This window comes from Sus scrofa, chromosome X (genome assembly GCF_054392235.1).
Source record: "Sus scrofa isolate SSC_HxYL_T2T_F1_AM1 chromosome X, Sscrofa_HxYL_maternal_Yorkshire_Landrace_v2.0, whole genome shotgun sequence".
Lineage (NCBI taxonomy): Eukaryota > Metazoa > Chordata > Mammalia > Artiodactyla > Suidae > Sus > Sus scrofa.
This window is the reverse complement of record NC_139401.1, coordinates 72,269,043-72,341,131: the sequence shown is the minus strand read 5'-3', so window position 1 is coordinate 72,341,131 and position 72,089 is coordinate 72,269,043. Positions and strand designations below refer to the sequence as shown.

The window sequence follows — 72,089 nt, the reverse complement described above, 5'->3', positions numbered from 1 at the left end:
TCTCTAATAATTAGTGCTGTTGAACATTGTTTCATATGCCTACTGGTCATCTGTATGTCTTCTTTGGAGAAATGTCTATTTAGGTCTTCTGTCCATTTTTTGATTGGGTTGTTTGGGTTTTTTGTTGTTGTTGTTGTTGAGTTATATGAGCTGTTTGTATATTTTGGAGATTAGGCCCTTGTCAGTTGCATCATTTACAAAGATTTTCTCCTACTCTGTGGTTTGTCTTTTCACTTTTTAATGGTTTTATTTGCTGTGAAAAAGCTTATGAGTTTAATTAGGTCCCACTGGTTTATTTTTTTTTTCATAATTATTCTAGGCGGTGGCTCGTACTAAGTGAAGTAAGTCAGAAACAGAAAGAAAATGCAATATCATATGATATTACTTATATATGGAATCTAAAATGTAGCCCAAATAAACCTATCTACAAAACAGAAACAGACTCAAAGACATAGAGAACATACTTGTGGTTGCCAAGGGGAAGGGGGAGGAAGTGGGATGGACAGAGAATTTGGGGTTGGCAGATGCTATTACATTTAGAATGGATAAGCAATGGTCCTACTGTACCATACAGGGAATTATATCCAATCTCTTGGGGTAGAATTTGATGGAAGATAGTATGAGAAAAAGAATATATATATATATATATACACATATATATATATGTATGTATGTATATAAAACTGTGTCACTTTGCTGTAGAGCAGAAATTGACAGAACATTGTAAATCAACTATAATTTAAAAATTAAGGGAAAATAGGAAAGTCCTATCTCAAATTCATATAAAATTGATAGGGGCTCTGAATAGCCAAAAAAATATCTTGAAATTGCAAAAAGTTGGAGGACTCACAGTTCCTGATCTAAAGATAGACATATAGCTCAAAGGTCTTAGTATCCACAATATATATAAAGAATTCTTACAACGTAACAATAATAAAAACAAACTAATTTAAAAATGAGCAAACAACTTGAATAGGCATTTTTCAAAGATATACAAAGGACCAACAGACATGGAAAGATGCTCAACTTCATTAATCATTAGGGATATGCAAATCAAAACCACAATGAGATACAAGTTTACACCTACTGTGGTGGCAATAATAAAACAAATTTATAAAATAACAGGGAAAAGGATCAAGATAGTGGAGGAGTAAGACATTGCAGTCACCTTCTCCCACAAACACATCAAAAAAAATACATCTACATGTAGAACAATTCACAGAAAACATCTACTGAATGCTGGCAGAACATAAAACTCCAAAAAGGGCAATAAACCCTCCATATAATGGGGTAGAACAAAGGAAAAAAAAGAGACAGAGAAAAGGAATCAGGACAGGACTAGAACTCCTGACATGGAGCTGTTAAAGAGAAAAGGAACCCACACCCTGGGAAACCACTTATTGAAAGGGATATCAGCTGAGATGGAGGGACCTCAAAATCACTGAGAAAAGTGCAGTAGCTGAACAAGGAGGGCAAATCAAAGTGGGAGCTACACAGATCATCTGCACCACAGCCCCAGATACCACAGCCTGAGATGCTTGGGTGGGAGCTGGGCACTGAGACTCGGGCTCCAGAGGTCAGTTCCAGGGAGGTAACTTGGGTTCACTGTGTGGAGACAGACTGAGGGGCTAGTGAGTGGTGTTCCATGGCTGGGGAGTGGAAAACCACAGCCAAGAGAACCTGGGAGGAGGTCTGGGCCCACAGGAGAAACAAGATGCCATTGTTGGGGAGGGCAAGAGGAGGAGGGGAAGACCACCATAGTAATCTCTTTCCCTGCATATGCATGGGCCCTCAGAGGGTGGGGAGCCTCTGGCACAGGCTACATGTGGCAAGGCACCACTTGTTCAGGCTACAGGAGACCTGGCTGTGGTGCCTTTTCTGTATCTACAGGTGGTGAAGACAAACCACAGCAGAAACAAGGAGGCATGGCTGGCAACCACTAGGGGTTTGTGAACAGGCTCCACCTGCAGCCCCAGTCACCTCAGATGTCAGCAAAGAAGAGGGCACTGTAACGCCTGTTGTTGCTCTCACTTCCATGGGAACACACCCACCCTGCTGTTGCAACTGCCAAATGCTCCAGGAAGCACCCACACATGCCTGATCACTGTCACTTCCCAGGACTCTGCAACTAAGAGCAGCCTATGAGTGGGCTAAGAAGGATGGGGTGCTTCTTGAGTGGGCTACAAGTGGCTGGGGCAAACCACTACAGTTATCTCTGATTCCAGAGGTGGCCATGGCCTGCTATCACCAGGGGTCCTTGAACAGGCACCGCTTGGGCCCCAGGCACCTCAGAGGGCACCACAGAGCAGGGCATTGTGAACAAACACCACTTGTTGCTCTCCCTACCCCAAAACTCACAAACACTGCCACTGCCACTGCCACTGCCACTGCCACTGCCACTGCCAAATGCTCTGGGTACTGCCTAAATCTGCCTGAGGCTCATTACCACTTCTCAGGGCCCTGAAACTAGGAGTAGCCTGCACTTCCTTCCTGCAGGTCCTTGCTACCATCAAGAGCCCAGCAGCCAGGTACTGAATACTAGCCCTGCCCATTGCCTCCTCCTAGGAAACACACTCAGTACCCTATCAAGGGGATAATAGCCTGCTAACACAGAAGAAAAAACAGCAAATATACAAACTCCCATGCCAAAAATAATGAGTAACCCTCCACAAAATACAAAGGGGTGCTCTTGCATAGAAATATCCCTCCAAGACTACAGTAGTTGGCTTCCCTAAACTCACAAAAAAGAAAAATATAAGTGAAATGAAGAAGCTCAGGAACCACTCTCAAGTAAAAGAACAGGAGAATTCACCTGAAGCAGTAAAACAATGAAACAGACCTCTGCAGTCAAATAGACACTGAGTTCAAAAGGGAGATAGTGAAAATACTAAAGCAATTAAAGGTGAATATAAGGGAATTAAGAACATTTATAAATAGTAATGCAGATTACTCTAGAAAGGAACTAGAAAATATAAGGAGGAGCCAAGAAAAATTAGAAAACTCATTTGTGGAGATTCAAACTTAATTAAAGGCACCAAACAGAAGAATAAATAATGCAGAGGAATGAATTAGGTACTTGGAAGATAGAATAATGGACAGCAGAAAGAAAACCAAATGTAAAAATATAAAAGCAATATAAGAGACCTATAAGATAATATAAAGTAGGCCAATCTATGCATAATAGGGGTTCCAGAAGAAGAAAAATAAAAGGGGAATGAAAATATATTTGAAGAAATTATGCGGAGTTCCCATCGTGGCGCAGTGGTTAACGAATCCGACTAGGAACCATGAGGTTGCGGGTTCGGTCCCTGCCCTTGCTCAGTGGGTTAACGATCCGGCGTTGCCGTGAGCTGTGGTGTAGGTTGCAGACGCGGCTCGGATCCCGCGTTGCTGTGACTCTGGCGTAGGCCGGTGGCTACAGCTCTGATTCAACCCCTAGCCTGGGAACCTCCATATGCCGCGGGAGCGGCCCAAGAAATAGCAACAACAATAACAACAACAACAAAAAGACAAAAAAAAAAAAGAAATTATGTGTGATAATTTTCCAAATCTAAAGAAAACAGATATCAAGATACAGAAAACACAGAGGGCCTCAAACAAGGTGAATCAAAACAAGCCCACACCAAGATATAATAAACAAAGCAAAAGGTAGAGAGAGGATTCTAAAGGCAGCAAGAAAAAAAGTGTTAATTATAAGGGAACCCCTATAAGGCTATCATCTAATTTCTCTACAGGAAAAACTATAGGCCAGAAGATAGTGGCAAGATATATTCAAAGTCCTAAAAGGGAAAAACTTGCCTCCTAGAATATTCTACCCAGTAAGAATATTATTTGAAATAGAAGGAGAAATAAAGAATATCTCCAGCAAACAAAAACTAAAATAGGACAGCAATACTAAATAAATTCAAAAGAAATACTGAAAGCTCTTTTCTAAATAAAAAATAATTAAGAAGAAATAGGATGGAGGAAATCACAATTGGAAAGTAATCAAATAAGCCAGTATAAAGATCCAAAAGGAAAAAAAACACCTATTTCAAAAGTAATGATAAATACACAGAACAGCAAAAGGACAAATATGAAGATGTTAAAAAAGGACATCAAAATCATAATATGTGGGGAAGGAAAAGTAAGAAAATCTAGCATCTTTTTTTTTGAGAATTTGTTTGAGCCTATATGACTGTCAGGCTAAAGCAAACAGATATAGACAGGGGTTAACATACTTGAAAAGCAGGGCAACCACAAATCAAAACCAAACCTCATATTCACAAAAACTAAAAAGAAAAGGACACAAGCATAAACTAAAATGAAATAATCCAACCAAAAAAAAGGAAGGAACAAAGGAGAAAGATAAAATCAACTGGAAAACAATGTTTTAAAATGGCATTAAATACATATTTATCAGTAATTACCTTAAATATCATGGACTGAATACTTTAAAAGACATAGAGTGGCAAATTGGATTAAAAAGCAAGAGCTTTTAATCCAATATGATGTCTACAAGAGACTCATCTTAGAGCAAAGGATACATATAAATTGAAAGTGAAGAGATGGGAAAAGAATATTTCATGCCAATGGAAAAGACAAGGAAGCAGGAATTACAATACTCATATCAGACAAAATAGATTTTAAAACGAAGGCCATAAAGAAAGACAAAGAAGGACACAATTTAAAGATAAAACTATCCATTCATGAAGAGGATATTACAATCGTCAATATATATGCCCCTAATATAGGAGCACCCAGATACATTCTAACAGATATAAAAGGAGAAATTGATGGGCATACAATCATAGTAGGAGAATTTAACACCCCATTCACATCAATGGACAGATCCTCTAGATAGAAAATCAATAATGCAACAGAGATCCTAAATGACACAACGGAGAGATAAGATTTAATTGACATTTTCAGGACATTACACCAAAAAAATCAGAATATACTTTTTTCAAGTGAATATGGAACATTCTAAAGGATTGACCACATTCTGGGGCACAAAACTAACCTCAACAAAAGTAAGAGTATAGAAACTATTTCAAGTATCGCTGACCACAATTGTATGAAAGTAGAAATCAATCACAGGAAAAGAAATGAGAAAAAAACTGACTACATGGAGACTAAACAACATGCTACTACAAAACCAAAGGATCAACTAGGAAATCAAAAGGGAAAATTAACAAATACCTTGAAACAAATGATAATGAAGATACAACCAATCAAAATCTGTAGGATGTGGCAAAAGCAGTGCTTATAAATTAGTTCATAGCAATACAGGCCTTCCACAGAAAAGAGGAAAAATCTCAAATCAACAACTTAACCTACCACCGCCTAAAAGAATTAGAAAAAGAAGAACAAACAAAATGCAAAGTCAGCAGAAAGGAGGAAATCATAAAGATTGGATATGAAATCAATAAAATAGAGATTCAACAAACAATAGAGGAGTTCCCATCATGGCTCAGTGGTTAATGAATCCGACTAGGAACCATGAGGTTTTGGGTTCGATCCCTGGCCTTGCTCAGGGGGTTAAGGATCCAGCATTGCTGTGAGCTGTGGTGTAGGTCACAGACATGGCTCAGATCCCGAGTTGCTGTGGCTCTGGGGTAGGCCAGCGGCTACAGCTTCAATTTGACCCCTAGCCTGGGAACCTCCATATGCCATGTGGGAAGTGGCCCTAGAAAAGGCAAAAAGACAAAAAAAAATCAATAAAAGCAAGAGCTGGTTCTTTGAAAAGGTAAAAAATATTGCCAGACTCACAAAGAAAAGAAGAGAAAGAACTCAAACAAAATAAGAAATGAAAAAGGAGAAATCTCAATGGATACTGCAGAAATACAAAAAAAAAAAAAGAAGAAAACTATGAAAAATTATATGCTAAAAAATTTGACAAAGTAGAAAAAAATGGACACTTTCTAGAGACATACAGCCCACCAAAACCAAATCAAGAAGAAAAAGACCGGAGTTCCCGTCGTGGCACAGTGGTTAACGAATCCAACTAGGAACCATGAGGTTGCGGGTTCGGTCCCTGCCTTTGCTCGGTGGGTTAACGATCCGGCGTTGCCGTGAGCTGTGGTGTAGGTTGCAGACGCAGCTCGGATCCTGCGTTGCTGTGGCTCTGGCGTAGGCCAGTGGCTACAGCTCTGATTAGACCCCTAGCCTGGGAACCTCCATATGCCGCGGGAGCGGCCCAAAGAAATAGCAAAAAAAAAAAAAAAAAAAAAAAAAAAGAAGAAGAAAAAGACCAATTGAACAGACCAATAACTAGTGATGAAATTGAATATTTAATTAAAAAAACACTCCCTACAAGCAAAAGTCAGGATAAGATGGCTTCATAGGCAAGTTCTACTAAACATACAAAAAGCCTACACCCATTCTCCTTAAAATTTTCCAAATGGTTGAAGAAGAAGGAACACTCCCAAAGGCATTCAATGATGTCATAATCACCCTAATACCAAAACCAGACAAAAATACTAGGGGAAAAAAAAGAAAACTACAGACCAAAATATTTGAGGAATTTAGATGCAAAAATTCTCAAAAAAATTTTCATCCAATTGAATTCAACATATAAAAAAAGATCATAAACCACTATCTAGTGGGATTCATCCCAGTTTCACAAGGATGTTTCAACATACACAAATCAATCAATGTCATACACCACATTAACAAAAGTAAAAAAAAACACATGATCATCTTAATAGATGCAGAAAAAGCATTTGACAAACTCCAACATCCATTCATGATAAAAACTCTTACCAAAGTGGGTATAGAGGGAACATATCTTAACAAAAGAAAATCAATTTATGACAAACCCAGAGTCAATATAGTACTCAATAGAGAAGACCTGAAAGTGTTCCTGAGAAAATCAGGAACAGACAAGGATTCCCACTCTCACCACTTTTATTCAACATCGTACTGGAAGTCCTAGCCACAGTTTCTTACACAAACCAAAGAAATAAAATGTATCCAAATTGGAAGAGAAAAAGTAAAATTGTCACTGAATGCAGATGACATGATACTATATATAGAAAACCCTAAGGATTCTACCCTAAAACTGCTCAAATTGATCAATGGAATTCAGCAAACTAGCAGGATACAAAATAACACTCAGAAAATGGTTGCATTTCTAAAGAGTAACAGTGAAATATTAGAAAAGGAATTCAAAAATACAATACCTTTTTAAATCACACCCAAAGATTAAATATCTAGGAATAAAACTGATCAAGGAGGTGAAATACTTATATACTGAGAACTATAAAACATTAATCAAGGAAATTAATTAACTTGAGGATTCATAGAAATGGAAAGATATTTCATGATCCTGAGTTGGAAGAGTTAACAACATAAAAATGGCCATACTACCCAAAGCAATCTACAGTGTCAATGCAATCCCTATGAAATTAACCATGATTTTTTCACAGAATGAGAACAAACAATTCAAAAATTTATATGAAACCACAAAAGACCAGAATTGCCAAAGCGATACTGAAGAACAAAAACCAAACAGGAGGCATAACTCTCCCAGACTTCAGGCAATATTACAAAGCCACAGTCATCAAGACAATGTGGTATTGGTACCAAAACAGACATACAGACCAATGGAAGAGAATAGAGAACCCAGAAATAAACCCAGACACCTATGGTCAATTAATCTTTGACAAAGGGGGCAAGAATATAAAATGGGAAAAAGACAGTCTTTTCAGTAAGTGATGCCAGGAAACCTGGACAGCCGCATGTAAATCAATGAAATTGGAATACCCCTTCACATCATGCACAAAAAATAAACTCAAAATGGCTTAAAGATTTAAACATAAGATAAGACACCATAAAACTCCTAGAAGAGAACATAGGCAAAACATTCATCAACTTGACAAAATTTTTCTTAGGTCAGTCTCCCAAGGCAACAGAAATAAAAAACAAAAACGAGCCAAGGGGACCTGATCAAACTGACAAGCTTTTGCACAGCAAAGGAAACCATTAAAGAAAAAAAAAAAAGACGACCTACGGAATAGGAGAAAATAGTTTCAAATGTTGCAACTGACAAGGGCTTAATCTCTAAAATATACAAACAACTTATACAACTCAACAGCCAAAAAAGCCAACAACCCAATTGAAAAATGGTCAAAAGACATGAATAGACATTTCTTCAAAGAAGATATACAGATGGCCATCAAGCACATGAAAATAATGCTCAACATCACTGATTATTAGAGAAATGCAAATCAAAACTATTTTGAGGTACCACTTCACCTCATTCCTGTTAGAATGGCCATCATTAACAAGTCCGCAAATATCAAATGCTAGAGAGGGTGGTAAGAAAAAGATACCCTCCTGCACTGTTGGAGGGAAAGTAAATTGGTACAACCACTATGAAAAACAGTATGAAGGCACCTCAAAAAACTAAATATAGAACTACCATATGACCCAGAAATTCCTCTCTTAGGTATATATCTGGACAAAACTTTCATTTAAAACATATATTCACCTGTATGTTCACTGCAGTATTATTCACCATGGCCAAGACACAGAAACAACCCAAATGTCCATCAACAGATGAATGGATTAAGAAGATGTGGTATATATACACAATGGAATCCTATTCAACCATAAACAATAACAAAATAATGCCATTTGCAGCAACATGGGTTGAACTAGAGAATCTCATATTGAGTGAAGTAAGTCAGAAAGAGAAAGACAAAACCATATGATATCCCTTATATCTTGAATCTGATATATGGCACAAATGAAAATTTCCACGGAAAAGAAACTCATGGACTTTGAGAACAGACTTGTGGTTGCCAAGGGGGAGGGGGAGTGAGTGGGAGGGACTGGGAGCTTGGGGTAAATAGATGGAAACTATTGCCTTTGGAATGAATAAGCAATGAGATCCTGCTGTATAGCACAGGGAACTATATCTAGTCCCTTGTGATGGAATATCATGGAGGGTAATGTCAGAAAAAGAATATATATATATATGACTGAGTCACTTTGCTGTACAGTAGTAATTGACAGAACACTGTAAATTAACTATAATGGAAAAATCATAAAAAATAAAATAAAATAACAAGTGTTGGCTAGGTTGTGAATATTTTGGAACTCATACATTGATGGTAATGCAATGAATGCAAAATGATTCTACTAATGTGGAAAACAGTTTTGGTGGTATATAACCAAAAGAATTAAAAAAAGGTACTCAAAAAAATATACATATGCACATTTACATAGCAGCATTATTCACAATAGCCAAGAGATAGAAACACCCTAAATGTCTATCAATGGATTAATGGATAAACAAATTACAGTATATACATGCAATTGAATATGATTCATCCATAAAAAGGAAAGAAGTATTAATAGATGCTACAACATAGATAAACTTTCAAATATTTTGTTAAGTGAAAGAAGTTAAATACAAAAAGTCACATATTGTATGCTTCCATTAATATAAAATATCCAGAATGGGTAAATTCATAAAAACAGAAACAAGATTGGTGTTTGCCAGGAGCTGGTTGTTGAGGAAATAGGGAGAAACTGTGTAATGGGAAAAGGGTTTTATTTTGGATAATGAAAATGCTTGCAAATTAGATAAAAGTAGTAGTTGTGCAATATTATGACTGTACTAAATACCATAGAATTGTTCATTTAAATAAATAAATAAAATGATTAAATTTTTGTTATATAAATTTTACCTCAAGAAAAATAAGGGACACAGTAATATTATAATATTATGAAATTATAATTTAAAACAGTTTAGTCAGTTGTACTGAAACAATGGCTATTTGAAAAATTATAATAAAATAATTTGATCTTTATTTCTCATCTCACACAAAATAAACTTCACATAGATTAAAATGTTAAATGTAAAACACATAGGGAAGTTGAAAGTATAAGAATGGAAAAAGATACTATCCAAACACTAGTTTTTTTAAAAGCAGAAATGGTATGTTAATATCAGATAAAGTATACTTGAGAGCTAGGCAAATTACTAGAGATGATGCAATAAATCAAAGTTCTAAATAAATGAAGATACATATGTTCATGGACTGGAAGACTCAACATAGTAATGATTACAGCTCTCCTCATATTTATTTACAGAATTATTTAAACCCTTATCAAAATCTCAGAAAGGGTTTTCCAAATATAGAAATCGTATTCTAATATTTATAAGGAACGGCCTCAGACCTAGATTAGGACAATATGAAAAAAAACTAGAAAGGGAGTAATTACTCTAGCCAATGTTAAGAATTACTGTGAGTTCTAGTAAAAATGACAGTGTGGTATTGACAGAGGATAGACACACAAATTAATAGAACAGAATAGAAAACCTAGAAATAGACTAACATAAAGATCCCCAATTGATATTTAACAAAGATACAAAGGCAATTCAGTGGAGGATAGCTTCTTCACGAAATGGTCCTGGAAAAAATGGGCATCAATAGATTTAAAAAAATAATCTCCACCAAAGTCTCACACTTTATACAAAACTTAACTCAAAATGGATCACAGACTTAAATGTAAAACATGAAACTGTGAAACTTTTAGGAAAAAAGGCATTGGAAGCTATCTTCAGAATCTAGAGCTAAACAAAGTGCTTTGGCATCAAAATCATGATACATAAAAGGACAAACTGATAAATTGATAAATTTGACCTCTGAAATTTAAAAATTTTTGCTTTACAAAACAAACAAACAAAACATCCTGTTAAGAGAATGAAAATGCAAGCTACAGGTAAAATCTTTCAGCATTAAACCTGGAAGAAATAGAAAATATGTACAAACCAATCACAAGTATTTAAATTGAAACTGTGATTTAAAGATTTTTAACAAACCAAAGACCAGGACCAAATGGCTTCACAGGCAAATTCTATCAAACCTTTAGAGAAGAGTTAGAACACACCCTTCTCAAACTATTCCAAAAAGTTACATAGGAAGGAACACTCCCAAATTCATTCTATGAGGCCACTGTCACCCTGATATCAAAACCAAATATATGCCACAAAAAAAGAAAATTACCGGCTAATATTACTGAAGAACATAGATGCAAAAATCATGAACAAAATACCAGTGAACTGAATCTGACAGTAAAAGGATCATACACCATGGTCAAGCAGGATTTATCCCAGAGATGCAAGGATTTTTCAGGATTTTCAAATCAATTAGTGTGATATACCATGTCAACAAGTTGAAGGCTAAAAAATACATGATCATCTCAATAGATTCAGAGAAAACTTTTGACAAAATTCAATGCTCATTTATGACAAAAACTCCAGAAAGCAGGCACAGAGGGAATCTGCCTCAGCTAATAAAGGCTATATATGACAAACCAGAGCTAACATCATACTCAACAGTAAACTGCTATCTGAAAGTATTTTCTCTAAGATCAGGAAATGTCAAAACTCACCACTTTTACTCAACAGTTTTGGAAATCCTAGCCCCATCAATCAGAGCAGAAAAAGAAATGAAAGGAATCCAAATTGGAAAAGAAGTAACACTGTCACTGTTTACAGATGACATGATACTATACATAGAAAATCCTAAAGAAAATACCAGAAAACTACCAGAGCTCATCAATGAATTTGTACATAAAATTAATACACAGAAATCTCTTGTGTTTTTATGAACTAACAACGGAAGATCAGAAATAGAAATTAAGGAAACAATCCCAGTAACTATTACATCAAAAAGAAAAAATATGTAGGAATATACCTACTTAAGAAGTCAAAAACTTATACTCTGAAAACTATAAGATGCTGATGAAAGAAGTCAAAGATGACACAAACAGATAGAAAGATATACCCATGTTCTTGGATTGGAAGAATCACTATTGTCAAAATGACTACCCAAGGCAATCTGCAGATTCAATGCAATCCCTATCAAGCTACTGATATCATTTTTCACAGAACTAGAGCAATTTTGAAAAAATTTGTATGGAAAAACAAAAGACCTCGACTAGAAAATGCAATCCTGAAAAAGAAAAGCAGAACTGGAAGAATCAGGCTCCCTGATTCAGACTACACTACAAAGCTACAGTAATGAAAACAATATTGATATGGCACACAAACGGACACATAAATCAATAGAACTAAATGGAGAGTCCAGAAATAAATTCACACGCTTATAGTCAATAAACCTATGACAAAAGAAGCAAGAATATACAATGGAGAAAATACAGTCTCTTTAGTAAGTGGTGCTGGAAAAACTGGAGAGCTACATGTGAAATAATGAAATTAAAACATCCTCTAATACCATACACAAAAATAAACTCAAAATGGATTAAAAGCATAAATTCTTTCAGCTTTTCACCATTGAGAATTATGTTAGCTGTGGGTTTGTAATATATGGGCTTTATTATGTTGAGGAAGGTCCCCTCTCTGGCCACTTTCTGGAGAGATTTGTCAAGATCCTAAATGTAAAACTCCTAGAGGAAAACATAGGCAGAACACTCTTTGACATAAATCACAGCAATATCTTTTTTTGACCCACCTCCTGGAGAAATGAAAATAAAAACAAAAAATAAACAAATGGGACTAATTAAACTTGAAGGCTTTTGCACAGCAAAAGAAACCTTAAACAAAATGAAAAGACAAGGGAGTTCCCATCATGGAACAGCAGAAACTAATCCAATTAGGAACCATGAGGTTGTGGGTTCAATCCCTGGCCTCGCTCAGTGAGTTAAGGGTCTGGCATTGTCGTGAGCTGTGGTGCAGGCTGGCAGCTGTAGCTCCAACTCAACCCCTCGCCTGGGAACCTCCATATGCCCTGAAAAGACAAAAAGACAAAAAAAAAATTAAAAGAATACCCACATAATGAGAGAAAACCTTTGCAAATGAAGTGACTGACTAGGAATTAATCTCTAAAATATACAAAGAGCTCACACAGTTCAATAGCGAGAAAACAAGCAACCCAATCAAAAAATGGGCAGAAGATATAAATTGACATTTCTCCAAATAAGACATGTGGATGGCTGAAAAGCACATGAAAAGATGTTCAACATCTAACTATTAGATAAATTCAAATCAAAACTACAAGGAGGAATCACCTCACACCTGTCAGAAAGGTCATCATCAAAAAGTCTATCAACAATGTAGAGGATGTGGAGAATAGGGAACCCTTCTACATTATTGGTGGGAATGTATATTTCAGCCTCTATGGAGAACAGCATGGATGTTCCTTTAAAAACTAATCATAGAGTTTCTGTATGATCCACCAACCCACTCCTGGGCATCTGTCTGGAGAATACTATAATTTGAAAAGGTAAATGCACTCCAATATATATTGCAGCGCTATTTACAATAGCCAAAACATGGAAGCAACATAATGTCCATCAACAGAGGACTAGATAAAGCAGATGTGGTACATATATATATGATGGAATATTATTCAGGGAGTTCCCATTGAGGCTCAGTGGTAACAAACTTGACTAGTATCCATGAAGATGCAGGTTTGACCCCAGGCCTCACTAAGTGGGTTAAGGATCCAGGGTTGCCATGAGCTATGGTGTAGGTCACAGACAACACCTAACCTGGGAACTTCTATATGCCATGGGTGCAGCCCTAAAATAACAAAAAAAAAAAATTAATAGAATATTATTCAGCCATAGGAAAGAATAAAATAATGCCATTTGCAGCAACACAGACGGACTTAGAGATTATCATACTAAGTGAAGTAATTCAGACAGATAAGGACAAATATATGATATCACTCATGCGGAATCTAAAATAAATTGTACAGGAGTTCCCGTCGTGGCGCAGTGGTTAACGAATCTGACTAGGAACCATGAGGTTGCAGGTTCGGTCCCTGCCCTTGCTCAGTGGGTTAACAATCTGGCGTTGCCGTGAGCTGTGGTGTAGGTTGCAGACGTGGCTCGGATCCCGCGTTGCTGTGGCTCTGGCGTAGGCCAGTGGCTACAGCTCCGATTAGACCCCTAGCCTGGGAACCTCCATATGCCGCGGGAGCGGCCCAAGAAATAGCAAAAAGCCAAAAAAAAAAAATAAATAAATAAAAAATAAAAAAATAAATAAAATAAAATAAATTGTACAAATGAACTCAATGGCAACAGACTCATAGGCTTAGAAAACAAACTTATGGTTATGAAAGCATAAAGGTGGGGCAAAGGGATAAATCAAGAGTTTGGGATTAACAGATACACACTACTATATATAAAATAGGCAATTAACAATGACCTCCTGTGTAGCACAGGAAACTACTCAATATTCTATAATAACTTATATGGAGAAAGAACTTGAAAAAGAATAGATATATGTGCATGTATAACCAAGTCAATTTGCTGTACACCTGAAACTAACATAACATTGTAAATCAACTCTAATTCAATATAAATTAAAAAATAATATTTTAAAAAGAAAATGAAAGCTACAGATTCAGGGAAAATATTTTAGAAGACATATCTGACAATGGAGTAATGTCAAGAGTATATAAAGGGCTCTCCAAAAAAAAAAATATTTTTAATTCACTTAGGAAATGAGCAAAAGGAGTGAGCAGACACTTCACTGAAGAGGATATAGAGAATGTAACTAAGTACATTATGAGATATTCAATTCACTACCTATTAGGGAAATGCAAATTTAAATAATGAAATATCACTGTGCACCTATTAGAATGGATTTTTTTAAATAATAGACATTTATTTTCATACGGACCTGGACACTGAAAGACTGATCTCAATGTACAAGCATGATAGGTTTCTGATGAAGTAAGTTATGCTTCCTGGTTTGAAGGCAGCCACCATGTGCTCATATAACCTCATCATATATCACAGAAAAGGTGAGTAAGTGGTGTTTCTTCTCACAATGACACTAGTCCTGTTGGATCAGGATCCCATCATTATGACCACATTAACAGTAATTATCTCCTTATAGATCTATCTTCAAATATAGTCATATTAGAGGCCAGAACTTCGACATATGAATTGGGGGAGACACAATTCAGTCCTTAGCAATACTAAATATAATTTCAAATTCTCATTTGGGAATGTGTTTTTTTCTCTTAGTACCTCTTTTTTTAAAAATTTTATTGGAGTATAGTTGACTTACAATGTTGTGTTAATTTCAGGTGTAGAGCAAAAAGTCCTTGTTACTCATCCATTCCATATACAGTATTGTGTATATATCAATCTCAACCACCTGTTTTTTCCTACCCCCAATATTTCCACTTTGGTAACCATATGTTTGGTTTCAAAATCTTTGATTCTGTTTCTGTTTGGTGGATAAGTCATCTTATATCATTTTTATTAGATTTCACATATTGGTGATCTCATATGATATTGTCTTTGTCTGACTTACTTCACTTAGTATAATTTCTAGGTCTATCCATGTTGCTGCAAATAGCATTATTTCATTCTTTTTATGGTTGAGTAATATTCCATTGCATATATGTACCATATTTTCTTTATCCCAGAATGAATTTAAGTGACATCAAATGTCGGTGAGGATGCAGAGACAATCATTAATGCATTGCTTTTGGAAAGTGAAATGATGCAGCCACTCTGCAAAGCACTTTGGCATTTTCTTACTAACCTAAATATGCAACTGCCATAAATCAAACAACTGGATTCTTAAGCATTATTTCCAAGAAATAAAAATTTATATCCACCCAGAAACTTATGTAGAAGTGTTCATAGAAGCTTTGTTCCTAAGAACAGAAAACTGAAGACAACAATAATGTCCTCCAATAGGTGAATAATTAAACAAACTCTGTCATATCAATACCATGGAACACTGCACGGCAATACAAATGATTAAACTATTTATACAACAACTCAGAATGAAGTTCCATAAAACTATGCTGAATGATAAAAAAGACAATCTAAAAGGTTACATTCAGTATGATTCCACTTCTAACATTCTTAAAATGACAAAATTATCAAAATAGAGATTAATAGTTGCCTGGGATTGAAGGATAAACAAGAACAAACCAGATGTGGTTATACAAGTGAGGGCAATGTGAATCTTTGTTGTGATGGAAATGTTCTGTATCTGACTGTATCAATGTCAGTCTTCTGGTTGTGATATTATGCTATCGTATTTTCAAGAAGTTACCCATGGTTAATTGGGTTACTGATGGGTAACTGGGTAAAGAGTGAAGAGCATCTTTCTGTGTTATTCCTTACAACTGCATGTGAATCTGTGATTATCTCAACATAAAATTTTAATTTAAAAAAATTAGGAGTTCCCATCATGGCCCAGTGGTTAACGAATCCAACTAGGAACCATGAGGTTGTGGGTTCGATCCCTGGCCTCCTCAGTGGATTAAGGATCCGGCATTTCTATGAGCTGTGGTGTAGGTCGCAGACATGGCTCAGATCTGGCATTGCTGTTGCTGTGGCTGTGGTGTAGGCCGATAGTTGTAGCTCCAATTGGACCCCTAGCTTGGGAACCTCCATGTGCCACAGGTGCGACCCTAGAAAGACAAAAAAAAAATTTAGCACTAGGTTCTCCACCAACATGTGCTGCATGACTGACAAGGGGATACATTGGTTTGGCATCAGATAGCCTGTCCTCCTACCCTTCATGGCCACCCCTGTTTGTGACAGGCCCAGATGCCAGACCCTGCCTAGGTGCATAGTAGGGACATGTTGAGCAACATGAGGGGTAGGAGGACTCGCTATCTGAGGCCAATCCTAGCTCTACATCACTGCCATATCATTTCTTCTGGGTGGGATTCTGACTTTGAGGCATTCAGTTATAATCCCACAAATGGTAGCTTTACCTTGCTGGCTCTTCAGCCAAGCACATACATCATTTTTTTTAAGTTTTTTGAAAAATTTCTTTCTTGTGTGTGTGTATGTGTTTACCCTGACTTTTTTTTTTACCACCCCATGTGTGAAGGGCTGATTTTCAATAGATCACAACAAGGAAACTGCTTTGTAAATGACCCATAAGCAGGTTGCCTATAAATGGTTTATCACCATAAACATTTTTTAAATAAAAAGAAACCAAAAGAGAGAGAATATGTTTGATGTAATAGAAATAAATTGCTAAGTAAAAATAACAGATTGATAAACCATATGTATAATATAATCCCATTTTGATGAATATATTTATATATGCAAAAAATAAAAAGCAAAAAATGCTTTACGCATAATATTAAGAGTGTTAAATTAGGAGGATGAGAATAACATATGCACACTATTGTATAAAATAGATACTTAACAAGAACCTACTATATAACACAGGGAAATCTACTCAATAGTTTGTAATAACCTATATGGGAAAAAACTGTGTGTGTGTGTGTGTGTGTGTGTGTGTGTGTGTGTGTGTGTGTGTGTGTGTCTCTGTGTGTGTATTTGACCGATTCACATTGCTGTACACCTGAAACTAATACAACATTGTAAATCAACTATATTCCAATAATATTTTTTAAAGAGTGAGTTAATTCAGCATGGTGGGATCATAGATGAGTTTTTAATTGAATAATTTCATATAACTAAAATAGAATTAAGTCATTTCAGAAAAAAACAATTTTTATTTATTTGCACTGAAATGTTGGCAATTTCTCATATTCACTTTCCTTCAAGCCATTGGACCACAACAGAGACTTAAAAAAAAAGAAAAGAGATCTCCAAGAAGGGTTGAGTCCGTTTATTCTCTAATTTTCCTTAGGGAATACCCTGCTAGACTGACAAGTTTAGAGTTATTTTACTCATTTGGCAAATAAACCATGCCTACAAGAAGACATGCATGGTGTGTAAGAGAGATTTCAAGATTTCTGGCCCCTTTTCTTCTTTGTTTAAAATGTTCTTCTTACCAGCTTTCCTGAGTATGTGTAAGTACAATGTCTGACAAACACTTAAGTCTGAAAGGAGGCAATAGCTATGCAATGTGGTCTGCTTATTTATATATAATGCTACCAGCACTTCCTGCTTAAAACAGGAAGGAAAAGGACTGACAGTTATAAACCCCAAATTAGTAAAATAAGGAGGCCTATTTATCTTAGGAACAAAAATACAGATCCTTACAGCTATCATTTTGAGTGCTCCTGATGACTGCTTATTTGTTTGTTCATTTGCTTAAATGGCATTGGACTCAATACAGCCTGGAAATTGAAGTAGCCAACAGATTCAGTGCTTCATTTATAAATCAGTTGGAACTATTTCAGCAGAGAGAAGGTGCCAATAATATTTTTATGCAGAAGAGAAAGTTCGACATTACTAACAAGTGCATTTCACAACCAACACTAAGCTAATAAAAACTATAATCTCAGAATTCTATAATGCATTCCAATTTTCAAAGTTTTTTCACTGACCTTATTTGATCAACAGTAAGAAATTGAAAAACAATAGCTCCGGTCTATGTTAAGAGATGTGCCAGAAGTAATCAGTTTATGTGCCTGAACACCAGATAAACCTTTTCTCCTCATCCTATTAAGTGTGTTTTCCTTCTGTAAGGAAAATGTTCAACCAACAAATTAACTACACATTTGTTCAATCTAAAGTTTTGCCCACAGTTTTTCTCTGTGGGTGAGAAAAAAAGTTACAACTTCATGGAACCAAAGGCAATCTATAAACTGACAAAGTGAATTTCAGGTTGATCCATAAAAAATGTGTTCCAAATTAAAAAACAAACTATACCCTTTGTTCCATAACCATATCTATTCCACTTTTAGGAATCATACTTAGCCCTGTGAGATACATACCATCATTTGTGCTCTCTGAAGAACAGGAAAAAATCTTCAATTTTGTTATTTTTTTTAGTTAAGATCAAAGCCTCAATCAGGTAATCTAGGCACCAACTATCAAAGGGTAAGGGGCCTCTGGATAGAAAAGGAATTAACACGTTTATTAGGAGACAAATCAATATCAAGTAAAGCACTTCTGATAATCTGAAAGCAAAAGTAAAAGAAATTTCACCTAAACAAAGTGAATTGGAAAGGCTGTGGAAATATCATTTTTTTAAATTATGATTCTGTTTTATATTCAAATTTGTGCCCAATATTTCCTGAAGGCTCACTTGAACAAATCACCAAACCAGCAAACCAGAAGTCATTCTTTGGGATAGTGTCAAATTCCTGTCTGGTAAGTTTATAAATAACTCTGAGTGAGAAAAACCATGATGTGAATAAAAGTAAATCTATATGCATTGGAAATATAATTTGCACCAGGAACTATTGAACTTAAGCCTCATAACAATACTATGAGGTGGTGTAATTATTGGCCCCATTTTACAGACCAGGAATATAAGGATCTAAATATATCCAGGAGTTCCCGTTTTGGCAGCAGCAGAAACAAATCCAACTAGGAAACATGAGGTTGCAGGTTCGAGCCCTGGCCTCGCTCAGTGCATTAAGGATCCCGCATTGCTGTGAGCTGTGGTGTAGCTCACAGACCCGACTTGGATCCCACGTTGCTGTGGCTGTGGTGTAGGCCATTAGCTGTAGCTCCCATTTGACCCCTAGCCTGGGAACCTCCATATGCCTTGGGTGTAGCCCTATAAAGCAAAATAAACTAATTAATTAAACTAAATTAAAATAAAAAATAAATATATCAAAGATCACAACTAGTAAATTGTGGAATCAAGATTCAGCCCAGGTCTGTCCACCTCCAGAGTTTATATCATTAACCACTAGTGCATGTAACCTCTCACAATGTAGTTTCTTCCACTGCATTTTTTTACTCCTTCTATGGGAGAGGGTGCTAAAAGGAAAAAAGAAAAAGAGGAGTAATTGAAAGCATGCTTTATTTTCTTCAGAATGTTTGCCCAAGTCTACTTCTGCTTCTATTTTTTTAAAGTGAGGGTATCTTTTTAAAAGAGGTAAAGCTAGTTAAGGGCTAGGCCCCCAAATCAAGTGTTTAAGTCAATTTCCCTTCTTGGCTTAGAGAGTTGTTTGGTCCCTGTTGAGATAAAGGAAATATGCCAAATACAGCTTCTAGGCATGTCCCTGGGGGATTTCCTCTAATACTAGGAAATAACTAAGAGTTTGTTTATACAGCTATTTACAGTTCTCAAGCACTTTCACATGCATTAGCTCACTCTGATTCCCAGTAAAGTGACAGAGTGGTGACTATTAACCCTTTACCATTATTCATTACAAATGGGAAAAACTGAGGCTCAGAAAATTCAAGTGACTGGCTCCCTCCCAGGTCACACAAAGAGTGATGGAACCCTCATAAACCTAGGTCTTGAGCCTCCATTTTCAAGTCAAGTGAATGTTTTCTCACAGAGAGCTTCAGTGATTAAGACGGTTTTACAAATAACATTCCCTTAGTTCATACACACAGTAAACACATATAAATACAACTGCAGATGCTGTCACTGTGGCAAACTCAGCTCCAGATATAAAAGTGGGCCTTTGCAACTAGATCATCAATGGCAATAATTCCCTGTCCCTGGATCATAAATCTCTACAGGGTCCCAAATTATCTTAAAGTCACCCAAACTTCTCTATCAAGAAAATGTATTTATGAGAATTCGTGCAATATTCTAGGTGAGAAATAGCCCTGCGTTAGGAGTATGGAGACACAGATAATGAAATAATTTTATCTGAATATTACTTGAGTTTATAAAGCCCTTTCATGGTTCTCATTGTATTTGATTTTTAAATGCTGCAAAATAAGCAGAGCTGATATTATTACCATTTTTTCTAATAACCCTAACCCCCCCCCCATTCATAGTGGATAAGCTCTCTTACAAGAGTCAGTTATTGAGTCACTTCTTAGTGGATCTGAATTTAAAGATATCCAAAAAAGGATGCTCACTATGAACTACACTTAAAGGTATTTCAGGTTATGCTAACAAGTTTGGAGTGACAGTGGCTTGAGGAGCCTTGAAATTCTTAAGCACTCTTATAATTCTTAATATACTAGTCTCTATAGCAACATTTTCATTAAGAATTTATAGTACAGTAATTACTCAGAAATTTTTCTTTTATTTTTATTAGGAAAAAAACTAAACTTTAAATACTTTTAAGTGGTTGTAAAAATCCCTTCAATTAAGGGAAAGTTCCACTGAAAGTCTTTGCCTAATTCCTCCATCACTGATCTTCTCTTGATGCAAAAGCTGAGGTGGGGCTAATGCAACTAGCCCCAGTTCCTAAGTTTGCAGGTTATTAGCATTTTCCCTGATCACATGTACCCAACAAACTCTCTCACCTCAATTGACAAAATGACCCATTGATCCAGCCCATTTTCCCACCCACGCCCCATCTATAGAGGGCTCAGAGGCAAACACTAAGTAGGAGGAAGTAAAGCTGGAGTTTATCATCATTACTAGAACTTCCATTTGTGTAACTTTTTTTTTTTCCTTTTCACTGCACCTTTATGCATGTTCTCTCTTTTGGTCCTATCAAGGAAAAAGGCAAGAACTATTAGAAATCCATGCAAATGAACACCCTCATCCATGCTAACAAGTTGCCCTCTTCCTGAAACTTCAAAGCCCACGCATAAAGTTATACACACTCAGTATATCTCAATTATGCCCATATACCCACACTAACATAGAAATAAATACAAGGGAAGTAGAAATAAATTTACTTACTCTTGATTGGAAATCCAGAAACTTAGTTTCTGTTCCCAATTTTGGCACTTAATTATAAGACATTGTACCAAGATTGCTTTATATCCATGGGGGAGGCCCTGGGGCAGGAATAGGGAAAGTAATGAGAGCCATATTTCTATAGCTACACTGATATTTTTCATTGTCTCTGGTTTTCTATAGGCTGGAACTGAAAGGTAAGTAAAGATTATCCCAGCCTCTTTGAGTGTATATATGTGTGTAGAACTGGGATATGAGTATAGAAACATTATCTACCTTTCCGAAGTGCCATTAGTACTGACTGTGGAGCAATTTCAGTTCTGGAAGAAAAAAATGATTCCTCTTGATTTCGTGAAAAACAAATACATCTTCAGAAAGTGTCTTTCTCTATGGCCTTAGTTACTTCATCTGTAATATGAGATAGCTAGTCTAGATTTATTTGACAAAACAAATAAGGCAATGAGGTAACACCTAGGGTCACAATGATTAATCAGAACTATCACACCCTCAGGAACTCAGTTGTTTAAAAAGTCTAAACAAAATGGTTTTTCAAGGCCTTTCTAGCTCTATGAGTCCATGTAAGCTATGAATGCTGTATGACTGAAAATACTATAACTTTTTACCCAATTACTATTCCATTAAGACAGAGTCCCCATCCAACTACATTTTATTCATCTTCTCCCTCACCATTCCGTTCTTGGTCCTCTCTACTCCAGTAAGAAAATAAGAACTGAAAGAGTCTGGGGAAATGAGAAAGAGTGGAGAGATGACAGCAAAGAGATATCTGCCTGTCACTTTACCATTTCCTGAAATGATAGAAAATGTAAGGATAAGTATGGAATAAAGACAGAGAGAAATAAAAAGAAAGGATAGAGAGGTGAGGAAAGGAGATAAGGAATCTGCTGTCAATTATAGCAAATATGGCCTAAATTGATATAGCTGTACAAGGCAAAGACCTAATTGGAGATGGGTGGTGCACTGCCTTTCTTATCCCAGGAAGCAGAGGAACAGCTAAGGAAGGAAACAAAAGTGGGAATACACAGAGAAACTGCAGGGAATCCCCTCTCTGCCACCGCTATTGTGATGTCATCTTGAAACTCAAATATTTGGCCACTTTCTTTTTAATTCCTTACCTGAGTGTGTACTACCCATCAACCGTAACTCCAAATGGCTGTAACAGTCCAGACTGGAGGAGAAGTGATAACTCACCCTCTGTCTCCCTTATAAAATTTCCCCTAGATCTCTGGAAATCCAAACTTGGTTGAAGTTCTAGTTATACTATCATTTCAGTTAGTAAAACTTCCCAAAGGAGGATTAGAATCTGATCCTGGATCCAAATGCTATCTTCCCCTTTAATTTACTTCAATGGCTTTTTCCCACAACCACTACCACAACCAAGAATAATGGGAAAGGAGAGAAAGACGAAACCTTAGAGACCTGACCTCAGGTTGGCTGTTAGATAATTCCTACCTACAGATGCAAAATTGAGTAAATGACTTTTTCCTGTAGGAGGTAAGCAAGCCAGAGGGCTGTTGCTGGGTTCATGTTCTACTGAGTACACTCAAATTAGTTTTTGGTTGTAGGGCTATGTTTAAAAAGTGTTCATATGAACATATTTATGCCTAGCCCCATATGGACCACCTTAATATAACTCAACATAATTGATGTAACCAACTAACATGAGGTATCATTATTCATTTGGTTCATAACATCATGGTGCTGCCCCAAGTTCCAATAGGCACATAACAGACTGCCATGTCCCTATTCTGCAGAAGCCAGACAGAGCATCCCAAAGCTCTAACATACCAGAGCCCAGCCAAAGGCCAAGAGCATTTACCTGACTTCTAAATTCCTAACACAGGGCCACTGACTGCAAACCCAGTCATTCCAGGCCATTTTCAGTGGGACAAGAAAAAAAAGAAACACTTTTAATCTAATAGATGTAATGTATTTTCATGGGGATTTGGGGAAACCAATCTCAAATTAAGACAACAGTTTTTCAGAACAAAAGGCACCAGAAAGTGGAAGACTTCTTAAAATGTGGATAGAGCCGTGTGTGTGTGTGTGTGTGTGTGTGTGTGTGAGAGAGAGAGAGAGAGAGAGAGAGAGAGAGAGAGAGAGAGAGAGAGAGATGTGAAATTTATCTTGCCTAAGATCAAGTTTCATATAATGGCAGTTAGATTCACATATACTGGTAGGATTCTCTTTCTCCGACTACATCGTCTAACCACTCCCACATTATAAAAATCGGAGAAAACTAAACTAGACAGAGTATACTCCTTTCTGCTTCCCATCTCAGAGCAGCTGTGTGATTTCCTGAGGATTCCATTTCTGGAGCTAGGGATAAAAGCTCATTTATACACACAACAACCTGCAAGTCTCCAGTTTCAATTCTTCCTCCCTCCCTCTGCCTTCCCTCCCCCACTTTGAACCAGAGAAGCCAAATGAGGCGTGCTTTAAACAGTTTCAGGACTAATCTGAAAGAGGAAGAAGAATCTGTATACACTGGCTAGCCTTTGTGCCCTGCCCTCTTTCCTCTTGAAAATAGCAACAACTCATCTTTTCAAAAAAGCTTTCAGGCACCCTGTGAATGGCGTGTACTTTCAAGACCTTCCGGGGTATTAAGATTCATTGTACAGCTCACTAGGGATGATTAGCTTTCCAAGGGACCAGTAGATTGGATTTACTGAAGACTTGGAACTTGCTTCTGAGAGTGAATGCAAAAGGATCATAAACTGTCAACCTTGAAGTTAGCAGGTAAGGAGATTCAATGTTTTGGTGCTGCGACCAGAAGAGTATGTAGCAAAAAAATCTGCTGATGATATATTTTAGCAAATTTCCAGGAGTTTAGAAATAACTAATTTAATTTGCCTGCTTTTAAGGCCACTGGTAAGAATTCTTTCTGCTTTATTCATAGGCCAGATATTTGAAGATGTAATTAGTCTTTTAATGAACATTGTTCAGTGCTTCTGCCAGGGGCTTAATGCAGCAAAACACAGAGGAGACATTTCCCAAGCCTCTAGCACCTTTGCAATCAAGTCAGAAATGTAAAGGATATTTTTAAATCCTATATTAAGGACTCAATGGAGTTTCTATAATATGTAGTAACCATTTCACTCAATATGAAAAGAAAATATAGTGACTGCTGAAGGTAAACTAGTCAGTGAAGAATGATTTGGTATCTTCACAAGGTAGTTTTACATTCATTGTGCTACCTGAATCTATCAATGTTCCGCAATTTAAGCATGTGTTACTATCCTTGTTTTGCAAAAAAGGAAATAAACTCAAAGGGGTTAAGAAATTTTCTGCAAACACACCACACAACTGTAATTGGAGAGTTTTGACTGGAAACTGCAAATAGAAAGCTCTCACAAGTATAAATCAATATAAGGAGATTGCATGATTTGGTAATTTGGACATAACTGACATACACCAGCTTTAAACAGATCCAACATTTCATATACATTTTAATCAATATCTTTAGCCAGGAGCATTCTTCTACTCAGAAGCAAATAAACTCTTTCCACAGGTAAAGAAATGGGTTGGCTAGTTCCATTTATAGGTTTAAAAAAAAAATCGGAAAAACAACCTGAGTTCAGTAACAAGATTAAGTTTATGGTATCCGTTAAAATCATCCAAAAATATTTGCTCTGCTGTTTTACCAGTAATTGTCCAATCAGAACTGAAAGCACTCTGTGTTTACATAGTAAATAAATAACCTAAAGTACTAAATTTACATCCATCTCTCTAATAAAAGCAGTTCCTCAGGTCCCCTTAATATTTAAATGACTACACTAGCCAATCACCTACAGCAAATTAAATAAATCAGCTTGGTGGCCAACGAACCCAAATAGAATGAAAGATTTAAAAAGTGAAGATTTAGCCCAGTCTGAATCCAGCATTAGGTGTTTTCCTAGCCCAGAAACATCAATTTCATTTTCTACTAGTTTTTCCCTCCTACCCTCAATCAAACTTTTGATGTTTTAGGAAATATTTAACTGAGATAAAAGTAAAATTCTTCCATGGCTCAGAAAATTATACATTTTCCTTTGAGATACTATTGGCTGATAATAAGAGATTAAAGAGACAGTACCAATCCTTAAAGTACATATATGACCCTGAGGATTTGATGCCATAAAGGATAACTATAGTAATTTCCCAAATAACATAGCTCTGCCTGGACCTCTCCTCTGATTATTTTTTTATTTTTATGTTCTTATTAAAATAGCTCATCTATTGTAATTCGGTTAAACACGTGTCAATTAAGCTCAATACAGTATGTGGCATGAAGTAACAATAATACATATTTCCTGCCCTTGGGGAACTTACAATGTTTGTGGGGATATAAGATCTACAGAACATAAAAAATGAGACAGTAAACCAATGTTATGTTTTTAATGGCAAAGGAGTTTGGGGGAAAAAAAGATAAAAGTGGGCTGGGATGAATGGAGAAGGCATCACAGAGAAGATAAAATGAGATAGGACTAAAAGAATATCTAGGATATGAGATCATGTTGAGCAAACTTTCTGTGCACATATTAAGTGATGAATATACATTTTTTAATTCAATTCTAGTCACAGAAATGCTGTCATAAAGATACTGTGTCAAGACTGAATTTGACACCTTCAGGGTATACTGTGGAGCCTGATTTTGCTAGGGTAAAGGGCTTGAGTTGTGATGTATCAGAAAATACATCTGAATCAAAATTTAGAGCTAGATTAGTGGACACTGAATTCCAGGCACTTTTTAATGGAAAATAATATTAACAAAATTTGAATAAGGGAGGACATGATATGATATGATAGCAGACGAATTTGGGAGAGTTTCATAGGCCTGACTACATTTGGAAACAACTGGAGATGGAGAGACCACTTAAAAGAGTAGAAGTTAATGGAGCTCTGACTAGATTGGTGGCAGTGGAAATGGAATTCAGAGGAACTCAAGATATACTTTAAAAAGAATAATAGATGGAGTTCCCGTTGTGGCAGCAGTGCTTAACGAATCTGACTAGCATCCATGAGGTTGAGGATTCGATCCCTGGCCTTACTCAGTGGGTGGGGAATCTAGCATTTCCATGAGCTGTGGTGTAGGTCACAAGTGTGGCTAGGATCTGGCATTGCTGTGTATGTGGAGTAGGCCAGCAGCTGTAGCTCCAATTGGACCCCTAGCCTGGGAACCTCCATATGCCGCAGGTGCAGCACTAAAAATAATAATAAAAAAAGAATAATAGATGAAAGTTGGTGAATGATTAGATATAGGCAGCATAGGAAAGAAATAAGTCAGAGCTATCTCTGAAATTTTGAACCCAGGGGATCTGGGCATTGCTGTTACTACTATTAGTAGAAATAGGTAATTTGGGGATGGAAGTGAGGAGTGCAGGACATGATGAGTTCTGGTTTTGACCTATTGAATTTGAGGAGATAGCAAAAAAAATCAAAGAAACATGTCTAATGCACAGTTATAAATAATGGCTGTGAACTTGAGTGTTGGGTAAGAGGTGGAGGCCAAAATAAAATCTGGGGAGTGTGATAGCCAAAACCATAAGAATTATTCAGCTTTGGAGTTCCTGTTGTGACTCAGTGGTTAACGAATCCAACTAGGAACCATGAGTTTGTGGGTTCAATCCCTAGCCTTGCTCAGTGGGTTAAGGATCCCGCGTTGCTGTGAGCTGTGGTATAGGTCGCAGATGAGGCTCAGATCCCACGTTGCTGTGGCTCTGGCATAGGCCCAGTGGCTACAACTCTGATTAGACATCTAGCCTGGGAACCTCTATATGCCACAGGTGCAGCCCTAGGAAAGACCAAAAAAAAAAAAAAAAAAAAAAAAGAATTATTCAGCTTCGAAAAAGCAAATCTAGGAGATGACCAAGGGCTGAAATTCGTGCAATGCCTACACTTTCAGTCAAAAGGAAGAAGAGGGTCCTGAGAAATAAGAGCCACAGAAATATAATTCTTCTCATCAAAAGATTAGGAAAAAAGGGTCCTAAGGGAAGGTATCAAGTTATTTATTCTTTTAAATCTCCCCTGCCCAACAGTAATTACTATAGTGCCTCATACACACCATGAGTAGAATAAATATTAACTTATTCTAAAATAAGCAAGCATGGGGATTTTTTGCTTCAAGCTCTCTTCCAGTTTGAACTCTGTCATAAACTCTGCAACCTAACAGTGCCTGCCCTGAACTACTTTGCTCATGTATTTCAAGGGGAGGGAAACTGGGCCTGGATAACAGCAAGTTCATTATAGCTTTGCCTTCTAATAAGCTGTATGTTCTCTAGCAAAAGTATTTCTTGATTTCTTCATGTATCAAAAGCAGCGATGAATTTATAGGGTTATTTTTCAGATCTATTAAAATAGTTACTATGAAAGCAACTTGAAAATACAAACCACTATCCAAAAGGGTTTTGTTTAAAGTCCATTCCAGAAGAATAAAACATAACAAAATTGATTGCATGTGGAAGGAGTAGGGCAAGTTACTTTCTGCTCCCAACACTACATCCTAGACCAGGAGCCTTACTCTAAGCATTAGCAATCTCATCCTACTTCTAGGACCTGTCAGTAGGATTCAGCCCTCTCATTACTACTAATTCTACAATATGTGTACACACCTCAATGTGAAATCTGAAAGGAGTAAAATATTTAAGAATGGAATTTAAGAAGAATATTTTTTTGAAAATAGTATTTGCCTTTTTCACTAGCTGTTACTTCCATTAAGTCTGTTGATACTTAGGCTTAAATGCTGAGGGTCGAAATAAGTCATTGAGTTCTGAATGTAACACTGTATTCTGCTACTATTTATTGAGTCACTTGTACAACCACAGATTTAGTTATGATACAAATAACTAAATCATGTTCCAGAATATATAAGTAGGTATAGTGTATGTGTGTCTCCCTAAAATACCAAAACCTAAAGTTATTTTTATCCTTCACACCAATGTTATTTGGGCTTCAGGCTACATGGATGCCTAACATTGTATGATTTGAGTGCCAGTAAAAAACAGATTTCCTGGTTTAATCAGGTGTGAGTAAACTCCTGGAAGATAGATTCATACTAATCAACCCTACAGAATAGATTCTTGTATTGTTATAATGTCAATTTTTTCATCTGTACTGAAGAAATACAACTACTAATAAGACTGATAGACTCATAGCAGATAGTGGCACATTCTCATTCTCACAGAAAAGACAACAAAGAAAGCCATTTAACCTGATTAGATAAATCCATGTGTTTTACATCCATTAATTCATATTACAATGCTGTTGATAAAACACTGTCAACTGACAATTACTTTTGCCTTTAGCTGGTTGGTGAGGAAGACCACTGTTTAAATATAAGTTATGCATCACAAAATCCTTCTATCCTGCTTCCTCTTTCCATCCCATCCCACTTTATCCTATCATGATTCCTTCTTTCTTTGTGCCACATGAGCTTTTCTATTGGATTTAGGGGGTAGCATATATGAGAGAAAAGAGAAAAAAAATCTTTACATGTTTGGGAGAAGTTAGTTAGGAAGGGGCCTTGGCAGAAATGGAGGAAACGAGACAAAACAGAAGAGTAAACATAAATCTTTTAGCACTTAGAGCTGGTTTTCCTTTTAAAGAATAAAATGTCATTGTCTTATTTAAAGTGTTTATAGAATTGATACATTCCAGACACTTGAGCCCCTACTTAAGTATAGATGATGAAAAAGGAAAAGGAGCTGAGATCTAGAGTTAGAGTCCCTTGGCACATTCAGGCTTTCATTTACTTTTCATCAATCCATTTTCCCTAAAAAGGAAAGAAAAATACAGTTTAGAATCATATTTTGATATGTCTAACGGTTAAGACTTCTCAAGATGTCTCATCTATTTTAGATTAACAGCCTTTGTTTTTACATAGAGCTGTCTTTGTGTTGTCATGGATTTGACACAATAGGTGAAATTAAGTGAATAATAACAAAACTCAATCATCTCTGACACATTTTGTGTACTTATTTCAAAGTTCCTAGGAACTTCAGGCCTTAGAAGATATTAAAAGCTTATTTTCATTTCAAATTGGTTGCCCTTCATGTTTAATCTGAAACTAAATTCTTATTTATGACAAAGGCTTTCAATAAAAAGCAATCTCCTGAAGAACAATTATCAGGCTTCCAAGATCCAGGCATCTAAATACCAAGAAGTTAGAGACAGGCCTCAGAGTCAGCTGTGAGGAATGGCCTCAGAACTTAGGGGGATTCCAAGTTGCTAATAATTAGAGACCTGTACAGGTATCCCTGGAAGAAGGTCACCTTTATAGTTAGTGCTTTACAAAAAGTTCAAAAGTATGTAAACTGTCTGTAACATATTTTTACCACCTAAACTAAGAGTAGAACTATCTACCCACAGTGCACTCTCACCCACATTCATGACTTCTCAAGATTTCTATTGCCATTTTGTGACTTGCATTTTCCTTCAGATCTTTTCTCATGCACGACTTTATTTTGATTACATAGGATAAAATATTTGTAACAATACTATGCAAGGGGGCACACAACAAAGTTAGTTTTTTTATGGTTTTTTAAATTTTATTGAAGTATAGTTGATTTACAATATTGTAATAATTTCTACTGTACAACAAGGTGATTTAATTATACATATATACATATCCATTATTTTCTAAATTCTTTTCCCATGTAGGTTACCACAGAATATTGAGTAGAGTTCTCTGTCCTATACAGCAGGTTCCCTTTGGCCAATCATTCCATATACTCCAGTGTGCATATGCCAATCCCAAATCCCCAGTCAATCCCTCCTCCACCAACCTGTCCCCTTTGGTAACCCTAAGTTTTTCAAAGTCTGTGAGTCTGTTTCTGTTCTGAAAATAAGTTCATTTGTATCATCTTTTTTAGATTCCACAAATTAGTGATATCACATGCTGTTCATCTTTGTCTGACTTACTTCACTTAGTATGATAATTTTTAGGTCCATCCATGTTGTTACAAATGGCATTATTTCATTCTTTTTATGGCTAAGTAATATCCCACTGTATATATGTACCACATATTCTTTATCTATTCCTCTGTTGATGGACAGTTAGGTTGCTTCCACGTCTTGGCTATTGTAAATAGTGCTGCAATGAACATTGGGGTGCATGTATCTTATTGAATTATGGTTTTCTCCAGATAGATGCTCAGGAGTGGGATTGCTGTATCATATGGTAGTTATAATTTTAGTTTTTTAAAGAACCTCCATACTGGCTTCCATACTGGTTGTAGCAATTTACATTTCTACCAACAATGTAGTAAAGTTCCCTTTTCTCCACACCCTTTCCAGCATTTACTGACTGTAGGCTTTTTGATGATGGCCTTTCTGACTGGTGTAAGGTGATACCTCATTATAGTTTTGATTTATATTTCTCTAATAATAAGTGATGTTGATCATTTTTTAATATGTTTTTTGGCCATCTGTATGAGTGACATTCTTTTGAATGCCATAGTCTGAGTTTCTTTGGGACTTGACAGTGTTTGGAATCCAACTGTTTAACAACAATGTGGCCCAACTTGATAGGTGTGATGTTGTTATCCCCTTAAGGATGAATAAGCTACTGGAGAAGAAATCTTAGAGTGACTGTCTTAGAGCTGTCAGAATTGCAGTATCAAATCCCCTGTAGTTTCTAATGCTAGGGAGAATGCTACTAAGCATATCCCTGGAAATGCCAAGGAAAAATACTACTTATTGTAATAATAAGGCTACAGTGATGACAGGAAGGACTTTTTACTCTCCTCCCCAAGATCATTTACTACCTCGAAAGAAAGCCACTTTGATTAGTAGTACAAGCCTGGTTGTTTATAGATTAAAACACCATGGAGGGTGTGTAGTGTTACTCCAATCAATAACCAATAATTTGATAAACATTTATTGCACATTTTTCTTCTTTTTTTTTTTTTGGTTTTTTGGGGCTGCACCTGTGGCATATAGAGGTTCCCAGGCTAGGGGTTGAATCAAATGACAGCTGTAGCTGCCAGCCTACACCACAGCCATAGCAACATGGGATCCAAGCCACGTCTGCTACCTATACCACAGTTCATGACAACGCCAGATCCTTAACCCAGTGAGCAGAGCCAAGGGTCAAACCCGCATCCTCATGGATACTAGTCAGGTTCGTTAACCACCGAGCCATGATGGGAACTCCTATTGCATATTTTTCTATGTGCAAAATATTCCAATAGGTTAGGGTTTGGATTCACAGAGCTTAAAGGAAAAAAAGGCTGGATTTCTTTCTCCTGCCCTAGGGGAATCTACAGTTCACCTAAGGAAACAAGATTCCTACACATTAAAATATGCAATACAAGATAATAGAAGATTAATTGCCATATTATTGGTACAAGCAATAAACATAATACAAATTCAAAAAAGAGAGAGATAGAGATGGGTGGTCAAAATAAGTGTAGGAAGTGAAACATGAGCTGAGCCTGATATGAGTAGGAAAGATAATCATAATAACTTGCATTTGTAAAATATCTATAATTGACAAAACACTCATATTTATTGATCCTACTATTCATTTAGCAATCATATGCTATATCAAAAGATGAATAAAACATTGTCCCTATAATTAACTCAATGGAGGGAATTACTTTACAATTTATATATATATATATATATATATATATATCAAATAATTACATTGTATATTTTAAATATATTATAATTTTATTTGTACACTTTACCTCAATAAATTTGGGGGGAGGAAGCATTGTCCTTCACATCCCTGACCTAAACCTAATGATAAATAGAACTAACTTTTTTCATTTGACAATAATAAGATACATGGATAATAGGAAAGAGGGCATTAGGGAGTTGACCAAATAAAAGTATGGCACCACTGAGCTGCACCCTCATGAAAACTAAGTTTCCTGCATCTTACCACTATTCAGCAGAAATGGAGGAAGTATCTGTCTTAGAAGCCTGAGTTCTGAGTCCCCCACTTCCCCTTCTGCTTTGGCCTTGCCCTTATCACCCCACCCCTGCTGGCAGTCCTCCAACATATGCAGACCATCCGGTACATGCTAGCATTTACTAGAAAGGTAAAGGAAGTCTTTGGGAGGCAGTCAGCTTACTAGAATCTTAAAACTACATCCAAATACTGACCTAATCTTTCAGTCTCTCTTTTTGGGTGAATTAAAAAAGCACCCATCATCAGGGTTACCCAGATCTTACTCAGACAGATTGGGTTTTAGATTCTCAATGATCTCTCACTAAGAAGATTCATAGTTCGAGTCTCCTCAACTCTCCTACAGCCCCTCCAGACCACTTTTGCTTTTTTATTTTAAACTCTGCCTTCTAGTCTTTCCTAAATGTATGGATACAACTGCCATACCTCCTTTCCTTTCTTCTATAGTGATTTGTAAATTGTCCATCAATAAGTCGTGATCCCCTACATTCTTTGATTTTTCAGGTTTCTTTTAAAAAGACTCTACCATTCTACAGGGGTACTCATTTCACTTCTACTTTACACTGTTATCTAGATTCCTGCACAATAGCACCTATGTTTCCACATCAAAAACATACTCTATCCTCCACCCCCAGGACACTCACCCTGAGGGGTTAAATTACTCAAAATCTCCTAAACCATACAATTACTCTTCCAAAGTTGTTCAATTAGGAGAGAAAGAGAGCAAAAATGAATAAAGCAGACTCATTGTCATTAGTGGGCTTACCATCTAAATGGGTAAGACAGACATGTAAGCAAAAAGAGTAGTTACAGCATTGTAATAAATCAGATAATAAAACCATGAACAAAGGAGCATTTATAGAGAATGACCACTTTGATTTAATCTTGAAGTATAAGTAGAAATTTGCCAAGTTCACCTCTTTGACCATATAAGGATGAAAGAAGATTCATAGTTTGAGTCTTCTCAAGCAGCCAAGGCATGATGAGATTAGGATCCTGAACTATATTGGTAGAAGAGAGAGGATCAGGAAATTCTGAAAAATAAGAACAGAACTTAGAGTTTACATGTGAAGGGTGACGTCAGTGTTGGGTGGAATCAAATATGACACCAAGTTCTGATCTTGAGTGACTGGAAGACTATTAGTCAATGGAAAAAAAAAGTCAGTTGGAGAATTTGGTTTAGGGGGAAGATGATACATTTATCTTTAAGCATGTTGAAATTGAGGAAAATTGCACTCCAAGAAGACTAACCTAATATGGAAATGAAAATGAGAGACTAAATTTCAGGCGAATAGTTTGTGGCTGAGACAGAGATTTGAGTCTTCCACTTAACTGATATTTATTTATTTATTTATTTATTTATTGGTTGAACTTGCAACATGTGAAAGTTCCCAGGCCAGGGATCAAAACTGCACCACAGCAGCAACCTAAGCAGCTGCAGTGACAATGTTGGATCCTTAACCCACTGCACCACAAGAGAACGCCAAAAGTAAGCATATGGAAGTTTCCAGGCTAGGGGTCAAATCAGAGCTGCAACTGCCAGCCTACACCACAGCCACAGCAATGTGGGATCCAAACTGCATCTCCAACCTATACCACAGCTCATGGCAATGCCAGATCTTTAACCCACTGATTGAGGCCAGGGATTTAGCCCACATCCTCATAAATACTAGTCAGGTTTGTAACCCACTGAGACACAGTGGGAACTCCCCAGAAGTGATCTTTGTAAGCCATAGAAATTGGTAAATTCTCCAAGAGAATGACAAAAGTAAAGAGTGAAACACCACAATTGGCTATCTGAAAAATCTGTCATTGATGAAGGGAGACGAAAAGGAAGAGTGGGTATTGAGGCAGCTGTGTGGTAGCAGAACTGGCCTCTGGGTTATAATGCTGGAGCTCTAGTCCCTGCCCTACACTAGGTACGTGCTCTTGAGCAAGTCATCAGTCCATTGGAACAGCATTTCAAAGATTACTTCTGGATCAAATTGGCACTTAGCCTTGGAATAACGAAGAGCATGTTCTACTGACATGAGTCAATAATATAATTTTCCTCAAAATAGAATGGCAGAGAATTTCATTAGCCATTCATTATGTTCCTGCTGTGTATGAAAACCATTCTATGTATGAAAACCATGCTGTGTATGTTAACCATTCTTGAAGAAAAATGTGAACGTATACAGAAAAATAAAATAGTAAAAAGAAAACATGAAGATATAATCCCTGCTTTCAAAGATCTTTGTCCTAAAAGAAATCTATAATTTAGCAGTAAAGATTAGGCAAATACATAAGTTACTATAATAAAAAGAAAAAAGAGGTATAAACCACATTTTTCTCCCTAGAAAATTCCTCCTAGGCATTTCTTCTTTGGTAGGAAGAATTCAAAGTTAGTTCTCAAGATTCTTACCCCCTGGCATACAAGCCCTGTGTAATCTCCTCTCCTTGAGTGTGGGTGGGACCCATGAATATGAGGAGTTTTTATTCCTAGAATACAATCAGCTGGTTTTCAATTAACCAAACCAGAGATTATCCTGGGTTGGACTACTTAAAAAGGTGAGCCCTTTAAAAGAAGGTCAAGAAGTCAGAGAAAGACGTCAGAAGGGTTTGAAGATATTTCTTTCCTGATGATCTGGAAGAAAGCAAACAGTTATGTTGTAAGAGAATTGGGGCATGCTTCAAGGGCTTAAGAATGGCTTCCAAGAGCTGAGAGTGGTTCTTTGCCAACAGCCAGGAAGAAATGGGACCTCAATCATACACTAACAAGGAATGAATTTTGCTAACAACTAGTGATCCCTAGCCTCAGATGAGGTCTCAATTCTGGCTTACAACTTGATTGCAGTCTGTGAGACCCTAAGCAGAAGACCCAGCTAACTTGTACCTGAACTCCTGATCCACAGAAACTATGAGAAAGTAAGTGGGTATTGTTTCAAGTTTGTGATACACAACAATAGAAAATATAATATACCTTCTAAAATCTTTTTTTCTTTTTATTGATGATGACTATCTAAATGGAAACCAAAAAGTCTGATTAAAAATTTTAATTTGGTTCTAAACTCAGCACTGTATTGAGAATGTTTTCTCCAAGGTCACCACTGGCCTCCTAATTACCAAATACAATTGCCATTTTATGAACTTCATTCTGTTTGGTCTTTTGGTAACATTTGAAATAAATGACCATATTCTGTCTCAAAATTGCTTCTTTTACTCATGCAATACTATCCTTTTTTTTTTTCTTCTTACCTCTCTTCGATACACTTTTTCTGTCTCCCTTCCTTTACTATATTCACTTTACAGATAAGAAAACTGAGTATCAGTGAGGTTAAGTAACTTGCACAGTAAGTGGAGAAACCATGATTCCACTTCAGATCTATTCTGGTTCAAAAGCCATTATGTTTTTGCTACTACATCCACATTGACCTTGTCTCAGTAGAAAATTAGCTGAGTTTTTTTCCTTTTTTTCCTCTATTTTTTTGTATAACTAAAAAAGTTTTCATTTATAAAACAGAGAACTTGCTATAAATAAGACATGATATAGAATAAAACTAAAATTAATCTCAAAGTGAAATACAGGAACTATGGGTCCATCAGGGAGAGTAGAATATTTGGCTTCATCTCTCACCAAGTCATTCCATGCCCATACAAGTTGGTTTTTAAGTTTTCTCTATAATCATACAGTAAGTGGTATCTGCTTAGCAATACCTCAGTCTACATAGTTTTCTAAGATTAAAAATTCTAATAGCTTGCAAGAATTATAGAGCAAGGAAAGAGCACATGCAATTCTAAACCATTAGAGAGATGATCAATAAACAGGACAAGAAACAAGCTCTCTTTCTCTTTGCAACCTATTACAGAAAGCAATGTGACTTAACATAAAAAATGTCCTCTGCAACATGTACCACTCAGTCCTATTTTTAAAACTTAAACTAAGAATTTTTTATTTGGATATTGTTTTCAAATTCTAAACTTTAAAATAACTGAAGTTTATAATCTCACTGTGGAATTTTGGGTGTTTTAAACAACTATGATCCTCTTGTTTTCCCAAAACATGAACTAAAGAGATTTTCTGCCACTCCCTCAACCCACCACCCATATCTATCTTTCAAAAGCACATTTTTAAAACCAACAAACTTATCTTAAAATTATTAAAGTTCCTTTTCCTCTAATTTTGAATTTTTCCATTAACTTCCTAAATTTGGGGAAAAAAATAGGTTCAGTGTAAATTTTCACCTATCTCCTTGCTCCTTATAAAAATTATGCCTCTCCCCTAATGCATAATATTTTGGTTTCTTGGGCACTTAATAGCCCAAATAAGTGGGTCCTTTTCCCAAAGTAAAAATATTTTTAATTTACTTTACTCCAACAAAGTGCAATCAGTAAAGTCTTCAAATTTAGATTAACACAGCTTTCTTTGAATATTTTCAGACATTTTCTCACATTCTTCTGGGAGACAAAGTCCAGAATTAAGTTTATCTCCTAAGATGATTTTAGAGTCCAAATGCCAGAAAGCAAACAAACTCTCATTTCCCACCTGGGTGATCAAAGTTGGCCCTGGCATCTCTCATGATTAGGGTTGTTGGAGACATCAAGTATACTTGTTTACCTCCCAAGATATTACTTATAAGGAAATAAAAATATTTATTATTTGTTTATATTGGATGAATGACAGGTAAAAATAGATGTTTTATTGTTCAAAAAATGATCCAAGTGGAGTCGGGCTTGGAGATAGGCCTGGTGAGGAAATGGTTGGGTGGAAACCAGGAATACTTGTAAATGATGACAAGATAACATAAAAAGAAGTAGTTAGACTTTGGTACTATAAGGCATGGCCTCAGTACAAAATCACTGACTTGAAGAGAAAGGATATTTACCTACTTTAGTAAGTCATTATACTATACTAAAGGGATACGCCTGTTAAGACAATCAGAATATTAAATAGCATGTCGGGGTAAACTTGTCCCTGAACAAAGGTTTCCCAAGATTCACTATTTCAATAATTAAGCTGCCATTTTTCATCCCACAGCCTATCTTAGTTTGAGATGACTGCACATCCAAAAATATACCACAGATTATTTCAAGCATCTCTTACCGAGAGCCCTAGGCTCCCCTTAGTACTTACTGTGGATTTATTCTTTCTCTAGGTAGTGAGACTTCTTGAGCCTCTGCCATTATCACCTTTGTGAGACAGAAGATTGGATAGGAGGCTAGTGCTATATTGTGGGGGATATTACATGAAATGTAGGGTTGGGACTTGATTATAGTCATTTATAGACACATGAGCAAAAAGGGTAAAACCAAGGATGAAAAATGACTAGTCTGATACAGATGGCCAACAGGCACATGAAAAGATGCTCAACATTGCTAATTATTGGAGAAATGCATATCAAAACTACAATTAGGTATCTCTTCACACGAATCAGAATGGGCCATCATCAAAAAGCCTACAATTAGTGCTGGAGAGGGTGTAGAGAAAAGGGAACTCGCCTACACTGTTGGTGGGAACATAAGCTGAGGCAACCACTATGAAGGACAATGTGGAGGTTAATTAAAAAACTGAAAATAGAGTTACCATAAAATCCAGTAATCTCACTTCTGGGCATATATTTAGAAAAGATAAAAACTCTAATTCAAAAAGATACATGCACCCTAATGTTCACTGCAGCACTATTTACAATAGCCAAGACATAGAGGTAACCTAAATGTCCAAAGACAGAGGAATGGGTAAAAAAGATGTGGTACACATATACAATGGAATACTACTCAGCCATAAAAAGAATGAAATAATTCCATTGCAGCAACATGGATGGACCTAGAGGTTATCATACTAAATGAAGTAAATCATACAGAGAAAGACAGATATAATATGATATCATTTATGTGGAATCTAAAAAATGAAACAAATGAACTTATTTACAAAACAAAAATAGACTTACAAATATAGAAAATGAACTTATGTTTACCAAAGGGGAAAAGAAAGAATGGATAAATTATGAATTTAAGATTAACAAATATATACTGCTGTACATAAAATAGATAAATAACAAGGGCCTACCATATGGCACAGGGAACTATATTGAATATTGAATAATAACATATAATGGAAAATTACATATATATTCTTATATATATGAATCACTTTGCTGTACACTTTAATGCAACATTGTAAGTCAACTACAATTTTAAAAAGTGACTAGTCTCGCAATCGTGTACACGATTATGTTGAGAGGAAAGAGCCTGAAACTAAGGGGTCATGACAGATATCTCCAGGAGTTACAAACAGTTCAGCATGACTAAAATAAAAGGTGCATGTGAGAAGTAGGAGGTTATAACAAGTCATCTATGTCTGATTTCAGGAGAGCCAGGACAGAAGAAGCAGCAGCAGGAATGAAGAGAAACAGAGAGGAAAATGATCAAAACTTGGTATCAGAATGTATAAATATTAGCTTAGAAGAGTGCAAAATTGCAAAGGAGTCATATCCCTCCTCCCTTCATGCCCAGATTCCCATATCTGTGCTGTTTTCCTCATCTGTAATTTTAATTTCATTGTCTTCAGCTTTTGGATTTCCATTGCCTTCTTCTCTTTCCCTCTTGCCCCATCAGCCTTAGTAAAACCCTCCCAGACTCCTTCCATCTAACTGAGATGACAGGGTCTGATAAATTTTGTCATTTTAAAAGAAAGAAAAGCCTCTTAGAAATTCTACAGAGTAGATTTCAGTCATCAGTTAAGATATGGATGGATGAATTGTTGGTCCTGGTACCCTAAATCCATATGATCAAGCAGGATGGTCATCTCATACAAGAGATGATTAAAAAGAAACTAAGATGACTTTAGGAGTATCTACCTCAGAGGATCTGAATAATGGTGATTATATTGCTAGAATCAGATATGCTGTTACTTATTATAAAGCAAAAGGAGTAAGGTCAGGGAGAAAGACCTATGAGCCCTAGAAAGTGGGGCTACTTTACATCATAAAATCAGCACTTAGTTAGAAATCATTGTCAAAGCTAGAACTGAATTGCTGTGTTGCCTTTAGAGGGCCTGATAAATCCTGTATCCTGAGCACTGCTGAAACATTCAGAGAGGAATGAAGTGAGTCTTTCTCTCAGACATTCACCTGAAATAAACTCAGGAAACAATTAGTAGTCTTAAATCAAATTCACAAATGACTCAAGTCTCTGTTTCTCTTTACTTAAGCCATAGATCTCTTATCCTGTGTGCTCTTTTTTCTAAGATGAAAAATAACCAAGGGGGAAAATAACAGGAGTTACCCAATGGTTCAGCAGGTTAAGGATCCAGCACTGTCACTGTGGCTCAGGCTGTGGCATGAGTTCTATCCTTGGCCCCAACTTCCACAAACCATAGGCATGGCCAAAAAAGAAAAAGGGGGGAAAGAACATACCCTGATCTTCCTTAGTTTATAGAATGGCAAACTGAAAGGAAATTGAGAGATCATATAAAACAACCCTACTGAATTGCAGTTAAATGAAGACATGCCAGGAAGGGAGTGATTTACTCAAGAACACAGTTAATCATCCACCACAACCTGAGATATGAGCTAGGTCTTGTGCCTACCAGTCCTACAAATTTCCACCATGCACATTGTCTTTCTCCATGCAAGATTCTCTCTGATTGTGAAAAGACATCAACAAAATGATATAAAAATTAATTAATTCAAATAAACCAATATTTAAAAGGCACTGTTATGTACAGCATGAACTAAAAAATAATCAATAAGACTTGATTATTAAGTCTAGTGGAACTGGGGTAGGAAAAATGGGGAAGTTTAAATTGAACAACCACAGAGATGAGCATGACACGAAGCAATAAATGAAAATTACCAAGAAAAGTACAGACAAAATAATGTAGAATTTCAAAGGAGAGAAATATTGAATTGAGAAGATCAGAAATAGCTTTTTGTTTTAATAAAAGCAGAAAAAAAGAGGCACCATTGCTATCTTCATGTAATAGAAGACATTAGCCTGGGGACTTCCTGGGGACACTTAAAGATCTCCCTGGACCACATTTAGAAGGCACAACAGTACATAAATCTTTTATAGGTAGCTTTATTGTAGCAAAAATAAAGTGTATGGCATATGAATTGGGACTTTATATTAGATTATCTCTGGAAACTCTTACTTGTTCACTGGAACTTGACAAGGTTACAGATTCAATGGAGGCTAAGGGCTGATGCAAAGTGAGTAGATGATGATGAAGAAGAAGATAGATATAGATAGATGATATAGATAGTTTTACATGGACTTAAGATGAGCTAAATAAAAGATCTGAGTAACTCCTGAATTAAGTAATGGAACACAAAGGTTATATATTCATGCATAAGAGTGGTAGAATCTATTTTCGGCAGAAGCTGCTGTCAGAGACCAGAGTTCTCAAGTAAACCAAAAAAAAAAAAAAAAAAAAAAAGAAAACGAAAAAAAAGAGGAGCAAGGAAGAGTTCCCATTGTGGTGCAATGTAAATGAGTCCACCTAGTATCCATGAGGTTGTGGGTTCAGTCCCTGATCTTGCACAGCGATGGGGAATCTGGTGTTGCTTTGAGCTGTGGTAGAGGCTGCAGATGCAGCTCAGATCCTGCGATGCTGTGGCTGTGGCTGTGGCTGGCAGCTGTAGCTCCGATTTGACCCCTAGGCTGGGAACCTCCATATGCCACAGGTGGTGAAGCCAAAAAAAAAAAAGGAGTAGGGAATAAAAGTATTGAATGTCTGCTACGTGCAAATCTCAGAATTAAGAGAACTATAGAAGACACCTCAGAATGCCAAACTTACATGCCAAACAGTTACACTGTTGCCCAGACAGTGTGACTTTAACTCACTTGTGGATGTACTGAGTGGGCTAAATTGTAAATGCACTCCTACCATGGAAATGGATAACTAGTATATTAGTCTGATAATACTACACTTCTCATAGATGGGTCTTGGAAATTGGAGTTCCTGCTGTGGCTCAACAGGATCAGCATCATATCTGTAGCACCAGGACACAAGTTCAATCCCCCACTTGACACAGTGAGTTAAAGGATCTGTGTTACCAAGGCATTAGGTGCCATGGGGCAGCCAAAGAAAACAAAAAACAAGAAAACCTAAAAACCTCTCTCTTTCCACATTGGGGAGAAACATAAGCTTTGTCTAAACATAAAACAGAGCCTAAGTTAATTTTCACCATAGAGAAGATGTCTGGAATCAGGTAATTATAGGATTAGAAAGGATATTTTTATTAAATATTCAATAAGTATATCTTTACTGATTACAGAAACCTATGTCAAGTCAAACTAAAAATGTTTTATGACTGAGTAACAAAATATAAAAGCCAACTCTATTTGAGTATTTTCCCATCTGCAACCCATACGTCCCCCAGATTGCTAGTAGTAGCTTACTTACGTCAACTCCTTGCCTGAAGAAGAAGAGAAAATTCTGAGAGGGAGAAGAAATTGGAGAAGATCTGAAAAATGTTTATCTGAGTACATGGTGGATTCAAATAGCAATATCATAGCTGTAGTTTTAGGTTCCTACTTTAAAATTTGTCTGTGTTTCAGGGAGTTCCTGTCGTGGCGCAGTGGCTAACGAATCCGACTAGGAACCATGAGGTTGCGGGTTCGGTCTCTGCCCTTGCTCAGTGGGTTAACGATCCGGCGTTGCTGTGAGCTGTGGTGTAGGTTGCAGACGCGGCTCGGATCCCGCGTTGCTGTGGCTCTGGCGTAGGCCGGTGGCTACAGCTCCGATTCGACCCCTAGCCTGGGAACCTCCATATGCCGTGGGAGCGGCCCAAGAAATAGCAACAACAACAAAAGACAAAAGACAAAAAAGATAAAATTTGTCTGTGTTTTATAATATTGTATTTTCTTTATTTTCCCTTTGATTTCCTTTTTTTCAGTAGAGTTCCTTTGGAAAGTTCCAGCCTACCTATACTTGCAAAGAATAAACTGGAGGAAGGTGCTTATTTTGTTGGCACTTAGACCACAAATAAATGAAAAATGGCCAGCATCTGGGGTCCTTGCAAACAGGGATGAAAGTTGCCATAGACAACACAAATTTAGAATACAATTATACAGGCCGCTACTGTTTCAAGAAAGCCCTTCTTTGTTCATTTCTTGGAGATTTGTTACATACTTTGTTAGATTTTCTGATATGGTTTAGCTGAAGATACATGCAGTCATGAAAACTATACAAACTATAAAACAGTGTGTATAGATAGATGATAGAAAGATAGATAGATAGATAGGTAGATAGATAGATGATAGATAGATAGATAGATAGATAGATAGATAGATAGATAGATAGATAGATGTAGATATGCCAAATCAGTGATAAAAACCTTAACTATTATCATGAGTTTTCAGGGGGAAAGTCCAAAGTCCTGTAAGTCATCAGTCCTCCAAGGAAAACTGTCCTTAAGCTATCACAGATAAATATACTTGATATTTTTAATGTTCTAATTCCTCTTCCTAGTAAACTAGATCCTTGGATGTAAAGTTCCAAGTTATTTATAGCAAACTGTTTAGAAGAAAAAAATAAGTAAGATATCCTGGTTTCATAGAGAGAATACAATTTTTATAATACTGTGTTCATCTCTAGCTACAGAAACTACATGTGTATAATAACAAACATGTGTTATCAGTCTTGGTCTATATTCAAAATTATCCCCCTGGGGATGGAAAAATGAATGGAGTGAGAAGAAGGAGGCATGGACTCCAAACACTAGCTCTAAATCTGTCAGTAAAGGTTTGATATCCCATCACACACCCTGCTTAAGGCTGCTAAGCTCCCATGACCCTTCTGGACTGCTTGAAAAGTCATTAACTTCCTTTTCAATCTTATGATTTCAGCCTAGGCTTCATCTGATACTACATCATAAGAACCACTGACCACTAACCAGAAACATTCGTGAAGGGTACTGCAGTGCCAGAAAGAGGTATTGCTCCATTTTCTAAATGAATGTTGTTGTTTTTTTTAACTCACTAGTTATCTTAACAAAGTAATTTCCTTCATCACCTGTACTAAACATTAAGTTCATTTATGTTTGTTTCTTGTATATGTTAATAAATTACTAGCCCATTTATTTTGTGCTAAAACATCTCTTACCATACTGTACTGTAATGTTTTCATACTTCTGAGCCATCACTCCTCTCCCCCACCATTCTATGAGCTCCTCAAAGGCCAGAATGGGTTCTGAGGCATCTCTGTATCCATATAGTGTGGGGTCTCATTATCAAGCGATCACAGTAAATTCTATAAAAATGAATTAAATGCTGCTTAACAAAAGAAAAAAAATCATCTGTAAAATGAATGGCTTGAACTAAAAGATCTCTACCCCTCTAGGATTCATTACTTGTTTGAAAGAGTCACAATCTTCCCTTTTTTGGCCTAATATAAGTCATTGACTTGACTTACTTATAAATAAACAATTAAACCTAAATATAAAATTACTAGGAAATCTTATATTGGTCTGTAATGACTGAGAAATTTATTAATGGGGCTAGAGATCATCTATTTATTTGTTTTTTATTAATTTATTTATCAATACTTAGCATCTTTCATTCAAAGAACTGGGAAATTAAATTTATTTCTAATATTTAACAGACAAGTAAAATAAACAAATGGTTAATCTATTTCAAGATATGGATGCTTTTTACAGTTAGCCTTATGATTTTTTGCTTTTCCTAATACTTTATGAAGCAATTTAACAGAGAAACTATGGGCTCTGAAGCTGAGAAAGTTTTAAATTATATCGAGCGAAAAGATATATTTAAGTGGTTGAAATGATAAATAATATTTTCAAATGATAAACTAGTCCCATAATTCATTTACTCATTCATTCCATTAACATTTATGAGTACTTATGGGCAAGGTATATATGTGTTAATCCTTGTGAGATGCCTTAATATATAAACCAGATGGTCTATGAGAGAGGATAACATACACATACAAATCATTGATCTAAAAGATGAATTTAAATTTCCCTAGAAGGGAAAAGATAGAAATTACTTAGAAACTAGGCTGAGGGAAGGCTTAGTCAAGAAGGTATAATTTGATCTGAAACGTGAGTAGATTTCCATACACAAATATGGAGGAAAGTGCATTTCAGGAGGGGGAAATACCATGAAAAAAAAGACATGCAGGTGGGAAAATGTATAGCACATGTCCCTGGTATAGTAAAATAGTTGTTTCATTGAACTATAAGGTGTGCAAAGAGGAGGAATGAGAGAGAATCTAGGAAAGTTCCGTTTAAATCAGACTGCAGAGAGCCTTAAATATCAGGTCAAGAAGTCTGGATTTTATTCTGAAAGCTCTGGAGGACCATAGCAGATTTTTAGAGCAAGGGCATGAGATAATTGGAAGCAACAATGTATGGAAAATTATTCTGGAAAGAGTTTATAGTAGGCTCTAGTGAGAGTGGTGGTAGGAAGGACAAATGGCAAATATCTAATACCTTTCAAGAGTGGTTCTTAAAACAAAAGCTATATCAAAAATCTCAATAGCACCATCTAGTGCCTCACAGACTAACACTGAGTGATTTGGAGGAAACCCAATACAAGACTAGAATAAGTTTAAGCAATTTCTCTTTCTTCAACAGTTGTACCTGAGTTCAGAAAACCACTGATGAAAGAGGCAGGTAACTAGAAAGCAAAATGAGAAATAATGCAGAGGTTGGGGATAGTGAACTAATTTTTCTCTATTATCTTAGGTTTATACCCTCAGAATGATTTATCTTCATTTTTTTTTACTATATACCAACAGTTCTTGGTGGAAAAAAGTGACATTTTTTTTTTGTCTTTTTGCCATTTCTTGGGCCGCTCCCGCTGCATATGGGATGTTCCCAAGCTAGGTAGGGGTCCAATCGGAGCTGTAGCTGCCGGCCTACGCCAGTGCCACAGCAACGCGGGATCCGAGCCACGTCTGCGACCTACACCACAGCTCACGACAATGCCGGATCGTCAACCCGCTGAGCAAGGGCAGGGATCGAACCCGCAACCTCATGGTGCCTAGTCGGATTCGTCAACCACTGCGCCATGACGGGAACTCCCGACATTTTTAATGAAAGAAAAAAAAAGTAGGACTATGAGATGGACAAATAGATGGATGACACATCCTAATATAAATGTTTGAAGTAGTAAACTTGGGAAGTTATGTCCCTTCTCCAACCCCAACCGTAGTCATCTGTACCTGTAGCCCTCATGCAGAGACTAGATCAGTTCCTTCCACTGCTGGAAGTTCTTGCAAGATCAGTCTTTCCACCTTACTAACCTAACCCCTCTCTTACCAGGGAGCAAGAGCTATGTAAAAGGCCAAAAATCAGACTTCACCCAAAGATTATCCACAATATTATGTATTGATGAGTTGCTCCCACATTCTTAAATAATAAAAGAATCTGGAGGAACATCAAAAAAATCACTATTTCCACTCTATCTCATCTCTAGCTCTCTCTCTCCTCAGAGCTTGCTGACTGCCCAGATAAAGCTGAAGTGTTCTAGACCAAGTAACAATCCCTCACTATAAAAGAAATGGCCATGTATGGTTGAAAATAAAGCTTTGAGTGTGGGTCTAGGAAGAGAACAAGGATGAACATCTACAACAATATTCTCTCCCAGAAAGTATATTCCATCTAGTTATGCTGCATCTTTCCTCAGAGCCTTAACCTAAGTTGTAGATTTTAGAAACGAATTTCGCCTTTTTTTTTTCCTTATTAAAATAGCTGGATGGCTTCTAAAGCTTCCCCAGCCTTGGTGTTCTGTGGTTCAAAATAGAATCCACCATGTTCTAGATTAAGATTCTCCCCCAGAGAGTGAGTTCCATGGATGACAAATTTAATTATGTCCCTAGGTATAAACATCATCTAGCAGATGTTACCTAGGAAGACTACTTCATGGGGGAACCAAATATTTTCATCCAGATTTTATTCTCCAAAAGAATCCAGTGCTCCTCAAATAGATAAAAAGATTAGATGGATAGATGATAGATAGATAGATAGATAGATAGATAGATAGATAGATAGATAGAAAGAAAGAAATATACTCATATTTATGAAACTACTATATTTAAAGCTTTTCTCTAATTAAAAATAAACCAACTTCAAAAGATTTACAGAATAGTACTGGAGTAATATGACTTAAGGCATACCTGTTTTAGCTAGGTCTTGAAGATTAAGAACTCCATCAGGCAAGCATGGGTGGAAGGGGGAAAAGAGAGTTTTCTTCATGCCCATAGTACCAAAACCCTTCACCTGGGAGCAAAGTCCAGCTAAATCTCCCTTCATTGCCCCACCACTCCTGCTTCCTACAGTGGTCAAAAAATATACATAGTGACACTATAAAGTGAAACCTTAGTACTTCCTATAATTTATGGTTGACTAAAAATTGACAAGATTTTATATATATATATATATGTTTTTATATATATATATATGTTTATATATGTATATTGTAGGCACCAAGCAGACATTCCTAGAGAAACATGGATGGAGTCCGAAATCTGACAGTATCTTCTGCCAGTAGTAATACATGCAATGACACTATTGATGACTTCCGCAATCAAGTATATTCCACCTTGTACTCTATGATCACCGTTGTGGGTTTCTTCGGCAATGGCTTTGTGCTCTATGTTCTCATAAAAACATATCATGAGAAGTCAGCATACCAAGTATACATGATTAATTTAGCAGTAGCAGATCTACTATGCGTGTGCACACTGCCTCTTCGTGTGGTCTATTATGTCCACAAAGGAATTTGGCTATTTGGTGACTTTTTGTGTCGCCTCAGCACCTATGCCTTGTATGTCAACCTCTACTGTAGCATTTTCTTTATGACGGCCATGAGCTTTTTCCGGTGCATCGCAATTGTTTTCCCAGTCCAGAACATTAATTTGATTACACATAAAAAAGCCAAGATTGTATGCATTGCTATTTGGATTTTTGTGATTTTGACTAGTTCTCCATTTTTAATGTCCACATCTTACAAAGATGAGAAAAACAATACCAAGTGCTTTGAGCCTCCACAGGACAATCAAGCTAAATATCATGTTTTGGTCTTGCATTATGTGTCATTATTTGTAGGATTTATCATTCCTTTTGTTATTATAATTGTCTGTTATACAATGATCATTTTGACCTTACTAAAAAATTCAATGAAGAAAAATATATCAAGCCGTAAAAAGGCTATAGGAATGATTATAGTTGTGACAGCTGCCTTTTTAATCAGTTTCATGCCATATCACATTCAACGCACCATTCATCTTCACTTTTTACACAACGACACTAAACACTGTGATTCTGTACTTAGAATGCAAAAGTCAGTGGTCATAACCTTGTCTCTGGCCGCATCAAATTGTTGCTTTGACCCTCTCCTATATTTCTTCTCTGGAGGGAACTTTAGGAGAAGGCTATCTACATTTAGAAAGCATTCTTTGTCCAGTATGACTTATGTACCCAAGAAGAAGACCTCCTTGCCAGAAAAAGGAGAAGAAATATATAAAGAATAGCTTAAACCCATCTCTGATGATTTTCCCAAACAAGTATTTTCTCCAGGCATTCACAATAAAAATAAGAATTTCCATTAATAATTTACAAAATACTTAACTGAGTATGTACCTATAAATCTATCTCATTTATGTATCCACGTTATTAGAGGTCCTAAAGATATTTTGTGTTAAAATTTAGCCTACATCTATTAACTCAACTATAAATTTTTTTATCATTCACCTAATAGTGCAGAATATTTATATCTTGGCACTGTTTTAAAAAAATGGGTTTGAGATCAAGGTTTTCTCCTTCAAATAAAAGCTTTACAAAGGATAAGAACTAGCTTTTTAAGATATAAATTTAGCTAATAGTTCTCAGTGATCCTAACATATCCCTTTGCATGCATGCCATCAGATGAGAACTGGAATGAACCAGGAACTACATAAAACGTACTATCACCGTCTTCCTTGGTCATACTGACTGGCTAGGCAAAAAGGGCCATTTCTTCCAAAAGAAAATTTGCAAGTGTTAGCGCAGCCTAGCCTTCAGCCAAATGGCACTAACAGCCATTGTACAGTCTGGAAACTGAGGAAGATAAACCTGATCAAAAGCCAGTTTGTTTCCAGTTTTCTTCTGCTTCTACCATAAGCTTCCAAAAAAGAATGATGGAGTTGTTTTTTCCCATTGATATAGATTGAGGTTCTTATAGGGACTTCTCTCCCTACATGACATACAACTCTTCCTTAAGAAACCAGACAACCAGCACCACCATATATGAACAGAAGTTATTAAAAATGTATCTAAAGAAGAGGAAAAGGGGTCTACTTTTCTACACACTTATTACTGGGATCAAAATTAATTTTGATGTGTTTCTGAATAAAAATTTGAAAGTCAATATTAAAAATTTTAAGAAGCACTTATATGTACACATATTTGTAAAATTATATTGAGATTTTGTTATATGCATTTATGATTAAAAGTTAATTATAAGCTTTGTTATTGTTTTATGTTTTTTATTGGCATGTTGACAGGATATGTTTACAGCATTTTTTTAATATTAAAATGGAAATTTTGTTCTTAAAACAGCAGTAGCTTGTTTATGGCTGAAATATAATATTCATGGGCAAGCTTTTGCTGAAGTGTAGTCTGTTCCTTAATTCTATGTTTCAAAAGGTGCCTCATCTCAGAGGAAATAAATGATAATGGTGGAAAAAAGAAAATCTAGGAAAGGAGAAGATTCTATCTGAATCTGCCATGTGTAGGTTATTTCTATTTCACTTCTAATGTTGCAATCACTTATATAGAAAATTTGAAAGAGGATCTCTAAGGCACAGTGATAAATGGTGCCCATTTATTTTTAACATACCCGAGATTCAGCAGTACCTTACTTTGCCCTATTTTTTCCTTATTTGACAAAGATAAAATGTAATAGTTATAAAATCAGCCTTCATTTCTCATTTACTAAGCTTTCTGCTATTCAATAGGTATAGTGTAGTAACAGAACACTACGTTGAAAGCCAGAAGACCTGGATGCTGTTACTTACTGGTATTGAAACTTAAAGAAAGTAAAATAAATTCTGATTATTAGCTTCCTCACTTGATAAATGGGACTAATAATACTTGTCCTGCATTTCTTACAGGGCATCTTTGAAACTCAATTGTGATCGTAGTATATATACATATTTAACCCACATATATTAAAGTTTTACTTGAAAAATACATGGTGTGATATAATTTATCACACTAAATATAAAGTATTTAGAGATGGTTTGTTATACATACTAAATCATATTTACTACATAGATTCTCATTTCTGAAAGAATTAGAACAAAATATGGCCATAGTTAAAAATTTATTGCACATAAAAGAATCTTGTTGCTTATTTATTCCTACTCTCAGGTTTTTGCCTATGTTCTGACTTCCAGCCACAGCCCCACTTCCTCCTACACAGAAACATAGCATACTTCAATTACCTACAAGCTCACCATGAATTTGTTCTTGTTTAATGTCATGTATTTATAGCCTATACCACACTATTTTGTACTTCCTTTTCCCCCAATTTTTTGGTGAATATTAGCATTTTCTCCCAAAATGGAATAATCACTTTTTGGAATTAACAATTCCTTGAGGTTGAAAATTATGCCTTTAAATTATAGTGCCTAAAATTTAATGAGCTTTTGCTCTGTTTTAAGTGCTTTATCTATAGCAATTCATTTAATGCTTACAATTGTCCTGTGAGGTAGGTACCATTATTATCTCTTTTTTGCTGATTTACAAACAGAGGCGCAAAGGGGTTAGTAACTTACACAATGTCAAACAAATGGTAAGCATCAGAAACTGGGTTCAAATCTAGACAATCTGATTCCAGATCTCCTAAATTATTAATTTGCTATGCTATTCTCCTGGGCCTTCAGATATCTTCGAAATATAAGGAGTAGGAACAAAAGTTTTTTAATGATTTATTTGTTCTTTTTTTAAAACCAGGCTTAATTAAACTACATGCTTAAATTTTTAAATAACATGAAGACATGGACTATGACCTAATGCCTATGATTTTATTTGTAAGAACATCTTAAGAATATTATAAACTGTCTTGGAACATTGACATTATAAATACTTTATGTATATAATTCCTAATGGCTATATAATACCCTGTGGCATTCACATGCCGTATCTTCGAGCATATTTCTCTGGTCTCTAATTCTTTCAAATCTCATTAGCTGTCCAAGATCTCTTTTATTATACACTTAGCTTTTTATTTTGTTCAGCCAATATGGTTTATGTATCTGAAAAAAATAATTTCATATCTTAAAGCACTGCTTTGTATTTTATTCTCCAGAATAAACATACATGGTTTTGTGTACGTGGATTGTAAACTTTTATTTTCTTGTATGTCAAAATCTCCTAGCTTTTCACTCTAGTGACACAATTTTGCATTTTAATTAAATTTTTTTGGCCCTGCCTGCATGGGGAAGTTCCCAAGCCTGGGATCATATCCACAGCACAGCTGCAACCCAAGCCACAGCACTGACAACACTGGATCCTTAACCCAGTATGCCACCAGGGAACTCCCTTAATTGACTTTTGATAGCTTTCTGAGATAAGCGTATTTCTCAATATCTACCTCCTAGTAACCCTTTAGTGACTCCATGGAAAATCCAAATGGCATTATTTCATTCTTTTTATGGCTGAATAATATTCCACTGTATATATGTACTACATCTTCTTTATCCATTCCTCTGAAACACTGTCCTATTCACCTGAAACTAACATGACATTGTAAATCAACTATACTTCAATAAAAATTTTAATTAAATTAGATTTTAATAAAAATTAAAAATAAATTTGAAGAAAAATTTTAGATAATTTTTTTAAAAATGAAGGGGCAGATTATTTGAATAGAAATTTTCCAAAGACATACAGGTAGCCAAAGACATATGAAAAAATGCTCAACATCACTAATCATCAAGGAAACCCAAATCAAAATCACAATGAGATATCATTTCACACCTCCTTTTAGAATGGCTATCATCAAAAATACAGGAAATAAGAAGTGTTGGCATGGTAAAAAAAAAATTGTACACTGTTGGTAGGAATGTAAATTTGTGCGCCTACTATGGAAAACTGTATGGAGCTTCCTCAAAAGACTAATAATTTAATTACCATATTATCCAGCAATTCCACTTCTGGAAATTTATCTGGAGAAAGCAAAGACCCTAACTCAAAAAGACATACACAACTCATGTTAAAATGCAGCATTGTTTACAATAGTCAAGATATAGAAGCACTGTATGTGTCCACTGATGGATGAATGGATAAAGAAAATATAGTGTATCTATACAATGGAGTATTACCTAGCCAACAAAGGAGTGAAATCTTGCCATTTTCCAAAATATGGATGGAACTTAAGGGCATTATGCCATGTGAAATAAGGCAGACAGAGAAAATAAATACTGTATGATAGCATTATAGGTGGAATCTAAAAAAGAGATAAACAAGCAAATAATAAACTGAGCTCATACATACAGAGAGCAGATGGTTGCCAGAGGTGAGGGTGGAGATGAAATGGGTCAAGGGGATTAAAAAGCACAAACTTGCAACTATAATATAAATAAGACATGAGGATGCAATGAACGCCATGGTGTCTATAGCTAATAATACTCTGTTGTGTATTTGAGTGCTGCTAAAAGATTATATCTTAAAAGTTTTCACTGCAAGAAAAAAAAATCTGTAACTATGTGTGATTATGGATGTTAACTAGACTTATGCTGATCATTTCACAATATGTACAAATATTAAATCATTATTTTCTACATCTAAAACATGTCATATGTCAATTATATTTCAATAAATATGTATTCATATATAAATGTTTTATATATATATACATATGAAAATGATAGTGACCAAGTAGCAAAGGGGAAAGGAGTGAGAAGAAGTGATGATTAAAGCAACTGGTACATTTATTAAAAGATTACCTAAGGGTTTTCTGATGGCTCAGCAGGTTAAGGATCCAGCATTGTCACAGCTGCATCTTTGGTTATCGCTGTGGTGTGGGTTTGATCCCTGACCCAGGAACTTCTGCATGTCATGGTGTGGCCAAAATAAAGGTTATCTATACCTATGCATATTATTTTCTTTTTAAAAATTGAGATATAATTGACATAGAGTATTGTGTAAGTTTAAGGTGTACAATGTCATGATACACATATGTACTGTAATATGATTACTACTGTGGCATTAGCTAACACATCCATCACATTATATAATTATCATTTAATTTTTGTGGTGATAGCATTTAGGATCTAGCCTCTCTTAACAACTTTAAAGTATGTAATACAGTGTTTTTTAACCTAAATCACACCACTGTGCATTAGATTCCCTAACTTATACACCTTCTAATTGCAAGTTTGTACCCATTGACCAACATCTTCCTATTTATCTTACCCCTAACCCCTGGTAACCAACATTCTATTCATTTCTACAAGTTTGCCATTTTAGATTGCACATATTAAATGATATCATGCACTATTTATTTTTCTAACTTATCTCACTTAAAATTAAGTCATGTGATTTTCAAAATACAGAAAACTGAAGAAAAAGAAAAAATACTTAAAGTAGTCAGGTGAGTCTATAGAGGAACAAGGATGGAAATTATATTACGCTTCCCTTCAGATATCATGAAAGCAAGAAGACAGTGGAGGGAAATATTTAGTGTTGAAAGAAAAAAAAATCCACAAAGCTAAAATTCTGTATCCAGTGAAATTATCCATCAAAAGCAAAGGAAACATACTATGCTCTTGGACTGGAAGAACTGATATAGTCAAAATGACAATACTACATAAGGCAATCTACTGATTCAATACAATCCCTAACAAATTACCAATGACATTCTTTACAGAACCAAAACAAAATATTTTGAAATTTGTATGGAAACAAAAAAGACCCCTATATATCCAAAGCAATATTGAAAAGAAAAAAAAATGGATATTGAGGAATCAGGCTCCCTGGCTTTAGACAATACTACAAATCTATGGTCATCAAAACAGTATGGTGCTGCCAAAAAAACAGAAATATAGATCAATGTAACAGGATAGAAATCCCAGAAATAAACCTAAGCACCTAGGGTCAACAAATTTATGATAAAGGAGGCAAGAACATACAGTGAAGGAAAGGTAGTCTCTTTAATCAGTAATACTGGGAAAACTGGACAGCTGCATGTAAAAGAATGAAATCAGAACATTCTCTAATACCATACACAAAAATAAACACAAAATGGTGTTTCTATTGTGGCTCAGTGGAAAAGAATCTTACTAATATCAATGAGGATGCAGGTTCAATCCATGGCCTCCCTCAGTGGGTTAAGGATCTGGTGTTGCTATGAGCTGTGGTGTAGGTCACAGACATAGCCCAGATCTGGCATTGCTGTGGCTATGGCATAGGCCAGTAGTACCAATTCGACCCCTAGCCTGGGAACCTCCATACACTGTAAGTGTGGCCCTAAAAAGACAAAAATAAATAAATAAATAAACTTGAAATGGATTAAAGACAAAAACATAAGGCCACACACTATAAAACTCCTAGAGGAAAACATAGGCAGAATGCTTTTTGACATAAACCATAGCAACATTTTGTTTTGATCCATCTCTTAAAATAATGACAATAAAGACAAAAAGAAACCCATGCGACCTAATTAATCTCCAAAGTTTTTGCACAGAAAAGGAAACAATTTAAAAAAAAAAAAGACAACCCACAGAATGGGAAAAAATCTTTGCAAATAATGCAACCAACAAAGGCTTAATCTCAAAAATATACAAACAATTCATACAACTCTACAACAAAAAAACAAACAACCCAATTGAAAAACGGGCAGAAGACCTATATAGAGATTTCTCCAAATAAGATATACAGATGGCCGGCAGGCACATGAAAAAATTCTCAACATCACCAATTATTAGAGCAATGCAAATCAAAACTACAATGAGGTACCACCTCACACCAGTCAGAAAGGTCTTCATTAACAAGTCTACAAACAACAAATGTTGGAGAGGATGTGAAGGAAAGGGTACTCTCCTTCACTGTTGATGGGAATTTAAATTGGTACAACCACTATGGAAAACAGTATGGAGGTACCTCGGAAGACTCAATATAGAAATGCCATATGATCCAGCAATCCCACTTCTGGGCATACATCCGGACAAATTTTCATTGAACAAATGCATGCACCTCTATGTTCACTGCAGCACAATTCACAATAGCCAAGACATGGAAACAACCCAAATGTCCATCGACAGATGAATGGATCAAGAAAATGTGGTATGTATATATAAATGGAATAATATTCAGCCATAAAATGACAAAATAATGCCATTTGCAGCAACATGGATGAAACTAGAGATTCTCATACTAAGTGAAATCAGAAAGAGAAAGACAAACGCCATATGATATCACTTACATGTTGAGTCTAAAATATGGCACAAATGATCTATCTACGAAAAAACAGATCATGGATTTGGAGAGAGACTTGTATTTGCTGGGGGTGGAGAGGGGGATGGACAGGAATTTGGGGGTTGGTAAATGCAGATGTTTCATTTAGAATAGATGGGTGATGGAGTCCTGCTGTACACCACAGGGAACTGTTTCTGGTCTCTTGGTTTAGAACATGATAGAAAACAAAAAAATAAAAGTTTTAAAAAAGCAAAGGAAAAATACCAACTTCCTAAAACAAACAAAAGTCAAGGGAATTTGTTGCTAGTAGACCTCCCTAAGAAGATATTTTAAAAGAAGTTATTCAGAGCATAGGAAAACTATATAGCTCAGAATCTCAGGCCTACATAAAGAAAGAAAGAGTATTATAGGAGAAAATGAGGATAAAATTAAATGTAATTTTTCTTATTAATTGAACTAATACATAACTTTGTTCAAAATAATAACATGTTCAGTGATTACCCAGTGATAATGGATGAGTGAAATGAATGAGAGCAATATCATAAGGGATGGGAGGGAGGAACTGGGAATATTCTGTTATGAGGCAATTCAGTATCCATAAAGTGTTATGGTATTGTTTGAAAGTGGATTTTAATAAGTTTTAAATGTATTTTTCAAACTCTGGATCAACCACTAAAAAATTTAAAAGAAATATAATTAATATATTGAGATAAGAGAGAAAGTAGAATCATAATTCTTAGTTAAAATCAGAGAAGGCAGAGAAAGTGGAAGACAAAAGGGGGAACAAAAAATAGTGGCAATGAATAGGAAACAGCAACGAATATAGTGGCCATTAATTCAACTATATTAATAATCTTCTTAGGAGTTCCCGTCGTGGCGCAGTGGTTAACGAATCCGACTAGGAACCATGAGGTTGCGGGTTCGGTCCCTGCCCTTGCTCAGTGGGTTAACGATCCGGCGTTGCCGTGAGCTGTGGTGTAGGTTGCAGACGCGGCTCGGATCCTGCGTTGCTGTGGCTCTGGCGTAGACCGGTGGCTACAGCTCTGATTGGACCCCTAGCCTGGGAACCTCCATATGCCGCGGGAGCGGCCCAAGAAATATCAACAACAACAACAACAACAAAAAAGACAAAAAAAAAATAATAATCTTCTTAGACATGTATAGTGTATATACAAATTAAAAGACAGAGACTGTGAGAGTGAATGAAAAAAAATCCTATCCTCAACACCTATTTTCAAGACTTTTCTCTGATTTGAATACCAACAGATTTGGAGTGTGAAATACATTCTTAGGCAAAATAAAAGTTCTTTTCACCCTTATTTTTTCAACATGTCCATGTAATGAATATAGTAAAAATAATATACCTCAAAGAATTATTTATACATTCATTCTTCCAACAGATATTCTGTTACTCAGTGTGGTCTAGATACATGGATATTTCTGCACACTGATTGACAATACTTAGTCCCTAGAAATTCCACTTGGCTCTTCCACAAAAAAGGAAAAGAATTCTAACTAAATTGCCAAATAGAAACCTCATTCTTTTAAAACATTCTTAGCTACATGATTACATTTCCATCTTTGAAAAATATAGAAAGTCAGATGAAATGAAAAAGTATCCTTAAGCCCATTACTCAGAGATAACCACTGTTAACATTGGCATTATGATGTCTATGTTTCCAGGTGCTTTCACTTCCTATATGTATATAAATATATAGTCTTAAAAATGGGATCATACTATACATGAAGTTTTATAATCTGATTTTCTACAGTAAGTCATTTGAATCTTATGTAAATTATATTTCTACAATATCACTTCTAATAGATGTGCCATAGTTTATCTAATTGACCTCTTATTATTGGACAATAGTGTGTTTACTAACTTTTGTTATTTTAAATAATGCTATAGTGAGCATAGTTGTGCATATACCTTTGTGCACATGACATATTGTTTTCTTGGGCCAAGTCTTGAATATGAAGTATCAGATCAAAAACTTTTTACTATTTTTAAAGTGTTTTACATATTTTCTAGTGATATCATTTTGCTCACTTAAAATAATCTACCACCTTCTAATGAATTTTCTGTACTTTACTTTCTCTTGCTGTCTTTGGAGTAATTATGTTGAGCAGTACTATTAACCAAAACACTACTTTTACCAGACAGATGTTTTTACCTCTATTTGGTAAAATGATCTAAACTATGTTGGGATCCAGCCTGTGTTTACCCTGTTCTTTCCAACTCTTCCTCTTTTTGCCACATGATATTATACTCTGCTTTTTTTTCTATATATATCTATCCCTTTGCTGGTTCCTTTTTTCTATGAAGACTTCAGTTAAGCAAACTATTTTCTTGTGGTTTTAAGGAAGTCATGCTTAAATTGTGTGCCATCTATTCTGTCAGCTCTGCCAGGTCCAAGTATCTTAACCTCAATTCCAAGCTCTCAAGGGCCAAAAATAGCTTTATTGGTAACTTACCACACATTATAATGTTGAATTACTCTTGGCTCTAATAAGTAAGAAAATAGGCCATGGCAATAGGTCAGTAACATTATGAACTAGGAGTACAGTGGTAACATGATAAGTAATTGTTATAGTGAAAACATAATGCCACAAATCACAAATCATGTTGGCTTCTTCTTTGTCCCTGATCCCCTACTTCTCTAGACTTTGAAGTCTTACCTAAGATGACTTTTCTCTCCGCTTACTCTTCACTCTTCTCTCCTGCTACGTGTTACTCATTTGGTAACTATTTTTGCATGCCTACTATATGCCAAGCACTTTATATCATGATAAATACTTTGTATTTGTCAGTTCTCAGGATCATAACTGAAGAATATTGGCTAGAAATCTTTAGCTTAGTCTATTTTTTGCATAGACATGGGGAATTATACATTGTCCCTTTTGAACAAGACCATTTACATATAGCAGTTGATATACAACATTATATAAAAATGTAAACTGGGTATCACTGTAAGAAATAGGGAAAATCAGTCAATAAGTTCTTAATTAACCAATCTTTTACATCTAACTTTTTTGTTAACAGCCACACCTGAAGCATATGGAAGTTCCTAGGCTAGGGGCTGCAGCTACAGATGCCAGCCACAGCCACAGCAGTGCTAGATCCAAGCCACATCTGTGACCTATGCTGTAGCTTGCAACAATGCCAGATCTTTAACCCACTGAGTGAGGCCAGGGGTTGAACCCACATCCTCACAGATACCATATCAGGTCCTTAACCCACTGAGCCACAATGGGAACTTCACGTCTAACTTTAGAGTAGTGCCCAGGATTAAAATATTAGCCACCTAAATATTAGGTGACCTGTGGTGTATAAAATGTAGTCAGTTCCTGCCATGAGATCTCCATTCTCCCTTCCATCGGAAATCACAGGCTCCTGAGACTCTCATTTTAATTTTGCTACTCAGATAATCTAAAGAAAGTGCTCCATCTGAGCTGGCCTTGCCCCAGATCCCAGACTTTTCCCAGTTTCTTCAGGCATCCCCTTATCAAAACTGAAATGTTCTGTTCCCTCAGGCTGTTTGCTGCATTCTAAGGCAAAAACTTGCTAAATCTGACCAAAAAGGAGAAAAGGAGAAAGAGGGGGAGCGAGGGAGAAAGGAGGGAAGGGGAAAGAAAGAGACAGGAAGGAAGGAAGAGAAAGAAAGAGAGAGAGAGAGGGAGGGAGGGAGGGAGGGAGGAGGGGAAAGGAAGGCAGGGAGAGAGAGAAAGAGGGAAAGAAATAAAAGAAAAAAGGAAAGGAAAGAAAAGAAATGAAATGAAAAAAAAAGAAAAGATAACCTTTCCAATGTGGTTTGGGTCTTCACTCATCATTTCACTCTCACCGCACACATACAGCCACATGTTCTACTCCCCTTTATTTCAGCGATTCCCTGTTCTGCATTCTCTCCAGACCAGGCAAGCTCAATCTGGATTCAGGCAACCTGAAGAAGAGCCAAGTCACTGTAGGTAGATCAGACATCCCCCTATTGGCAGCACTAGCAACAGTGGCATGGAAAGTGCTGCCCACCTTTCATACTGGTAGACAAAGCCGGCTATTTCCCAAAATGTTACATAAGGGGTGGTCTTCTTCACATTCTACTGTGCATGTACATGCATAGTCATCACTACATAACAGTAGCTGCATCATTCCTCACTGGAACAACATGGTGGCTAAGCAGAAAGGGCCTGAGTTACTCCATTTTCCCCACATTCCCTTACCAAAAGAAAAAAAAATGCCTTAAATAACTGACTTCAGATCAAGCTAATAACAAAGAATTACATTTAAACTTTTAGTTGAAATTTATAAAAAAGCAGTAAGAATGAATTTTTAAAAGAAAATTGATAATTCTTTATATTTGACGACCAATACAAATTTAGAGTAGTTGAGAACAAAAAATAAATTTTCAAGCAAAGTAAATATATTGTGTAAAATCTTTCAAACATTTAATTTTCTTAGTATTACAATAATTATATGTTCCTGATCGACTTATTGCAGTCAAAATTTAGGAGATTTAGCATAATTTTTCATGAAGATTTTATATATTATTCATATAATTATAACCTATAAGCCACTAAATAACAACCAATAATTGAAGCAAATATTAATCCTTTTATTCTTAAACCATCTAAAGAGAACTGTTTCATTTAAATTAACCATGTGTAAATTATTTCACTCCACTGAAAGAATAAAACATTCTTTTTGGTTTAAAACTTTTTTTTATCTTTTTAGGGCTATACCCTCAGCACATGAAAGTTCCCATGCTAGGGGGCAAATCCGAGCTGTAGCTGGCGACCTACACCACAGCCACAGCAACACAGGATCTGAGCCACGTCTTCAACCTACACCACACCTCAAGGAAATGCCAGATTCTTAATCCACAAAGCAAGGCCAGGGATCAAAACTACATCCTCATGGATGCCAGTCAGATTCATTTCCACTGAGCGACATGGGAACTCCTAAAACATTTTTTTATTTTTATTGAAGTATAATTTATTTAAATATATCACTTTCAGCTGTACAACACAGTGGTTTGATATTTTCATACATTACAAAATAATCACTATCATAAGTCTAGTTACCGTCTGCATCATACAAAGTTAACTAAAATATTATTGACTATATTCTCTGAGATGTACATTACATCCAATGTCATTTGTTTTATAATTGGAAGTTTGTACCTCTTACTCCCTTTTATCTATGTCACTCATCCACCCAACCACCTCCATTCTGGCAACAACCATTTTTCTCCTCGTATCTGAGTCTGTTTCTATTTCATTATATCTGTTCATTTGTTCTGTTTTTTTATATTCCATATATGAGTGAGGTCACAGGGAATCTGTCTTTCTCTAATGTATTTCTCTAAATGTAATACCCTTGCTGTCCATCCATGTTATCACAAATGACAAGATTACATTACTTTTTTATTATTCAATGAATTTATCACATCTGTAGTTGTATAATGATCATAACAATCCAGTTTCGGAGTTCCCGTCGTGGCGCAGTGGTTAACGAATCCGACTAGGAACCATGAGGTTGCGGGTTCGATCCCTGCCCTTACTCAGTGGGTTAACGATCCGGCGTTGCCGTGAGCTGTGGTGTAGGTTGCAGACGCGGCTCGGATCCCGCGTTGCTGTGGCTCTGGCGTAGGCCGGTGGCTACAGCTCTGATTGGACCCCTAGCCTGGGAACCTCCATATGCCGCGGGAGCGGCCCAAGAAATAGCAACAATAACAACAACAACAACAACAAAAAAAAAAAAACAAAAGACAAACAATCCAGTTTCACAGGATTTCCATTCCACTACCCAAGCACATCCCCACACCCCCCAAACTGTCTCCTCCGGAGACCATAAGTTCTTCAAGTCTGTGAGTCAGCATCTGTTCTGCAAAGAAGTTCCGTCTGTCCTTTTTTCAGATTCCACATGTCAGTGAAAGCAGTGGATGTTGGTGTCTCATTGTATGGCTGACTTCACTTAGAATGATACTTTCTAGGTCCATCCATGTTGCTAAAAATGCTGGTATTTCGTTCCTTTTAATGGCTGAGTAATATTCCATTGTGTATATGTACCATTTCTTCTGGATCCACTCCTCTGTCAATGGACATTTAGGGTGTTTCCAGGTCTTGGCTATTGCAAAGAGTGCTGCAATGAACACTAGAGTACATGTGTCTTTGTGAATTGTGGTTTTCTCTGGGTAGATGCTCAGGAGTGGGATTGCTGGATCAAATGGGAGTTCTATTTTTAGTTTTCTGAGGCATCTCCATATTGTTTTCCACAGTGGTTGCACCAATTTACAATCCCACCAACAGTGTAATAGGGTTCCTTTTTCTCCACACCCTCTCCAGCATTATTGTTTGTAGACTTTTGGATGATGGCCATTCTGGCTGGTGTAAGGTGGTACCTCAGAGTGGCTGTTGATTTGCATTTCTCTAATAATGAGTTATGTTAAACATCTTTTCATGTGTTTCTTGGCCATCTGTATGTCTTCTTTGGAGAACTGTCTGTTTAGATCTTCTGTCCATTTTTTGATGGGATTGTTTGGTTTTTTTGGTATGGAGCTATAGAGGTGTTTATAAATTTTGGAGATTAATCTCTTGTCAGTTGATTCACTTGCAAATATTTTTTCCCATTCTGTGGATTGTCTTTTTGTGTTGTTTAGGGTTTCCTTTGCTGTGCAGAAACTTTTCAGTTTGATTAGGTCCCATTTGTTTATTTTTGTTTTTATGATTTCATTACTTTTTAATGACTGAGTAATACTATATTTTTTCTTTATGCATTCAAACATCAGTTGACATTTAGGTAGTTTCCATATCTTGGCTGTTGTAAATATTGCTGCAATGAACATTGGGGTGTATATATCTTTTAAAGTTACTATTTTCATTTTCTTCAGGTAAATACCCAAACCAGAATTACTGTATAGTATGATAGTTCTGTTTCTAAAACTACCATTTATAACCTCCAGATTGTTTTTAGTAGTGGCTGCACCACTATATTCACAGTGCACAAGTGTTCCCTTTTCTCCAGATCTTTGCCAACACTTGTTATTTCTTCTCTTTTTGATAATCATCATTCTAATGGGTGCCAGGTGCTATCTCATTATGGGTTTGATTTGGAATTCCCTGAAAACTAGTGATGTCAGTTGTGTGTTAGCTACTTTTTGCCTCCTTTGGAAAATGTCTATCAGGGTCTTCTGCTGATTTTTTAATTAGACTGATTGTTTTCATGCTATTGAATACTATGATTTTTTACAGATTTTTGATATTAACCCTTTATTGGATACACCATTTTCAAATGTGTCACCAATTCAGTACGTTTCCCTTTCATTATGGGGGTTATTTCCTTCACTGCGCAAAAGCTTTTAAGTTTAACTAGTTCCCACTTGTATATTTTTGCTTTTGTTGCCATTGCATGAGGAGACATATCCCCACAAAAATTAGTAAGACTGATGTCAAATAGCTTATGCCACTGTTCCTTCTAGGTGTTTTATGGTTTTGGGTCTTTCATTTAAGTCCTAATCCATTTGGAGTTTTTGTAAATGGTGTAAGGAAGTGGCCCTGATTCATTCTTTTGTGTATACCTATTCAATTTTCACAGCACCATTTACTGAAAAGACTCTTTTCCACGCTGTGTATTATTGGCTCCTTTGTCATAAATCAATAGATCATATAAATGTGGGTTAATTTCTGAGCTCAGTTCTAAGAACTGAGGTCCCAGTTCTGTTGACCCATGTGTCCATTTTTGTGCCTGTATACTAATGTTTTAATTACTGTAGCTTTGTAGTATAGTTTGAAATCAGAAAACCTGATGTCTCCAGTTTTTTTTTTTGTTCTCAAGATCGCTTTGGCAATTCAAGGTCTTTTGTGGTTCCATATGAATTTCAAGATTATCTGTTCCAGCTCTATGAAAAATGTCATTGGTATTTTGATAGGAATTGCATTGAATGTGTAGATTGCTTTGGGTAGTTTGGATATTTTAACAATATTAATTCTTCCAATCCATGAGCATGGGATATCTTCCATTTATTTGTCTTCTTCCATTTCTTTTTTCAATGTCATATTTTTCAGAGTACAGAACATTCACTTCCTTGGTCAAATATATTCCTGGGCATGTAATTGAATAATTGTAAATTATTTTTAAATTCTTTGTTCTAAAGGGTGGGGAAAAATGTAATTGTAATGTATACATGTAAGGATAACTTGATCCCCTTGCTGTACAATGGGAAAATAAAAAAAAAATTCTACCAAAAAAATAAATTCTTTGTTCTGATAGTTCCTTATGTGTATAAAAAAGCAACAGAATTCTGTATATTGATTTTGTATCTTGCAAATTTACTGAATTAATTATGATTTCCAATAGTTTTTCAGTGGAGTCTTTCTGTATATAGTTTCATGTCATCTGCAAATAGTGACAGCTTTACTTCTTATCTGTCAATATACACCTTTCAATGTGAACGCATTTTATCTCTTTTTTGCCTGATTGCTATAGTGAGGACTTCCAATATTATATTGAGTAAAACTGGCAATAGTGGGCATCCTTGTCTTGTTCCTGATCCTAGAGGAAACTATTTCATCTATTCACCATTGAGTACATGTTAGATGTATATTTTTCATATGTAGCCTTTATTGTATAGATATGTTCCCTCTATGCCCACTTTATTGGGAGTGTTTTTTTTTTTGATAAGTGGGTGTTAGAATTTGTCAAATACTTTCTCGTCACTATTGATATGCTCATATAATTTTTTATCCTTCATTTTGTTAATGTGTCAGATCACATTGATTTATTTGTGAATATTGAACCTTACTTGTATCCCTGGAACAAATCCACTTGATCATGATGTATGGTCTTTTAGAGAATTGTTGGATTCAGATTGCTAATATTTGTTGAGTGTTTTTTCACCTATGTTCATCAGTGATATTGGCCTGGAATTTTCTTTTTTCTGTGGTGTCTTTATCTGGTTTTGGTCTTAGGGTAATGCTGGCCTCATTTAATGAATTTGAAAGTTATCCTTCCTCTTCTATTTTTAGAAGATTTTGAGAAGAATTGGTATAAATTCTTTTTTGTCTGTTTGGTAGAATTCACCTGTGAAGCTGTCTGGTCCTGGAAGTTTGATGGAATTTTTTTATTACTGAATCAATTTCATTACTGGTCATCAGTCTGTTCAGCTTTTCTAGTTCTTCCTGATTCGGTCCTAAAATAGTTATGTTTCTAAGAATTAATCTATTTATTCTAGGTTGTCCAGTTTGTTAGCATAAATTTTTTTCACAGTAATGTCTTATACTTTGTATTCCTGTGTTGTGAGCTATAATTTTGCTTCTTTCATTTCTCATTTTATGTATTTGGGCCCTCTCTTCTTCTTGATGAGTCCAGGAAAATTTTTAACACTTTTGTTTATCTTTTCAAAGAGCATGTTCTAGTTTCATTAATCTTTTCTAAAATTTTTAGTCTTTATTTCATTTCATTCCACTCTAATCTTTATTATTTCCTTCCTCCTACCAATATTGGGCTTTGTTCTTTTTCTACATCCTTTAGGTGTAAGATTATATTATTGATTTGTGATTTTTCTTATTTCTAGAGTTAATGTGTCACTGTAAACCTTCCATTTGGAACTGCTTTTGCTGCAACCCATAGATTATAGAACACTGCTTTTGCTGCAACCGATAGATTATGGAACATTTTGTCTCTAGGTGTTTTATGAAGTTTCTCCTTGATTTATTTTCTTCCTTTTCTTCCTTCCTTCCTTTCTTTCTTTTTTGTCTTTTTAGTGCCACACCCATGGCATTTGGAAGGTCCCAGGCTAGGAGTCAAATTGTAGCTGTAGTTGCTGGCCTATACCACAGTCACAGCAATGCCAGATCCGAGCCATATCTGTAACCTACACCACAGCTCACAGCAATGCCAGATCTTTAACCCACTGATCAGGGCCAGGGAGCAAACCTGTGTCCTCATGGATACTAGTCTGGTTCACTACCACTAAGCCACAATAGGAATTCCCCTCCTTGGTTTCTTCATTGACACATTGGTTAGTAGTAACACCTTTAGCTTCTACATGTTCATGATTTTTTCCAGTTTTCTTCTTGTAATTGATTTCTAGTTATATTTTATGGTCAGAAAAGATGCTTCATATGATTTCAATCTACCTGAATTTACTTAAATTTGTGGCCTAACATTTGAACTATTATTGAGAATGTTCCATGTGAACTTAAACATGTATTCTATTGTTATGGGGAGGAAAGTTCTGAATATGTCTATTAAGCCCATCTGATATAATGTGTCTTTTAAAGTGGATATTTCCTTATATATTTTCTGTCTTGATGATCTATCCATTAAAGAATTTAAGGCATTAAACTTGCCTACTATTATGTATTACCATCCATATAACCATTTATGTCTCAATATTTGCTTTACTTATTTAGGTGCCCCTATTTTGTTGCACATATATTTATAGTTGTTATATTTTCTTGTTGAATTGATAACTTTATTATTATGCAACATCTCTCTTTGTCTCTTGTTAGAATCTTTGTTTTAAAGTCTCTTTTTCTGGCTCAGTGGTTAATGAACCCAACTAGGATCCATGAGGATGTGGGTTCAAACCCTGGCCTTGCTCAGTGCGTTAAAGATCCTATACTGCCATGAGCTGTGGTATAGGTTGCAGAGGTGGCTTGGATCTGGTGTTGCTGTGACTGTGGTGTAGGCTGGCAGATGCAGCTCTAATTCAACCCCTAGCCTGGAAACTTCCATGTGCTGCAGGTGAAGCCCAAAAAAAAGACAAAACAAATAAAAAAATAAAAATAAAGTCTCTTTTTCTATTTTTATTGCTGCTTCATCTTTATTTCCATTTTTATATGCATAGAAAAAAATTTTACCACTTCACCTGTAGTTTGTGTGTGTCTTAAAATAAAACTGAGTTTCTTTTATTTTTTTTATTTTTTTTTTGTTATTGTTGTTGTTGTTGTTGTTGCTATTTCTTGGGCCGCTCCCGCGGCATATGGAGGTTCCCAGGCTAGGGGTCCAATCGGAGCTGTAGCCACCGGCCTACGCCAGAGCCACAGCAATGCGGGATCCGAGCCGCGTCTGCAACCTACACCACAGCTCAAGGCAACGCCGGATCGTTAACCCACTGAGCAAGGGCAGGGACCGAACCCGCAACCTCATGGTTCCTAGTCGGATTCGTTAACCACTGTGTCACGACGGGAACTCTTCTTTTAGGTACTATGTTTTTTTTAAATTTATTTAGCCACTCTAGGCCTTTGACATGCAGATTTAGTCCACTTACATTTAAAGTAGGTATTGATACTTATGTATTTACTGCAATTTTAATTGTTTTCCAGTTATTTCTGTACTTCTATTCTGTTCCTATTATTCTCTTATTCTCTTCTTTTCTTATTTGATGATTTACTTTAATGTTATGTTAAATTTCTTTCTCTTTATTTTTGCGTATGGGTTACAGATTTCTTTTTGTTTGTCATCCTCTCCAGCATTTCTTTTTTGTGGACTTATTAACTATTGCTATTCTGAGTGGTGTGAGGTGGTATCTCATGGTAGTTTTGATTTGCATGCTTAATGACTTAAATATAAGATAAGACACCATCAAACTCCTGGAAGAGAACACAGGCAAATCATTCTCTGGCATCAGCCTTACAAATGTTTTCTCAGGTCAGTCTCCCAAAGCAACTGAAATAAAAGCAGAAATACACCAGTGGGACATAATCAAACTGACAAGCTTTTGCACAGCAAAGGAAACAAACAAACAGAAGAAAAAACACAAAAGGATAACTTACAGAGTGGGAGAAAATAGTTTCAAATGGCGCAACTGACAAGGGCTTAATCTCTAAAATATACAAACAACTTATAACAGCAAAAAAACCTAACAACCCAATTCAAAAATGGGCAAAAGACCTGAATAGACATTTCTCCAAGGAAGATATAAAGATGGCCAACAAGCACATGAAAAACTGCTCAACATCACTGATTATTAGTGAGATGATCTATTTCTTCTTGATTCAGTTTTGGAGGCCATAAGTCTTTAAAAAGCTGTCCATTTCTTCTAGCTTGTCAAATATGTTGGCATATAATTGTTCATTGTACTCTTTTTTTTTTGTATTTCTGCTGTATGCATTGTTGTTTCTCCTTTTTCATTTCTTATTTTGTTTATTTGGGTGTTTTCTCTCCTCTTATTGGTGCATCTGGCCAGAGGTTTGTCAATTTTGCTTACCTTTTCAAAGAACCAGCTCTTGGTTTTATTGATTTTTTTCTATTGTTCTTTGAATCTTTGTTTTATTGATTTCTTTCTGATCTTTATGTTTTCCTTCCTTCTCCTGAATTTAGGTTTTGTTTGTTCTTTTCCTAATTCATTTAGGTGGTGGGTCAAGTTGTCAATTTGAGATTTTTCTTCCTTTTTGAAGAAGGCCTGCATCACTCTGAATTTCCCTCTGAGCACTGCTTTTGTGGCATCTCGTAGATTTTGAGTGGTTGTGTCTTCATTATCATTTGTCTTGAGGTATTTTTCTTTGGTCTTTTCCTTTTAGGGCTGCACCTGCAGCATATGCAGTTTTCCAGGCTGGGTGTCTAGTCGGAGCTACAGCTGCCAGCTGATATCAGAGCCATAGCAATGCCAGATCTGAGCCGGGTCTGTGACCTACACCACAACTCACAGCAATGCTGGATCCTTAACCCACTGAGTGAGGCCAGGGATAGAACCCACAACCTCATGGTTCCTAGTCAGATTTGTTTCTGCTGCACCATCTAGGAACTCCTTGAGGTATTTTTTAATTTCCTTCTTGATTTCCTCATTGACCCATTTGTTTTTAGTAGCATGTTGTTTAGTTTCCATGTAGTTAGTTTTTTCTCATTTCTTTTCCTGTGGTTGATTTCTAGTTTCATGCCACTGTGGTCCAGAAGATACTTGAAATAATTTCTATACTCTTAAATTTGTTGAGGTTAGCTTTGTGCCCCAGTATGTGATTGATCCTTGAGTATATTCCATGTTCACTTGAGAAGAATGTATATTCTGCTTTTTCTGATGTAATGTCCTGAAAATGTTGATTCAATCTAACTTTCCTAGTGTGTCATTTAGTACCTCTGTTGTCTTCTTGGTTTTCTGTCTGGAGAATCTGTCCATTGATGTGACTGCAGTATTAAAATATCCTACTATTATGGTATTCCCATCAGTTTATCCTTTTATGTCTGTTAGTATTTGTTGTATATATCTGGGTGCTCCTATGTTAGGGGTATATATATTGGCAATTGTAACATCCTCTTCTTGAATGGGTTCTTTTACCATTAAATAGTGCCCTTCTTTGTCTTTCTTTATGGCTTTCACTTTAAAGTCTATTTTGTCTGATATGAGTATTGTAATTCCTTTTTTGTCTCTTCCATTGGCATCAAATATCTTTTCCCATCCCTTTCCTTTCAGTTTATATATGTCCTTTCCCTATTGTGAGCCTCTTGTAATCAGCATATTGTAGGGTCTGGTTTTTATTAATCCCATCTGCCACTCTATGTCTTTTGATTGGAGCATTCAGTCTATTGACTTTTTTTTTTTTTTTTGTCTTTTTGCTATTTCTTTGGGCTGCTCCCGCGGCATATGGAGGTTCCCAGGCTAGGGGTCGAATCGGAGCCATAGCCACTGGACTACGCCAGAGCCACAGCAACGCGGGATCCGAGCCGCGTCTGCAACCTACACCACAGCTCACGGCAATGCAGGATCGTTAACCCACTGAGCAAGGGCAGGGATCGAACCCGCAACCTCCTGGTTCCTAGTCGGATTCACTAACCACTGCGCCACGACAGGAACTCCCAGTCTATTGACTTTTAACGTAATTATTTTAAATGTGTATTTATTACCATTTTAAACCTTGTCTTCCTTTTGATTATGTGTTTCTCCTTTGTTCCTTTCTTTTTTTGTTGGATGATTTCATTTCATTTTATGCTTGTGCCCTCCTTTTTTTTTTTTTTTTTTTTTAGTAGTTGTGAATGTATTTTTTGGTTTTGATTTGTGGTTGCCCTGTTTTTCAAGTCTGTTCCCCTCTTCTTATATCTGTTTGCTTTAGCCTCATCGTCATATATGCTCACATCCTGAAAAAAAAAATTCTACTTTTTCTTACTTTCCTTACACATATTTATTATATTGATGTTCCCCCCTTTTTTAACATTTTCGTGTTTATTCTTTACTGTTACTTTTCTTTATCCTTGCTTTAACACTGGGGTTTTTTTCTTTTTCTTTTTCCTTTTAGATCTGTATACAGGCTTATTTAAGTGCTTACTTTCCAATTGTGATTTCCTCTATCTTATTACTTCTTACTTTTTATTTAGAAGAGCTGCATCAGTATTTCTTTTACACAATAGTTAGTATTGCTGTATCCTTTTAGTTTTTGTTTATTGGAAAAATTCTTTATCTTTTCCTTCTATTTTAAATGATATCTTTGTTGGGTAGAGTATTGTAGGCTGCAAATTTTTCCCTTTGAAGTGGAAGTGGCAGGGTGTGTCATTCCCAGGGGAGTGAGAGGAACAATGGATGGTGCTTAGTTGCGGTGCCGTCCTTTGTACCGACCTCTGAGGCAACTGGGGCCATATGTGGTGCCTGTTCATGGTATTGTACCATGCCCATCTCTGGATGTTTTCCCCCACCACCTGTAGACCATGGAAAAGGTGGCCCATCACACTTGGCCCATGTAGGAGGCCCTTCCACCTCTAACCTATGTAAGAGGGGCCCATCCCCCATTGCCTGTGTAAGAAGCACCTAGCTACCTGTAGCTCCACCCTGAGAATCCCTGAGTGCTCAGAGAAAGATATTACTACAGAAGTCCAACCCTCCCCCTCTTGCCCTCCCCAACAATGGTGCCTTGCTTCTCCTGTGGGTCCAATCCTCCTCCCAGGTTTCCTTGGCTGTGGCACTGTGCTCCCCAGCCCCTGGTGCACTGCTCTCTAGTCCTTAGGTTGTCTCCACACAACCAACCCTAGTGTTCTCCCTGGAACTAACCACTGGAGCCTAAGTCTCAGTGACCAGCCCCCTTCTGAATGTCTCAGGCTGTGGCATGCTGGGAGATGGTACTGATGATTTGTGCAGCTCTCTCTGTTTTGCCCTCCTCAATCCAGCTGCTATGCTTTTCTCCACGGCTTTGCAGTTCCTCTATCTTGGTAGATCTCCACATAAGTTTGGTGGTTTCCCAGGGTTTGGGTCCCTTTCCTCTTTCACTGCTCCCTCTCAGGATTGCCAGTCCCATCTGTTTCCTTTTCTTTTTCTCTCTTTTTTTCCTTTTGTTCTACCCAGTTTCTTGCCCCTTTTGGTGGTTTAAGGTCTTCTGCCAGTGTTCATAGATATTCTGTGTGACTCACTCTACGTATAGATGGGGTTTTTTTGATGTGTTTGTGAGTGAAGTTGAATGCAACTTCTTACTCCCCCATCTTGATTCTGCCCTCTCCTTCATACATGTTCTTATTTCTTCTTATGGCTTTCACTCTTTCTTTCTTTCTTTCTTTCTTTCTTTCTTTCTTTCTTTCTTTCTTTCTTTCTTTCTTTCTCTTTCTTTTTGCCTTTCCCATGGCATGAGTAAGTTCCTAGGCCATGGAAAATATCCATGCCACAGCTGCAGCTTGCACCATAGCTGCAGCAATGCTAGATCCTTAACCTGCTGCACCACCAGGGAAATTCCATAGCTTTTACTTTTTCACTTAAAGAAGATCCATTCACATTTCTTATAGCATCAGTTTTCTGGCAATATATTCTTTTTCTTCTTCTTTTTTTAAAACTCTGTCTCTCCTCTAATTCTGAATGTTAACCTTGCTGAGTAGAATGTCCTTTGCTGTAGTTGTTTTCCCTTTCACTTTAAATATCATACCAATCCCCTTTGTCCAGCAAAGTTTCTGTTGAAAATCAACTCAGAGTCATGTGGGGTTTCCTTAAATGTGATCCTTTGTTTTTCCTTTGCTGTCTTTAAACTTTTCTCTTTAAGTTTTGCCATTTTAATTAGAAAATGCTTTGGCGAGGATCTCTTTTGGTTTATTTTGTTTACAACTTTCTGTGATTCCTGAACCTGGATATCTGTTTCCTTTGCCAGGTTAGGGGAATTTTCATCTATTACTTCATCAAATACATATTCTGCACCTTTCTCTATATCTTCTCCTCTGAGATCCCTGTAATGCTAATATTAGTATGCTTGATATTATCCAGAGGTACTTTAAGCTATTCTCATTTTGATGTTCTGGTCAGGTGATTTCCACTATTCTGCCTTCCAGGTCACTTATGCATTCTTCTCTATGACATAGTCTGGTGTTAGTTCACTCTAGTGTATTTTTCATTTCACTTATTGTATTCTCCATCTCTGACTGTTCTTTTTTTTATTTTCTAATTCTCTGTTGAAGTTCTCACTGTGTTCCTCTATTCTTCTCCCAAATTCTTTGAGCATTTTTATGGCAATTTCTCTGAAGTCTTTAAGAGTTAAATCACTTATCTCTCTTTCACTAGGTCTTTTTCAGGAGTCTTATCTTGTTCTTTTGTTTGGAACATATTTCCTATGTATCCTCATTTTGTGTGACTTTCTCGGTTTGTCTATAGAAATTTAGGTGAAACAGTTGCCCCTGCCAATCTTAAAGATATGTCTTTCTGTAGGAGTATCCATATGCAGATTGTGTGTGTCCAGTGGCTTTGTTGGAAGGGATGGACCTGAAGGAAGAATAGGCTGGCCTTCTCCTGGAGCACACTTTATAGAGGGCAAGCTGTAGCTGGAGGGGTTAGAGATGAAGCCTGGAATAGGCCAATCTTTCTCCTGGATTGTGCTGGTGACTACAACCTTGGTGGGGTGGGGAAGGAGCGTTCAAGTTAGAATGGCTACAGCTGAGGCCCAGTGCACTCTGTGGCTTTTCCTGTGGTGTGTGAGGGCCTTTGTCTGGGAAGATTTTGGTGCTTGGAGCTGGAGGCCAGTGTGCCTGGGGGGAATCCTGGGACAGCCTTGGCAAACTAGCTAGAGTTCCAGCCCTTTTTTAGTCTGCTGCTCAGCACTGGGACTGGAAATAAGTTTATGCATTAACTACTATAAGAGCAGAGTCTTAGTTTCCTACTGGTCTCTGTCTCTCAGTCATAAACTCTGTTTATTTCAAAGCCAGTTTAATGTTCTAGTCATCTTGATTCTGGGCCCCAGGGCTGGGATGCCCAATACAGGGCTCAAATCCTTCACTCTTAGGGAAGAGTTCTGAATTTGTGATATCCTCTTTTTCTTTTGGGTCACTACTGGGGGTATGTGTCAAGATTGCTTCTCTTCCTCCCCTACCAGTCTTGCTAAGTTTTTAAAAATTTGTATTCTT

General features: G+C 36.4%; 1 protein-coding gene across 5 annotated transcripts; it reads left to right on the top strand.

The window, feature by feature from the left end:
• Positions 1–23,937: 23,937 nt before the first annotated feature.
• On the top strand, positions 23,938–50,708 carry CYSLTR1 (cysteinyl leukotriene receptor 1). Of its 5 annotated transcripts, XM_021079498.2 has the most exons (4): positions 23,938–24,232; positions 35,112–35,294; positions 43,218–43,303; positions 46,816–50,708. In XM_021079498.2, exon 4 carries the CDS (start codon positions 46,843–46,845, stop codon positions 47,863–47,865), a length of 1,023 nt encoding a protein of 340 aa, XP_020935157.1. In that variant the 5' UTR covers positions 23,938–24,232; positions 35,112–35,294; positions 43,218–43,303; positions 46,816–46,842; the 3' UTR covers positions 47,866–50,708. The 5 variants fall into 5 exon arrangements, 4 of the variants coding, with proteins under 4 accessions (XP_020935157.1, XP_005673791.1, XP_084862440.1 ...); XR_014834586.1 differs by lacking the exons at positions 35,112–35,294; positions 46,816–50,708 and adding an exon at positions 45,218–46,399; XM_005673734.4 differs by lacking the exon at positions 35,112–35,294.
• Positions 50,709–72,089: the final 21,381 nt, after the last annotated feature.

Excerpts from the sequence above, each read along its gene's own strand:
- CYSLTR1 (XM_005673734.4), top strand. The coding sequence starts at position 46,843 with ATGGATGGAGTCCGAAATCTGACAGTATCTTCTGCCAGTAGTAATACA.